The 63299-nt window shown below is 41.4% G+C and overlaps 1 non-coding gene and 1 pseudogene across 1 annotated transcript; both read left to right on the forward strand.

Annotated features, from left to right (window-relative positions):
- The first annotated feature begins 20554 nt into the window (after window positions 1–20554).
- On the forward strand, window positions 20555–20626 carry TRNAC-GCA (transfer RNA cysteine (anticodon GCA)). The gene has a single exon. It is a non-coding gene; the product is annotated as a tRNA-Cys (tRNA).
- Window positions 20627–28098: 7472 nt separating this feature from the next.
- On the forward strand, window positions 28099–30203 carry LOC129535123 (FACT complex subunit SSRP1 pseudogene; annotated as a pseudogene).
- Window positions 30204–63299: the final 33096 nt, after the last annotated feature.

Raw genomic sequence — 63299 nt, forward strand, 5'->3', positions numbered from 1 at the left:
CCATCAGAAAGAAGGACATCTTTCTATTTCCATCGTTTCTTATCATCTCCTGGGTTCCGATGAGTAAAAAGCTTTCTGCCTTACCCCTTAAGGCACAGCTGCAGGCAATGAAAACATTCAGCTGCAGTGTAGAATGGGCTCATCAGCAACACAGTGTCCTGTTGTCCGGGTTACAGTTATTTGGCCCTTTCTTTTTCAGAGCTGCCCTGCTTCAGGCCCATGGGGAGCGCATACCTTTGGCTGCCCTTCCTCCTTTCACTGCCTTTGTGATTAATAAACTGTCTGAATCTAAAAGGGTTTGTTATTTCTTTACGAATGGAATCTATGATGTCTGGCTTTGCCTTGTGCTTGACACACATTTCACCTGCTGTCCAGCCCAATACAAAGGCCAAGGTGTTGTGGGAAGAGAGGATGTGGAGAAAGTTTACCTGGGACAAGTCAGACTGTGTCTTTCAGCACATAGAATCCCAGCACCCTCATTTTCTTTCCCAAATTCCACTTTAATATTTTCATATAGGTGGCATTTGATTAAAATGAACAGCAAAGAGATAGGCACAATCATGGAAATACAATGAACTATTAAATACTGAAAACATTTTAATTTCACTAGTTATGAAAATATAAAGATTAAGACAACATTAAGTTGGCAAAGTGCTGGTAAGAGTGTGGAGTGGGGCAAATAGATGTCACTTTTCTGGAAAGCAAATTGGCAATATGTAAAAAGTGCTTTTAAAATATCTATTCCCTTTGATCTAGTAACCTTGTTTCTAGGAATCTGACTTGAGGAAATAACCTGAAATGGGAATAAGATCTATGAACAATATTTTTATTGTGATATCTTTAATAATAGAAAATGGATACACTAAATATTCATTAACTTGATATCATTGAGAATATGAACACAAACATTTTATGGAATATTATGTGAGCATTTAAAATTATGCTGATATTTTTTAAATGTCTGTGAAAATACTTATATATGATATGGTAAAAAACACTATAAATTCCATATTGATATGAAAAAATCAATGTAGAATCTATGTAAGAGTTGAAAAATGTTCAAGGAACTATGTTAAAAAATTGATTGTGGATGGAAGGAATATAGTGATTTTTATTTTATTATTTGTATTTTCCCAATCAAAATGGGCATTTATTGTAGGTATAACCTGCTTCACCAAATTCATTTTAAAAAATCACATCTTTTTAAAAATAAAAGTTAAATAAAAAATAAAAACAAACGAACAAAAAAAAGAAAATGTCAAACCCCCCCCCCCCACACACAAATCACATCTTTTAAAAGTTGTCCAATTATTCTCTTGATGTTTCCTCTGTCCTTACAAGTAGGCAATCCGATATCGTTCCCCATAGATCTCCTCACTCTAGCTCCCAGGCTTTGAAGAATTCTGGGGCTTACTCTAGTCAAAGGACATCAGTCCTGTGTGCAAAAGCCTAAGGTAAAATAATAACAATTTTGAAATCAGGAAAAAACTCTAATGCTGAGAGGGATTGGGGGCGGGAGGAGACGGGGACGACAGAGAATGAGATGGCTGGATGGCAGCACCAACTCGATGGACGTGAGTTTGAGTTAACTCCAGGAGTTGGTGATGGACAGGGAGGCCTGGCGTGCTGTGATTCATGGGGTCGCAAAGAGTCGGACACGACTGAGTGACTGAACTGAACTGAACTGATAGCTGGGTCAGTGGTAAAGAATCCGCCTGCAATGCAGGAGACTTACATGATATTCATGTTTGATCCCTGGGTCAGGAAGATCCCCTGGAGAAGGAAATGGCAACCCACTCCAGTATTCTTGCCAGAAGAATCCCATGGACAGAGGAGCCTGGTGGGCTACAGTCCATGGGGTTGCAAAGAGCAGGATGTGACTGAACACGCATGCACACACACACACAGCAATAATTAGGATTACTATTTATTGAACTCTTAATGTGCCAAACACAATTCCAAGTTATTAAATCTTTCTAAAGACTCTGTGAAGAAAGACTTTATTATCCCAATTTTTTAGATGAGGAAAATGAAACACAGGGAATAACTTGCCCAAGGTTACCTACTAAGTGGCTGAGGTAGGCTTTGAATCCTGGCAGGACAACTCTGAGATTGCTCGAAACCACTACTTAGGATGCATCCAGCAAGAACTGGAAAATGGGATCAGTTCCCTGCTGCTCTTGTTTCCAAAGTCTCCCAGAGTAGCTTTTGAAGCTGAGTCCTATGGATATTCAGTCTCTCTGCACGAATGCTCATTTGTACGGGTCCTCCCACAAGCCTCAGTGATCTGACATTCTCTTCTACAAAATACAAGGTGGTGCTAGGGGACCTCCAGCCCCAGAACTGTGAGAAAATAAGTATTTATTGTTCAAACAGCCAAGTCTGTGGTATTCCACTGTGTTTATTTTCTCACAGTTCTGGGGGCTGGAGGTCCCCTAGCACCACCTTGTATTTTGTAGAAAAGAATGTCAGAAGCCTCCTGTTACCCACTACTTGAAGAGACCAGCACCCTCCCAACATTTTGCCAATATTCAGCATTCAGAAAGTCACAGCAGCTTCCCTTTACCCTGAGGCAAGAGTGTGAGGGACCTTTTTGTGGTTTGCCAAAGTTAGAACCCCTTGAATAATAATAAACTGATGTCTAAAGGAAAAGAATGGATGAAGATACCACAAGCAGACGACATTCTCTTCTGATGGGCAGTGTGGGTGGAAGTAGGAAGAGGGCACTGGAGCTGGGTAACCCAGGCCTGTGTTGCCTCAGAAGCTTACTTTTCCCCAGGTTCCTGCTTTCCTGTCCTGGGTCTCAGAAGTGGGAGGAGGCAATGGGAGGCCTGTGACACCTGCCTCAACTTGAGTTACACCACAGATGCCTTTCACTCACCGTGGTTTATGATGTGTTTTTGTGTGTGTGTATGTGTGCACATGCACGTGCATCTATACTTATCAACAGTACTGTCTTACCTTTACATTTGCCTTTCCAGATTTAGAGAACTCTAAATTTCTGGTGTATGTGGATCAGTTAGCTATCTCTATTTCAAATAACTGTTTGAATATCATTCTCTAGTAGATGAAGTGGAGAATTTTGTCCTGTTCAGTTTCTTAAGCTGAGATCTGAAAAGGAGATTGCACTGTTGAATCTTGCATGCATGCTCAGTCATGTCTGACTCTTTGAGACTCTGTGGACTGTAGCCTGTCATGGGACTGTAGCCTCTGTCCATGGGATTCTTCAGGCAAGAATACTGGAATGGGTTGCCATGCCCTCCTCCAAGGGATCTTCTCAACCCAGTGATTGAGCCTTCATCTCCTGCATTACAAGTAGATGCTTTACTGCTGAGCCACTGGAGAAGCCCACTGTTGAATCTTAGTGGATTTATTTTCAACATTAACAAAAAGCAACTCTGTTGTTATTCAGAGTGGTAAGACCCTGAAGACTAGGGTGGACCAGCTCCAGGGTTTATCACTGATGAATAGGCACACCTGTCCTGATGTCTCTGAGGCTCTTGCAAAAGGAGGAAGGTTTGCAAGAAGAGGAGCCCAGTCAGCATATCCCTGCTCAAAGGCAGCTCTTATGTGAATCAGTATTCCACACACACAAGTGTCTCTTCTTGGCAGTTGGCATTGCGGTTATGATGGTAGCCAGAATTCTTTCATGCAGTGGGTAGGAAAAGTCATAAAATCTAGGAAAGGAGTGTATTTTCTCCCTTTGTAGTTCTGTGGGAGTATTGCTACTTAAGTAAAAGAGAAGAACTGAGAAAAGTAAACACAACTGTCTCTTAATAAAATAGCCTAAACTATTTTCATCCCATATTCCTCTTTGGTGGTTTGAAGTTTAAAGGATCTAATTTTACTTACACTTTCTTTCCTTATTCCTGAGAAATGTGCTAAGAGGGTAAATTTCCCCCTCTTCTCTTATGGTTCTTAGCAGGGTCAGAAAATAAGCAGAAAAGATCACTGAATTAAGTATTATGCTCATAATAATAAAACAGTTTCTTCAGGCATTGTTTAAGACATAGAAAAAGCTCCTTCCAAACACAGTGTTGGAGCATTTGCCTTGGGCATCTACTGGGGATCAGGATGGGAGGAATCCAAGATGGCAGGAGGGACAGCAGGAGTTTGTGGCCCTTCATCCTAGTGTTCTGCTCTTATTATGCTTAAGCTACTCTATGTATGTCTGCTTATTTCTTTCCAACTACCAGTTTGCCTCCTAAATCGATATCTTTTCAGTACCTCGTTTCTTTTATTCAGTTTCTATTCTTTGGCAATTTCCCCTTATATATGGCCCATCGTAGCTACCAATTGTCCAATTATTTTGGTATTTCCCTGTTAAATTCCTCAGAGTGGAGAATCACCCAGTAACGCAGGAAACATCCCTGGGTTGGGAAGATCCCCTGGAAGAGGGCATGGCAACCCACTCCAGTGTTCTTGCCTGGAGAATCCCATGGACAGAGGAGCCTGGTAGGCTACAGTCCATAGCGTCGCAAACAGTCGGGCAAGACTGAAGCGACTTAACACGCATGCACGCAATCTTGTCTTAGCAGGTGAAATCCTAGATTGCTGACCTGTCTATGGATTTTCAGCTTTTGGGTCAGATGAGTACTTGACCTTCACTAAATATATGTGGCTAGCAGGACATCACAGGGCTTAACAATGAATGTCGAAGGTATGCTCCTTGAGTGGCAGCTGTGGGTGGAATCCATAGTATACTTGGCACATGGATACAAAGTCCCATGCCTCCTGGCACTCCACTAACTGGCTAAATCACTGTTTACCTACTGTCACCCAAATATTATATATCCTCTTTCCTTGGCTATAATTAAGTGTCTTAGAAACTACAGAACCTCTTGAAAAGTTAAGAATAACAGTTGTTGCTGGTTTATCTGCTAGGCCAGTGAATGTTCCCCGTTGACTCTGGATGTGACTTTGCTGAAGAGGAGGCTTAATGGACAATCATGCAACATTCTTAAACTCTGGTGTGGACAACAGTGTGTCTCTTTCCAGGTCCAGAGACCTGTCAGGACTCCACCTCTGTTCCTAGAAGAAGGTATATGGTGTGTTTTTCCCATAAGTGAAATTTGTAAACATCCATTTGTGCTGTGAGTTTGTGATTAAAAACATGTAGCAAAATGTTGGACCAGGTATCAGTAGAGTTTAGCAATTATAGAGACAGTAATTTATGTGTTTTTTTTAAGTAAACAATCTGCTAATTTTAGCTCTCGAATAGAATTTTCAACAAAATAATTATTGAGGGCCTACCATGGGCCAGGTTCCATTCTGGGCACTGGGGATATAATAGTGAACTAAACAGACAACCTCTTGCTCTCATGAAACTTACATACTAGTGGTGTAAACAAAAATGAATAGTGCCAGGTGGTGATAAGTGTTGTGGCAAATCATCTTCAAAGACAGTGATGGCCATCATCAACTCTTTCCCTCCTGTACATGTATTCTGTTCTTCCCACCAAGTGGTAGAGTCTATTTTCTCTCTCCTTCTTTCCAGGCTGGCCTTGTTTCTTTTCCTTCACCAAGGGTGTGTTGCAGAAGTGTTGCCAGATTCATTGTCTCTAGCTTTTCAAAAGCCTGGCAACTTACACTTCATTTAAGGGAAAAGCCAGCCACCATGTAAGAAATCCAATTATCCTGAGATCACCTCTCTGTGAGGAATCTCAAGCTGGCCATGTGCAGAGTCCATCATGGAGAAGAATTGAGAAACTTAGGTAACAGCATGATGTGAGGTTCTGTACCTAAGAGGCCAGTTCCCAGCCATTAAATCCATCCCAGCTGAGGCTCCAGAATGCCTGAATTTCCATCCCACAAAATTGTGAGTAAATAAAATGGTTGTTGTTTTAAGCCACTAAGTCGTGAGGTGATTTGTTTTCTTTTATTTTTTGGCCATACCACGTGGCACACAGAATCTTACTTCCTCCACCAGGGATCAAACCCGTGCCCCCTGCAGTGGAAACACAGAGTCCTAACCACTGGACCATTAGGGAAGTCCGTGTAGGGTGGTTTGATACACAATAATAAATAACTGGGACAAGTAAATCAGAGCAAACACACACACACACACACACACAGAGAGAGAGAGAGAGAGAGAGGGAGGGAGAGAGAGAGAGTATTTTTCATGGAGAGGGTGGTTAGGGAGGAGATGTTTGAGCAGAAACCCGAAGGCAGTGAAGGACCAGACCATTTGGCTATCTGGAACAAGTGCATCCCCAGCAGAGGAAATCTCAGATACTGGCACTAAAAGGCAGGAAATGTTTGGCATGTTCTAAGAACATCACAAAGGCCAGTGTGATACAGCCAGAGAGCAAAGGGATTGAACAGAATTTTTCTGCAAGAGGAGAGGTACCACCAGATCAGAACTCTGAATTTGACACAATCTGATTTACGTGTGAAAAAGATTACCCCAGAGTGGAGAACAGAAAGCAGGGAAGGCAAGGATGGAATCAGGGCAACCAGTTAAAAGGCTATTCTAATACACCTTACTGTGTATGGAAGCAAATTATCTTATTCGTGATGATCGCACTTGTAAACATCTTTTGGATGAAGCTCTGAAGTACCACTTTATTCCTGAACACACTGTCTCAACAGACAGTCATGATGACATGATCTTGCTGTACTCCCTAAGTAATTTGTGCAGTAGGAGGAAAATTTGGACTGTTTGCCTGTTTGGATATATAAATAGAAGGCTTTTAAAGGATGATTATGACTCAGGTTCCATCTCTGGGTTAGGAAGATCCCATGGAGGAGGAAATGGCAACCCACACCAGTACTCTTGGTTAGAAAATTCTATGGACAGAGAAGCCTGGTGGGCTACAGTCCATAGGGTTGCAAAGAGTCAGACACAATTGAAGTGACTTAGCACAGCACAGAGTATGGAATAGATGGGCAGCAAGCATGTGCAATGTAGTTTGAGGAACTATATTCAATATCTCGTGGTGAGTTGTAGTGGAGAAGAGTCTGAAAATATATATATATACACACACATGTACATATATACGTGTGTGTATGTGTGTGGCTGAGTCACTTTGTTGTACACCTGAAGCTAGCACAATACTGTAAATGAATTGTACTTCAATTTTAAAGTGGTTAAATAAAAAAGTTTCAGCCATCCCACCCACTCCCCAAAGGAGGCTAATAATGCTGGTAAGAGGTGATATTGGGTTGGACCAGGAAGGTAGCTGTACAAATGATAAGTTAGATTTTGGTTTTATTTTGAAGGTACAGCCAATAAGACACACCAATAAATTGGATTGCAGTAGAGAAAAAGAGAGGAATCAAAGATGATTTAAGTACCTGGCAGAATTGTTATTTAGGATTGTTATTTACTAGGATGGAGAAGAATTAGGAAGGAGCAAGTTTAGACAGAAAAATCATGAATTTGGTTTTGGAAGTGCTTAGTTTGAGGTGTTCATCAGATACCTAAAGTGGTTGAATATGTGAGTCTGGGGTACAGGAGAGTGCTCATGGCTGAAGATATCTATGTGAGAACTAGTTATGATGGTAAAGTCATAGTATTTGATGATATCAGCTAGGGATGAATGTAATTAGAGAAGAAAAGAGGTCTGAAGAGGGAGCCTTGAGGACTATGAAGGAGAAGCGACAAAACCAGTGATGAGCTTTCCGTTCCAGACAAGGTGGAGTAAGCACCTTTCATTCTATTAAATCCATTAGTTTAATGAAAAGCCTGGATAAAATTTGATAAAACAACTATTAGGAGACTGTGAAAGGAGGAGAAAAGAAGGTGGACTGATTGGGGAACTCAGGACTTAAGAAACAGCCTGGTGGTGAGATCCCTATGTTTAAAAAAATTTCTTTATCTTCTGAATATCATAGCCTAGGCACCAGTTATGCCCACAATCCAGGAATATCAATGAGCACAGACAAAATTGTCCAAACAAAGCCCACTCTCTCTTTCCAAAGACCCAGGGAAAGTATGGCTCAGCAGGATGCTGCTGCTGCTGCTGCTAAGTCGCTTCAGTCGTGTCAGACTCTTCGCAACCCCATAGACTGCAGCCTACCAGGCTCCTCCATCCATTGGATTTTCTAGGCAAGAGTACTGGAGTGGCTTGCCATTGCCTTCTCCGGGCTCAGCAGGATAGAAACATTTAAATCATTCTTGCTTAATTCCAGGTCAACACCATGAATAAAGCCATACTCCTTTCCTTCCCAACTAGAAAGTGGAAGGATTACTGAGAGGTGGAAGCTAAAGAAAATGATTTTAATTATATATTTTATTGAGGAACAGTTGGTGTACAATATTATATATGTTATTGATGTACAACATAGCAATTCACAATTTTAAAGGTTATACTACATGTATAGTTATTATAAAATGTTGGCTATATTCCCTGTGTTGTACAATATATCCTTGTGGAAAATGGTTTTAAAAATTACGAAATCCTGGACAAACCTCTGAGTAGTCCATACATGAAACTGACCAGAAACAATAGAGCAAAAAGTTTCAGAACTAAACACTGGTGTGAAACACTATCCAGGTTTCAGATTGACTTCTGGGTAGCACACAAATGAACAGACCAAAACAGTACAAAGAATTTGAAACTAAATGAATATTTGAACCAGAGCCCCACAAAAGTGGGTCAAGATGTGTGTCTTAACATAAACAAGTTTACAGAGTGCCACAACAGAAGATATAAATAGGAGCTAGACTCTCATAAATTAATATTCAAAATGTACATGATACAGTAAAAATTGCTCACCACTCCAAGAACCACACACAAAAAACCCCACAATCAACAGCTGTCAATATCGAGGTAATACAGATGTTGAAATTGTTTGACAACAGTTTTAAAGCAGTAGCATAAAAGTGATCTAACAATTATGAACATTCTTGAAGCAAAAAATTAGGAAGGCTCTGTAAAGAAATAAAAGGTATAAAAATGAACCAAATAGAATGTTTAGAATTGTAAAATACAATAACTGAAATAAAAAACTCACTTATGGGCTCAGTAGCAGAATGAAGATGCCAGAGGAATGAACCAGTGACATTAAAGACAGATTAAAAGAAATAACCAATATGAACAAGAGAGAGAAAACAGATTGGAAAACAATTAACAGAGCCTCAGGGACCTATAAGACAATAACAAAACTTACTAAAAGACATAAACCCAAAAATTCAACAAGCTGAGCTTATCCTAACAGGATAAACCCAAGGAAATCCACAATCAGATATATCATAATAAAATTACTAAAAACTAAAGACAAAGAAAATAACCTTGAAAGGAACCAGAGAGAAGCGATGCATTACCTATAGGTTATGTTCATAGCAGCTTTATTTGTAATTGTCAAAAACTCTAAACAAGCCAAATGTCCTTTAAAGTGCAAATAAATAAACAGTGATATACCCATTCAACAAAATACTACTCACCCAAAAGGAGGAATGTACTCTTGATATACATAACAACTTGAATTTTTATCATGTTTTAGGGGTATTATGCTTAATGAAAAAAATTAATCTCAGAAACTAACACAATAGTTTTAACAATACTCCAACAAAATGTTTTTTTAAAGCTAATTTCAAAGATTTCTTTTATATAATGCTCTTGAAATGAAATTTTAGTGATGAGAAGATTAGTGGTTTCTAGAGGCTTAAGGATAGGTTATGACTATAAAGGGGGAAGTTTCTTTGTGGTGATGAAATCATTCTATGTCCTGATTGTGATAGTGCATACACAAATCTGTGCCATAAACTCCGTCTCAAAATGATTGCATGCAAAACTGGTGAAATCCAAATAACGCCTATAGTGTCATTGTACCAGTGTCAGTTTCTTGGCTTTAATTATATACCATGGTTATATCACATGCTATCTTTGGGGAAAGCTGGATTAAGAGTACATGGGACCTCTCTGTATTATTTTTACAACTTCTTGTGAATCCTAAATTATTCTAAAATTCAAGTGTTTAATAAGATATAACCAGTGAGTTAGGAGAAAAGTCCAGAGGCCAAAGGAAGAACATCTTTCATGTAGAACAAAGGGACCATGGGATTTAGTTACATGGAGGTCACTAGGGACTTAGACAAGAACATCTTTGACAGAAGGAGGGACAAAAGCCTGACTGGAATATATTCAAGAGAGATTGGAGGGAGAGGAAGTGGGAAAAATAATTAGAGTGTGGGGAAAGTTAAGAGCCTTTCTGTAAAAATACTAATAAGCAAACAAAAAACTGAACTCAGTAATTTCCATTTCATAGGTTTTTTTTTCATGTTATGTAATAAGTTGTAAGTTACCATTAAATTGTCAAAAAATATCTGATTACTTAACTTTCTAAGTAGGCTCTGGTGTTAGAAAATATATATTTTCCTGTGCCTTGTTTTGAGGTTCTGTTTTTAAAAGCACAATTATGTCACTGTGAAGGCCTCTGAGGGATAAATTATATTACTTGTGAATAACCAGGATATCAGGGGACTGAGTACTAAGAGAGGATGAAAAAATAATGCAGCAGATTAATTAATAATGTGACACATCTGAATGTTTTCAGCTCTCACACTGCAGTAATGATCCTATCTCCTTGACTACCAGCACTTGTCCATGCTTGTCATCAGAAACAAGAATGAAGAGCCTTGCAGAAGCCTAAAGCAGAAATAATACATAGAAAATTGCCTTTCCTCTGCAAAACAACAAACCCCAAACCTCACTAAATTTCTTTCCTTCAATCACGATGATAAAATTTGTTACAAACAGGTACTCAACGTGTTAAAAACAAAGCCCTTACAAATAACAAAATTAAGAGATTTCTGTGGCCCTTTCAGAGGAAGAATTAACTGAGATCCCAACTATAGCATCTATATTGAAAGAAAAGGATGATTTGAGAGAATGGCATTGTAGCATGTATATTATCATATGTGAAATGAATCACCAGTCCAGGTTCGACGCATGATACAGGATGCTTGGGGCTGGTGCATGGGATGAACTGGAGGGAGGATATGGAGAGGAGGGAGGTTGGGAGGGGGGTTCAAGAGGGGGAACACATGTACACCCGTGGCGGATTCGTGTCAATGTATGGCAAAACCAACCAATATATTAATGTAAAGTAATTTGCCTCCAATAAAAAATAAATAAATAAAAAGAAAAAAAAAAGAAAACAGTCAAAACAAAAACCCCATGAACAAAGAATCAGGTTCAACTCTCTCTATGACTCTATCTGATCAAGATCCTGAGACATCCTTAGCACATGTTTATACAAGTGGACCAAACAAATACCTGAAATTCTGTTTTTTCTTTTGCTTTTTCCCCAGTTTTAAGGAGATGTAATTGCCACATAATATTGTGTAAGTTTAAGCTTTACAAAGTGTTGATTTGATACACCTATATATTGCAAAGTAAAGGATTACTGTAGGGCTTCCCAGATAGCTCAGTTGGTAAAGAATCTGCCTGCAATGCAGGAGACCCTGGTTTGATTCCTGCGATGGGAAGATCCCCTGGAGAAGCGATAGGATAACCACTCCAGTATTCTTTGGCTTCCCTTGTGGCTCAGCTCAGTGTAGAGTTAGCTACCATCTGAAGTTTTGTTCTTTTTTTTTTTTAATTGAAGTGTAGTTGATTTACAATGTTGTGTTAGAATCAGCACAGCAATTCAGTAATTTATATACACAGCCTTCCCTGGTGGCCGAGATGGTAAAGAATCTGCCTGCAATGCAGGAGACCCGGGTTCAATCCCTGGGTTGGGAAGATCCCCTGGAGAAGGAAATGGCTACCCACTCTAGTAATCTGGCCTGGAGATTTATATATATATATATAGCAGATTCATTCATACATTCATGTATTTAGCAATTATTTATCGACAGTGGGGATACAAGAATGGACAAGTATGGTGTCTGCTGTTCTCACAGAGCTTACAATCTAGAGGGGAAAATAAATAGACTTCAAGACAACAAGTTGTTGTTATCATCATCATCACTAACATTTATTGTGTACTGTCTATGTGCTAGGTGCTATCCTAAATGCTCATCCTGCATAATCTTGGTGAATTCATACAACAGTACTGTGCCTTGTGAGGTAAGTGTGATTATTGTTCCTATTTCAAAGATGAGAAAAATAAAACCAAGAGAGTTTGGGTGACATAACCCAGGTCGTAGAATATGGACAACTCCAGGGCTATCTTACTCCAGTCAGGAGCACAGTGAAACAGGATTTGAAGCCTAGCGTGCGTGCTCAGTTGCTTCAGTTGTGTCCGACTCTTTGCTATCCTATGGACTGTAGCCCATCACGCTCCTCTGTCCATGGGATTCTCCAGGCAAGAATACTGGAGTGGATTGCCATGCCCTCCTCCAGTGGATCTTCCTGACCCTGGGAGAGAATCCGCGTCTCTTATGTCTTCTGCACTGGCAAGCGGGTTCTTTACCACTAGCACCACCTGGGAAGCCCTCTGAAGCCTAGGGACTAAGGTAAAGTTTGCTCGACTGGGGATGATCAGCAAGAGATGAGGTTAGAGAGAAAATCAGTGGTCAGATCATCACAGGCATGGCAACCCACTTCAGTATTCTTGCCTAGAGAATCCCCCTGGACAGAGGAGCCTGGCAGGCTACAGTCCATGGGGTCACAAAGAATCGGACACGACTGAGCAACTAAGCACAGCAAGCACACAAAGATGTAGGACTTTATCCTGAAAGCAATGTAATAATGTTTGTTTTAATTATAAATGTAAACTACTCCAAAATTTAGAGGCTTAAGCCAAGTACCTTTTAGTTGCTAACAATTCAGGTGGTTAAGAATTTGGGCAAGGATTACCAGGGGCAGCCAGACTCCTCTCTGTGTGATATCAGCTGGGATGGCTCCACGAGGGCTGAAGGATCCTAGATGGCTTCACGCATGTGTCTGGGATCTCGCTGGAGGCTTTGGCTGTGTGCCTCTGTTCTCTTCCACAGAGTTTGCAAAAGAGCAAAAATAGAGACTGCAAGGCCCTTTAAGGCCTAGACCTTGAACTGCACAGCATCATTTCTATCACACTGTATTAGTCAAGGCAAGTTATGAAACCAGACAAGATTCAGGGGGTCAGAAATAAGCTCTACCTCTTGATAGGAGGAGGTAAAATATCACATTGCAAAGACACTCAGGATGGATAGGATTTTTGTGGCAATCTTTGAAAGCAATCTACCACAGCACTGCAACGTTTTAAGAAGGGATGTGGTGTGCAGGAAGGAGAAGGAAGGCTGTTGCATTTAACCTGCGTGAAAAGTTAGGTTGGCCTGAATTAAGGCATTTTTGCGAAGAGCTGACTCATTTGAAAAGACTCTGATGCTGGGAAAGATTGAGGGCAGGAGAAGGGGACGACAGAGGATGAGATGGCTGGATGGCATCACTGATTCAGTGGACATGGGTTTGGGTGAACTGCAGGAGTTGGTGATGGACAGGGAGGCCTGGCGTGCTGCAGTTCATGGGGTTGTAAGGAGTCGGACACGACTTAGTGACTGAACTGAACTGAAACCTGGTGGATGACCAGAATTACCTGGGGGGAGCTTATTAAAAATATAGATTCCCAGAACTGATCACAGACATATGGACTCAGGTTCCCTAGGAGTGGATCCTGAAAATATACATTTTTATGCTCTTTCTTTCCACAGATACTTTATTGAACACCTTCTCTGTGTGTGATAGGCACCATTTGTGCTTTGGGGATAAGATGGTGATACTTCCCAGTGTAATCTTAACCTGCTTAGGTTGGGGTAAGATTTAGTAGAAAATGGTACTTCAACAAACCACTCCTGGTCCAGTCCCCATTGCCATGTTGCTGCAGGGATCCAATTCTTGTCTTGAAACCAGTTGTCCCATTCTGATTACAGAAAAATCTAAGCAGCTGACTAGTTGCTCTCTTGTTCTCCTTCTCCCAATTTTCTCTTTTCATGTAAAAGACAAATAAATGACTTGATTTCTCTCCCCCCCCAAAAAAAAGATAGTGAATGAAATAGGCAAAGGTCCTCTTTTTTCCTGGGGGTAGAGAGTGAGAAAAGAGAAACAAAAAACAAATGAATGACTAAATAAACAAATGAGAATCCTTTTGGATTTTGTGTCAAATCCCCCAAAAGAGGGGATATATGTATACATACATAACTAATTTCCTCTGCTGTACAGCAAAAACTAATACAATATTGTAAAGCAACTATATTCCAATAAAAACTCATTCTCTCCAAAAGGAAACAAAATGAAATGCTGCAAAGTCACAATAAATAATTGAGAAAACAGGTGGATATAGAGGGAATGAACACATGTAAAAGTTGTTTATGATAGCATTTCTTGTAAGAGCAATAGATTTGTTAAAAGTAAGTTTATTTTTTTGTTCTTTTAATATATTTTAAATTTTATTATTCTTTTTAACTTTTCTTGTTAAAAGCAAGTGGCCACAAGAATGGAAAAGGTCAGTCTTCATTCCAATCCCAAAGAAAGGCAATGCCAAAGAATGCTCAAACTACCACACAATTGCACTCATCTCACACGCTAGTAAAGTCATGCTCAAAATTCTCCAAGCAGGCTTCAGCAATATGTGAACCGTGAACTTCCAGATGGTTCAAGAGGGTTTTAGAAAAGCCAGAGGCACCAGAGATCAAATTGCCAACATCCGCTGGATCATGGAGAAAGCAAGAGAGTTCCAGAAAAGCATCTATTTCTGCTTCATTGACTATGCCAAAGCCTTTGACTGTGTGGATCACAATAAACTGTGGAACATTCTGAAAGAGATGGGAATACCAGACCACCTGCCTCTTGAGAAACCTGTATGCAGGTCAGAAAGCAACAGTTAGAACTGGACATGGAACAACAGACTGATTCCAAATAGGAAAAGGAGTGCGTCAAGGCTGTATATTGTCACCTTGCTTGTTTAACTTCTATGCAGAGTACATCATGAGGAACGCTGGGCTGGAAGAAGCACAAGCTGGAATCAAGATTGCCGGGAGAAATATCAGTCACCTCAGATATGCAGATGACATCACCCTTATGGCAGAAAGTGAAGAGGAACTCAAAGGCCTCTTGATGAAAGTGAAAGAGGAGAGTGAAAAGGTTGGCTTGAAGCTCAACATTCAGAAAACAAAGATCATGGCATCTGGTCCCATCATGTCATGGGAAATAGATGGGGAAACAGTGTCAGACTTTATTTTCTTGGGCTCCAAAATCACTGCAGATGCTGATTGCAGCCATGAAATTAAAAGACGCTTGCTCCTTGGAAGGAAAGTTATGACCAACCTAGATAGTACATTAAAAAGCAGAGACATTACTTTGCCAACCAAGGTCCATCTAGTCAAGGTTATGGTTTTTCCCGTGGTCATGTATGGATGTGAGAGTTGGACTGTGAAGAAAGCTGATCGCCAAAGAATTGATGCTTTTGAACTGTTGTGCTGGAGAAGACTCTTGAGAGTCCCTTGAAGTGCAAGGAGATCCAACCAGTTCATTCTAAAGGAGATCAATCCTGGGTGTTCATTTGAAGGACTGATGCTAAAGCTGAAATTCCAATACTTTGGCCACCTCATGTGACGAGTTGACTCACTGGAAAAGACTCTAATGCTGGGAGGGATTGGGGGTTTGAGGAGAAGGGGACGACAGAGAATGAGATGGCTGGATGGCATCACCGACTCGATGGACATGTGTTTGAGTGAACTCCGGGAGTTGGTGATGGACAGGGAGGCCTGGCGTGCTGTGATTCATGGGGTTTCAAAGAGTTGGACACGACTGAGCGACTGCACTGAACTGAATTTAGGACAAATCTACTGTGCCTATCTAAAGTGTACAATTCAATGAATTTTGACAGATGTCACATCCCCATCTCTCCATCTCCAATTCCCAAGCAACCACTGATCTGCTATCACCATAGATTAGTTTGTAATAGTTAGAATTTCAGACAAATGGAATCATACAGTATATAATAGCAATAGATTTTTAAACAGCTTATATAAGTAGCAAAAGTGGTACTTTGTGGTACATTTATTCAGCAAAATGCTATATATCCATGGGAAGGGGGAGTAAGCTTTTTATGTTCTAATTTGGAATGATTTCCTAAAAATATGTTAAGTGGAAATAGCATGGTGCAGAACAGCACATAAAGTGTGCTAGTGATAGCTTATGATGAATGGTGTCGGATTAGTGATCTCCGAAGAAGTAGATTTAACTTTGGGACCAGGCACCAGGCTTGATCATTCAAGAGCTTTTGTATAGCAGAGTTTTATTAAAGTTTAAAAAGGGACAGAGAAAGCTTCTAACATAGACATCAGAAGGGGGACGGAGAGTGCCCCCCTGCTAGTTTTAGCAAGCTGTTTTATGTCTGTTAGAAAGCTATTAATCAGATAAGAGAGACACCTCAAGGCTGACGGAGTTTCACCAAGCCCCCTCCCACAATATGCATTTTTGAGATAGGATGGAATAAAGTGTATCATCCCCAGCCATAAAACAATTGATATGAATACTGGTTTGTTGAGCTATTGTCAGGCCAAGATTTGAGAAAAGGAAAAAAGTTAGTGTTAGGTGGAACAATTTTGAAGAAAGGCAAATTCCAAACAAATATAGTTTCATTAACATAGCTTAAGAAAAACATTTCCATGGAGAGTTTGTTTCCTCCTGCCACTTAAGGGAGAGATAAAAAAATGTCTGACACTTGCAGCCTATTTCCTCCGTTTGGAGACCCCTGGTCTTCCTGCCTGTTACCCTCTCACTACCATTTGGATAAAAGGAGAATAAAGAAAAATAGATCCAATTATTTGTTTGCATAGGCATAGACTATCTGAAAAAATTTGACAACATAGGCTGTCTCAGGAGAGCAAAGCATGGTATCTAGGAGACAACAGTGGGAAGACTTTTCACCATAAACCCTTTTGTTCCATTTGAATTTTGTACCAACAGAGTTTATCACCTAGTCAAAGAACAACTAAAATTTAAAAATTTAAAGTCATAATAGAGTGAGGAATTTTCCCCAATCTTGGCAGATGACTTGGCAATGTCCAATAAAAGACTATAAGCTTCAACTGTTCTATTTCAGGTGTGATTAAAATATAGTTAACTATATTTAATGATAGTTAAATACACAACTGAGTGATTCACACTCCATTATCAGCTAAGGAGAAAACCTTGAGGAAAAAGAACTGTAAATAAAGAAGCTGAGGAATGGAACTAAATAGGTTGATCCTGAAATTCATGTGGAAAGAAATAGCCAGAAAAATCTGAAAGAAAAAGGAACAATGATAGGGGAACTAACTGAATGATCAAATAATAAAACATATTATAAAACTCTGAGAGTGGAACTAGCATATGAATAGATGGACAAATGAAATAGAAGACAAAATTCAAAAATGAAAATTGACATGTAATAAAAGTGGTATCTTGAAACAGTAGGAAAAAACATGAACTCTGGGGTAGTGAGTGGGGGAGGGCAGTGGGAATGACTCACTTTAGGTACAGGCAATAAGGAATTTGTTGTTACAGAGAATTTAAAACAATGACTGATTAAATCACCTTGATTTTTAGCATCATCAGGCATCATTGATTATAAACAATATCAGCGATAAAATGATAGAATTCTCTCCTCACTCCAGCAACTGGGTGGATTGCTCCCACGTGACCCTTATTGGGAATATTGCTGAATGGATCTTTAATCCATTTTGTTGGGACACCTGGATAGTGAAAAAGATGATTCAAATAGAGGATAAAGGCTTTATACAGCTGCTGCACATCAGGGAACACCACAAAATTAGGCAACGATCTGAGCCAAAGAAGAATTGGAGAACTTCCATGGTGGCTCAGATGGTAAAGAATCTGCCTGTAATGCGGGAGACCCGGATTTGATCCCTGGGTGGGATCAAGAAGGGCATGGCAACCCACTTCAGTATTCTTGCCTGGAGAATCCCATGGACAGAGGAGGTTGGCAGGCTGCAGTCCATGGGGTCACAAAGACTGAGTGACTGATAACAATGAGGAGAAGAGAAAGGCATGGGATTTTGGTCTTGTCCCAGGTTGAAGTTTTCTTTATGTGGAGTCAGGCATGACTGAGCAACTTGAGCAACAACAGCAACTGCTGCAAAGCTTTCAGCTGGATGGGTTGGTATAGGTTTGATTTTTCAGTTCTTTCTTGGGATGGATGATGCAAGGTGCTATATCATTTTGACAGCTCTATATGTGTGTGTGTGCATGAGAGAGAAAGAGACAGAGAGAGAGAGAGAGAAGAAGACAGAGAGATTGAGAGAGACAGAGGTTGGGGTGGGGGAGAGAGAGAATCTTTAGTCAAACCTAATTATAAATGTCCTCTACTTAACAACTTCTGGACCAATTTGGTCATTAAGCCCACCTCTGGAGCAATAACAGTTTTCAGGGGAAATATGAAGTCGATTGATTGCTTTAAGCCTGGGAGTTTTGAATTCCCAGCAACAGCAAAGGAATTAGCACAACAGGCCTGAACTTCTTCACCCATCACGTTGAGCCACCTTCACCCAAATTACATAGGCCTAACAAAAAGAGGCGGAGAAGGCAATGGCAAGCCACTCCAGTACTATTGCCTAGAAAATCCCATGGATGGAGGAGCCTGGTAGGCTGCAGTCCGTGGGGTCGCTAAGGGTCGGACACGACTGAGCGACTTCACTTTCACTTTTCACTTTCACACATTGGAGAAGGAAATGGCAACCCACTCCAGTGTTCTTGCCTGGAGAATCCCAGGGACGGGGGAGCCTGGTGGGCTTCCATCTATGGGGTCACACAGAGTCGGACACGACTGAAGTGACTTAGCAGCAGCAACAAAAAGAGGCGGAGAAGGCAATGGCAAGCCACTCCAGTACTCTTGCCTGGAAAATCCCATGGACAGAGGAGCCTGGTAGGCTGCAGTCCATGGGGTCACTACTAGTCAGACACGACTGAGCGACTTCACTTTCACTTTTCACTTTCATGCGTTGGAGAAGGAAATGGCAACCCACTCCAGTGTTCTTGCCTGGAGAATCCCAGGGATGGCGGAGCCTCGTGGGCTGCCGTCTATGGGGTCACACCGAGTCGGACACGACTGAAGCGACTTAGCAGCAGCAGCAGCAACAAAAAGAGGGAGATACTTCAATAAAATCAGATTTCTTCAAGAAGCAGGATAAGGGATGGGGGGATGGGTGGATGGTGGATAGGTAACCAATGATGTCACCATAAATGCTTATTCCAAAGTGAGGGGCACGTGTATTATTACAAACTTTTAAAGCATCTTTACAGTTTTAAAACTAGACACACGGGCCTCAGAAGGTAAAACATCATGTTTAAGAGCATGAGTTTCAGATATTAAAAATAATGCATTTGAACCAGTTCTAATGAGGTGGATGAAACTGGAGCTTATTATAGAGTGAAGTAAGTCAGAAAGAAAAACGCTAATACAGTATATTAACGCATATATATTAGAAAGATGGTAACGATGACCCTATATGCAAGACAGCAAAAGAGACACAGATGTAAAGAACAGACTTTTGGACTCTGTGGGGGAAGACAAGGGTGGGATGATTTGAGAGAACAGCATTGAAACATGTATATTATCATATGTGAAACAGATCGCCAGTCCAGGTTTGATGCATGAGACAGGTGTTCAGGGCTGGAGTATTGGGATGACCCTGAGGGATGGGATGGGGAGGGAGGTGGGAGGGGGGTTCAAGATGGGGAACACATGTACACCCGGGGCAGATTCATGTCAATGTATGGCAAAAAACCACTACAATATTGTAAAGTAATTAGCCTCCAGTTAAAATAAATTAATTCTAAAAAAAGAGCATGAGTTTGAATTTAGATGGCTGGAGTTTGAATTCCAGGAACCTTGTGACCACAAGCAAGTTAATTTCCTAAAGTTCACTTTCCTGCTGCTGCTGCTGCTGCTGGTAGGATGGTATGCTACAGATTTCATAAGATCATTGTGAGGATTAAATGAAACAATGTACACTAAAGCAGAGTACAAAATAAGTGCTCAAAATCACTAAGTCATTGACCAGGGGTTGACATTTTTTTGTGTGATATTGAATTTGATCAATAATTGTTCTTGTATTAGGAATGACAGTAGTTCTTCGTTTTTTCCTTTTTCTTTTTTAACTTGAAGTGTAGTTGGTTTACAATACTGTGTTTCAGGTGTACAGCAAAGGGATGCAGTTATACTACATGTATGGAGGTTTAGTCACTTAGTCGTGTCCTACTCTTTGCAGTCCCATGGACTATAGCCCACCAGGCTCTTCTGTCCATAGGATTCTCCAGGCAAGAATATTGCCTGGGTTGCCATTTCCTTCTCCAGGGGCTCTTCCTGACCCAGGGATTGAACCCAGGTATCCTGCTTTAGGAGGCAGATTCTTTCACCACTGAGCCATCAGGGAAGCCTTCGTGTGTGTGTGTGTGTGTGTGTATTATTATTCAGATTTCTTTGCTTTATAGATTATTACAACATATTGAATATAGTTCCCTGTGCTATACAATAGGTCCTTGTTGTTTATCTATATTTAGGATAAGGAATGAGTGGATGCTGGATAGGTCACCAACGATGTCACCATAAATGTTTATTCCAAAGTGAGGGGCATGTGTATTGTTACAAACTTTTAAAGCACCTTTACAGTTTAAGAGCTTCCCTGGTGGCTCAGATGGTAAAGCGTCTGCCTGCAGTGCAGGAGACCCAGGTTCGATCCCTGGGTTGGGAAGATCTCCTGGAGAAGGAAACGGCAACCCACTCCAGTACTCTTGCCTGGAGAATCCCACGGATGGAGGAGCCTGGTGGGCTACAGTCCATGGGGTCGCAAAGAGTTGGACACGACTGAATGACTTCACTTACAGTTTTAAAACTAAACACACGGGCCTTAGAAGGTAAAATATCATGTTTAAGAGAATGAGTTTGAATTTCGACATCTGGAGTGTATATATGCTAATCCCAATCTCCTAAATTATCCCTCCCCACAGCCACCCTCTTTTCCCCTTTGGTAAAAAGTTTGTTTTCTTTCTTGTGAGTCTATATCTGTTTTGTAAATAAGTTCATTTGTATTATTTTTTAAGATTCCACATATAAGTGATATCATATGACAGTAGTCTTTCTCTGGCTTACTTCACTTAGTATGATAATCTCTGGGTCCATCCATGTTGCTGCAAACAGCATTATTTCATTCTTTTTTATGGATGAGTCATATTCATTGTGTATATGTACCACACCTTCTTTATCCATTCCTCTGTTAATGGACCTTTAGGTTGCTTCCATTGACAGTATTTTTTGAGATGTTTCACAATGATTTCAGCTACTAGCATATGTTTTCTCCTGGTACCATCAACAGACTCCTGTGTCAAGAGCAAGTCTACCTGGTAATGTCTGGGCTGATCCACCTGGCCCCTCCACCTGAAAATATCAAATCAGTGATGCTATTTTCATGATAACATTTACTAAAAATCCCCTCCTTTTCTCATCTTTCAGGGCAATATCTACAGCTTGACTCCCCACTCATAACCTTGGTGTGGTTCCAGTGTCCTAGCAGAGTGCCAAGGCTTCAGACAACACAAGTTTTATGTGATTTTAATATATTTCCTTAGCTCAACCTAGCTAGAAGAGAAGTTGCCACACACCTAGGGATGTTTCATTGACCCCTTGCTTGAAGCTGAGTCCAGTTTCTCTCCTTTACTTCCTACTAGAGCAATGCAGACAAAAAAAAATGTTGCCTGCTATTCCAGTAAACAACAAATGTTGCCTACAGTCAGCCTCTATAGCTGTCTCTCTTCCTCAGCCCCAGTGGTGTCCCTGAGGGGACTTAGGATGGAGAAAAACAGGATACTGGCCCTAGATAGTTAAGATGCATATTCAAGGAATGATTTCAATGACCCCAGACTCTTGCATAGTCTCATAAAAAGAAAAACACTAAAATCTTTAATTGGAAATGTCTGCTTTAGCAATAATCTTTTGATGCTCAACTACATTATTTTTCCCCCAGCAAAACCTCCTGTATATCCTGGCTCCTCCCTGACCTCTTTGGAGCAGTTCCTCAGAACTGAGTGGGTGTCCTCCAGCTATAGTCCTCAATGAATGCTCAGTCACGTCCAACTCTTTGTGCCCCTATGAACTGGAGCCTGCCAGGAGGTCCCTAAATAACACATAATTTGCATTTTCAGGTCATGCATTTTTCTTCAATCAACAGTACAGTACAACAGAATGCAGTGAAAAATGGAAAAACTGAAGTCTCCCCTTAAACCATCAGCTACTCCCATTTTTTTGAATGATGATCAACATTTTCTCAACTTTATGTAAATTGTTAGACAAATTCAGCTCAAAGATGGATCCCCAGAAGGCCTCCTTTTACTACAGATCGCCACTTGAGCCGCTTCCTATCAAAGCAAATTCTGAAGCCACTAGTAACTGAAATCTGACTCCCTTATTTTGTATCTCTTAGAGGGCAATCTATTCCTTCTATCTAACCACAAGAAAGCCCCTATCTTTCCCAAGGCTGAATTCCCAGAACATTACTCTGACTCTGTCATAAACTTTGACATCCACCTGTCTCCTTCATCCTTACACTGACCTTAAAAAATATATCCAGTGCCATTGACCACATCTGTCATGACAGGATGGATGTCTATCATGTACATGTGCTGGAGACAGTCCAACGTGAAGTGGGAAGGTAAAGCAGGAAGCCAGGGAGAAGGTGAAATAAACATTTTATAATGTATAAAGATATAGTTAGGAACACAATTTTAATCCCTTACCCCCAATACTTGGGCTTGGACCTTTATGTGTTTTCAGTTTTGAAATTCACAAATTAGTTTCGTCCATAAACAGAAGATATACTCTCCATTCTTGGATGACCTTATTTCAAAATGAACCAACAGTCTGTAAAGTGGTTCTTGTAATTCTACAGGTTTCATTTTTATGTCTGTGTTAACAAAAAAACAATCTTGTTTTATTTTGAAATGTTTTCAAAAGATTTTTGAAACGTTTAATGAGTTTCAAAGAAAACTTGAGACTTTGTAGACTTACCAATAGTTCAACTTATTTAATTATAATATAACTGCTCCCAGGGAGATAAGGAGAGCTGATAAACATTTTGGAAATTTTCTCTGTCCCTTTGCAAAATGAAATGACCAAATACAGAGAGTTTTTTTTCTCTGTATTTGGATGAGGCTGATGAGAGTATGTGTAACCTGAACATGGATTCGCTAAATGGTCTTTCTTTTAAAAGCAGGGTAGGGTGAAAATACTGAAGGGAAAAAATTATAAGTAGTTGGAAATTTTATCCCATGATGGATGATGATATGGGAAGGGCTAACCCTTTAGAGACATTATGTTGCTGACAAAGGTCCATCTGGTCAAAGCTATGGTTTTTCCAGTAGTCATGTATGGATATGAGAGTTGGACCATAAAGAAAGCTGAGCGCCGAAGAATTGATGCTTTTGGACTGTGGTGTTGGAGAAGACTCTTGAGAGTCCCTTGGACTGCAAGGAGATCAAACCAGTCAATCCTAAAGGAAATCAGTCCTGAATATTCCTTTGAAGGACTGACGTTGAAGTTGAAGCTCCTATACTTTGGCCGCCTGATGCCAAGAACTGACTCAATGGAAAAGACCCTGATGCTGGGAAAGATTGAAGGCAGGAGAAGGGGGCGACAGAGGATGAAATGGTTGGATGGCATCATCAACTCGATGCACATGAGTTTGAGCAAGCTCTGGGAGTTGAGGCTCTGCAAGCTCAGGGAAGCCTGGCGTGCTGCAGTCCATGGGGTCGCAAAGAGTCGGACACGACGGAGCGACCGAAATGAATTGAACCCCTTAGGAAACAGGCTCATAGAAGTAATAATGACTACAGCCAGCAGGTGGCAGCAGAGGGACATGTAGGAGAATTCACTGACCTGAAAAGCCCTAGCTGGACCTTCGTGCTTAGGAACCAGCAGCCCTGGAAGCTGGTAGAGGGTATGATGTGTTTCTCAGCAGAAAAAGAAACAGTAACAGTCTTACAGAAGCCCAGGGTTAAAGTCTGGTGTCTAAAATGAAAGGCCCACACAATATAGTGATTACAATCAACAATACTACATTATAAACTTCAAAGTTGCTAAGATACTAGATGTTTTTAATTTTTTAAATTGAGGTAGAATTGATTTATAATATTAATTTCAGGTGTACAACATAGTGATTCAAAATTTTTATAGCTTATTTTAAGTTATAAAATATTGGCTATATTCCCTGTGTTACACAGTATATCCTCATAGCTTATTTATTTATGCAGTTTTTAAAGAGTATATTTGGTTTTTTTGCGTTTATTTATTTTTGGCTGCTCTGAGTCTTCATTGATGCACTCAGGTTTTCTCCAACTGCAGCAAGCAGGGGCTACTCTCTAGTTATAGTGTGAAGGCTTCTCATTGCTGTGGCTTCTCTTGTTGTGGAGTAGTCTCTGTAGAGACTTACTGCGAAATTGCGAAATTTCAGACTTAAATTGAAGAAAGTAGGGAAAACCACTAGACCATTCAGATATGACCTCAATCAAATCCCTTATGATTATACAGTGGAAGTGAGAAATAGATTTAAGGGACTAGATCTGATAGATAGAGTGCCTGATGAACTCTGGACGGAGGTTTGTGACATTGTACAGGAGACAGGGACCAAGACCATCCCCATGGAAAAGAAATGCAAAAGAGCAAAATGGCTGTCTGAGGAGGCCTTACAAATAGCTGTGAAAAGAAGAGAGGCGAAAAGAAAAGGAGAAAAGGAAAGATATAAGCATCTGAATGCAGAGTTCCAAAGAATAGCAAGGAGAGATAAGAAAGACTTTCTCAGTGATGAATGCAAAGAAATAGAGGAAAACAACAGAATAGGAAAAACAAGAGACCTCTTCAAGAAAATTAGAGATTCCAAGGGAACATTTCATGCAAAGATGGGCTCGATAAAGGACAGAAATGGTAGGGACCTAACAGAAGCAGAAGATATTAAGAAGAGGTGGCAGGAATACACAGAAGAACTGTACAAAAAAGATGTTCACGACCAAGATAGTCACGATAACGTGATCACTGACCTAGAGCCAGACATCTTGGAATGTGAAGTCAAGTGGGCCTTAGAAAGCATCACTACGAACAAAGCTAGTGGAGGTGATGGAATTCCAGTTGAGCTATTTCAAGTCTTGAAAGATGATGCTGTGAAAGTGCTGCACTCGATATGCCAGCAGATTTGGAAAACTCAGCAGTGGCCACAGGACTGGAAGAGGTCAGTCTTCATTCCAATCCCAAAGAAAGGCAATGCCAAAGAATGCTCAAACTACCGCACAATTGCACTCATCTCACACGCTAGTAAAGTCATGCTCAAAATTCTCCAAGCCAGGCTTCAGCAGTATGTAAACCGTGAACTCCCAGATGTTCAAGCAGGTTTTAGAAAAGGCAGAGGCACCAGAGATCAAATTGCCAACATCCGCTGGATCATGGAGAAAGCAAGAGAGTTCCAGAAGAGCATCTATTTCTGCTTCATTGACTATGCCAAAGCCTTTGACTGTGTAGATCACAATAAACTGTGGAACATTCTGAAAGAGATGGGAATACCAGACCACCTGACCTGCCTCTTGAGAAACCTGTATGCAGGTCAGGAAGCAACAGTTAGAACTGGACATGGAACAACAGGCTGGTTCCAAATAGGAAAAGGTGTACGTCAAGGTTGTATATTGTCACCTTGCTTATTTAACTTATATGCAGAGTACATCATGAGGAACGCTGGGCTGGAAGAAGCACAAGCTGGAATCAAGATTGCTGGGAGAAATATCAATAACCTCAGATATGCAGATGACACCACCCTTATGGCAGAAAGTGAAGAGGAACTCAAAAGCCTCTTGATGAAAGTGAAAGAGGAGAGTGAAAAGGTTGGCTTGAAGCTCAACATTCAGAAAACAAAGATCATGGCATCTGGTCCCATCACTTCATGGGAAATAGATGGGAAAACAGTGGAAACAGTGTCAGACTTTGTTTTTTTGGGCTCCAAAATCACTGCAGATGCTGATTGCAGCCATGAAATTAAAAGACGCTTGCTCCTTGGAAGGAAAGTTATGACCAACCTTGATAGTATATTAAAAAGCAGAGACGTTACTTTGCCAACCAAGGTCCGTCTAGTCAAGGCAATGGTTTTTCCTGTGGTCATGTATGGATGTGAGAGTTGGACTGTGAAGAAGGCTGATCGCCGAAGAATCGATGCTTTTGAACTGTGGTGTTGGAGAAGACTCTTGAGAGTCCCTTGGACTGCAAGGAGATCCAACCAGTCCATTCTAAAGGAGATCAATCCTGGATGTTCATTGGAGGGACTGATGCTGAAGCTGAAACTGAAATACTTTGGCCACCTCATGCGACGAGTTGACTCACTGGAAAAGACTCTGATGCTGGGAAAGGTTGGGGGCGGGAGGAGAAGGGGACGACGGAGAATGAGATGGCTGGATGGCATCACCGACTCTGTGGACATGAGTTTGAGTGTACTCTGGGAGTTGGTGATGGACAGGGAGGCCTGGCGTGCTGTGATTCATGGGGTCGCGGAGAGTCGGACACGACTGAGCGACTGAACTGAACTGAGTCTCTGTAGCATGAGCTCAGTAGCTGTGTCACACAGGCATAGTTGCTCTGTGACATGTGGAATCTTCCAGGAGCAGGAATCAAACTGGTATCCCTTGCATTGGCAGGCAGATTCTTAACCACTGGACCAGCAGGGAAGTCCTGTTTATTTATTTTACACATACTACTTTGTATCTCTTAGTCCCCTACTCCTATTTTGTTCCTCCCTCTTCCCTTTCCCCACTGGTAACCACTAGTTTGTTTTCTATATCTGTGAGTCTATTTCTGTTTTGTTATATTCATTCACTTGCTTTATTTTTTAGATTCCATATACAAGTGACAACATACAGTATTTTCTTTTGTCTGATTTATTTTACTGAGCATAATACCCTCCAGATTCACCCATGTTGTTACAGATGGCAAAAATTCATTCTTTTTTATGCCCGAGTAGTATTCCACTGCACATATACAACATATGCCACATCTTTATCCCTTCCTCTGTTGTTGAACATTTGGGTTGCTTCCACATCTTGGCTATTGCAAATATTGCTACCATGAACATTGAGATGCATGTATCTTTTCTCTTTAAGGGGTGCATTATCTTCTTATTTTTATTGAAGTATAGCTGCTTTACAATGTTGTGTTAGTTTTTGGTATACACCAAAGTGATTCAGTTACACTCTTTTTCATGTTCTTTTCCATTATGGTTAATTTCAGAACACTGAGTATAGTTCCCTATGCTATACAGTAGGACCTTGTTTATTTTATACATGTATGTTTTTAAATTAGTGTTTTTTTCCTTCAGAAAAATACTCAAAAATGGAGCTGCGGAATCATATTGTATCATTTTGAATTAGCATATTCATTTTCTTTGGATATATACACAGAAGTGGAATTACTGGATCATATGGTAGTTTTATTTCTAGTTTTTTGGATATCTCCATACTGTTTTCCAACGTGGCTGCATCAATTTACCTTCCCACCATTTCCAGTATACCAGAGCTCCCTGTTAAGAAACTAGATCTTAATTTTCCCCACCACAAATAGAAATGATAATTATGTGACATGATAGAGGTGTTTGCTAATGCTATCAGTTCAGTTCAGTTCAGTCTCTCAGTCCTGACCGACTCTTTGCGACCCCATGAATCACAGCATGCCAGGCCTCCCCGTCCATCACCAACTCCCGGAGTTCACTCAAACTCATGTCCATCGAGTCGGTGATGCCATCCAGCAATCTCATTCTCTGTCGTCCCCTTCTCCTCCCGACCCCAATCCTTCCCAGCATCAGTCTTTTCCAGTGAGTCAACTCTTCGCATGAGGTGGCCAAAGTAATTGGAGTTTCAGCTTTAGCATCTAGTGGTAATCATATTGCAATAAATAAATGTATCAAACTGACACATTGTCACCTGAAATTTACACAATGGGTGGTGGGATGTGGGGCCACGCACGCGGGAAGAGTCTGCCCAGTGACCCGGCTCGGCCCCCGCCCACCTGCCGTGCACCCCACCCCCAGAGCTCCCAATGCTTGGGTGCCGGTGGCTGCGAGTCTCCAGCTCCAGGAGATCCCCAGTGCGCCCTGCATCTGCGTGCCCACCCAGGAGTTTTGGGAGGGATCAACAGGGCTAGGTCAGCATGGCAGAAACCCTGGAGTTCAACGACGTGTATCACGAGGTGAAAGGCTCCATTAATGATGGTCGGCTGAGGTTGAGCCGCCAAGGCATCAACTTTAATAGTAAGACGGGCAAAGTGGACAACATCCAGGCCGGGAAGTTGACAGAAGGCATCTGGCGCTGGGTAGCTCTGGGCCACGGGCTTAAACTGCTCAAGAACGGCCATGTCTACAAGAACGACAGCTTCCGAGAATCGGAATTTGAGAAACTCTCTGATTTCTTCAAAACTCACTATCGCCTGGATCTAATGGAGAAGGACCTATGTGTGAAGGGTTGGAACTGGGGCACCGTGAAGTTTGGTGGGCAGCTGCTTTCCTTTGACATTGGAGACCAGCTGGTCTTCGAGATCCCTCTCAGCAACATGTCCCAGTACACCACAGGCAAGAATAAGGTGACACTGGAATTCCACCAGAACGATGACACGGAGGTCTCCCTCATGGAGGTGCGCTTCTACGTGCCGCCCACCCAGGAAGGCAGTGTGGACCCCTTTGAGGCCTTCGCCCAGAACATACTGTCAAAGGCCGACGTGATCCAGGCCACCGGAGATGCCATTTGCATCTTCCTGGAGCTGCAGTGTCTGACTCCCTGAGGCCACTATAACATCCGCATCTACCCCACCTCCCTGCACCTGCACTGCAAGACCTTCAACTACAAAATCCCCTATAACACCATGCTGCGGCTCTTCCTGCTGCCCCACAAGGACCAGCGCCAGATGTTCTTTGTGATCAGCCTAGACCCCCACATCAAGCAGGGCCAGACCCGCTACCACTTCTTCATCCTCCTCTTCTCCAAGGACAACGACATCTCCTTGACGCTCAACATGAAGGAGGAGGAAGTGGAGAAGTGCTTCGAGGGGCGGCTCACCAAGAACATATCGGGATCCCTCTACAGATGGTCAGCCGGGTCTTGAAAGCACAGGTGAACCACAAGATCACGGTCCCCGGCAACTTCTAAGGTCACTCAGGGGCCCAGTGCATCATCTGCTCCTACAAGGCCAGCTCAGGGCTACTCTACCTCCTGGAGCAGGGCTTTATCTACATCTACAAGCTGCCCGTGCACATCTGCTTCAACGAGATTTCCTTTGTCAACTTCACCCAGGGTACCACCACCACGCATTCCTTTGACTTTGAAATTGAGACCAAGCACCCAGTATACCTTCAGCAGCACTGAGAGGGAGGAGTACAGAAAGCTGTTTGACTTTGTCAACACTAAGAAACTCAACATCGAAAACCGAGGATTGAAAGAGGGTATGAACCCCAGCTAGGATGAATACTCCAACTCGGAGGAAGACCAGCAGGATGCCTACTTGGAGCAGATGAAGGAGGAGGGCAAGAGCCGGGAGGAAAATGCCAATGATAGCAGCGATGACTCCAGAGAAGAGACTGATGAGTCATTCAGCCTGGGTGAAGAGGAGGAAAATGTGGCAGAGGAGTTTGACAGCAACGCCTCTGCCAGCTCCTCCAGTAATGAGGGTGACAGTGACCAGGAAGAGAAGAAATGGAAGCAGCTTAAAAAGGCCAAGATGGCCAAGGACTTCAAGAGCCACAAGAAGCCCATGGAGGTAAAGAAGGGCAAAGACCCTAATGCGCCCAAGAGGCCCATGTCTGCCTACATGCTGTGGCTCAACGCCAGCTGAGAGAAGATCAAGTCCTACCATCTGGGCATCAGTATCACGGATCTCTCCAAGAAGGCGGGTGAGATCTGGAAGGGAATGTCCAAGGAGAAGAAAGAGGAGTGGGATCGCAAGGCTGAGGATGCCAGGAGGGAATATAAAAAAGCCATGAAAGAATATGAAGGGGGCCGGGGAGAGTCCTCTAAGAGGGACAAGTCCAAGAAGAAGAAGAAAGTCAAGGTGAAGATGGAGAAGAAATCCATACCCTCCAGGGGCTCATCATCGAAGTCTTCATCAAGGCAGCTGAGCGAGAGCTTCAAGAGCAAAGAGTTTGTGTCCAGTGATGAGAACTCTTCTGGAGAGAACAAGAGGAAAAAGAAGAGGACTCTGAAGAAGAGGAACTAGCCAGTACTCTCCCTAGCTCAGAAGACTCTGCCTCAGGATCTGATGAATAGAGAGGAAGAAGATTCTGTCTCCTGGGGCTTGCCGCATTCCAGCCCCAGTCTCCCCACGAGTGTTTTGGTACCCGTTTTCTTCTATGAAATGTAGTCCTTGGATTCTGTGCCATCTGAACAAGCTTTCCTGCTAGCCTGCACCTCCCTGGGGCCTCCGGGGAGGTGTCTCAACCTGAGGCTTCAGAAGATGGCTCTTTATAATCTGGGGAAACATAGAGTGGGGGGCAGGGCAGGGCCGGATCCCAATGTGCCTCCTGCCTTCCTGACCTTTGGGATGTAGCTGCTGCTTGTCCTGTATAAGTTGCTGCAGGCAGGGGTCCTGTGAGGGCAGGTCTGTATCTCCTAACTGGGGCCTATTTCTGCTTTTATTTTGTATTTCTGTTCTGTGAAAAATGACCATTTAATAAAGGGAACTGACTTTGGAAAAAAATTTTGCACAATGGTGGATAAGCCAATTATGGGTTTCTCAGGTGATGCTAGTGGTAAAGAATGCACTTGTCAATGCAGGAGACATAAGAGGCATGGGTTCAATCCCTGGGTTGGAAAAATCCCTTGGAGGAGGGCATAACAACTCATACCAGTATTCTTGCCTGGTGAATCCATGGATGGAGAAGCCTGGTGGGCTACATGCAAAAGGTCCAAAGAATCCAACACCACTGAAGTGATTTAGCACGCATACAATCATAGGCCAATCATATCTCAGCTATGATTAAAAAAATACATTAATAAAATGAAAGGCCCAGAACCGGGATTGGTTGAGAGGGAGCAGGGATGTATGTGAGGGTCAGAAAGGAAGGGAGACACAGGAGGGACGGTATAGGAGAAAGTGGAGGAGGGACGTTATAGGAGAAAGTGGAGGAGGGTCAGCCTCTGACACACAGATGACAGTGCAGTGTAGGAAGTAGGTCAGAGAGTGTGGGTTATTCTTCTGTGTGAGCCGGTGGTGACACTAATTTTTAAAAGCTGTGAGAATAAGTGGAAGCAATATAAATGTCCACCAACAAATGCATGGATAAACAAAATGCCATATATTCATACAATGGGGTATTATTTAGCCCTTAAAAAGAAGGAAATTCCAATACATGTTATAAGGCAGACAGCAGACATAGCTTGAGGACTAAGTGGAAATAGGCCAGTCACCAAAAGGTAAATACTGTGTAATCCCACCTACCTGAGGTATCTAGAGTAGTCAAATTTAAGGACAGAAGGCAGAATGGTGGCTGCCAGGGGTTGAGGGGAGGGGGAATTGGGGAGACATTGATGAATGGATGTAGAACTTTGGTTTTGTGAGATGAAAAATCCTAGAGGTTGGTTCCATAACACGACTAAACTGTACACTTGAAAATATTAAGTTGGTAAGTAAGGTTCCAACTCTTCTGATCCTTAAGGAGTGATGGGCTGTTCCAGGCAGGGTGGTAGGACAGGATATGACATCCAGTATTCGAGTATGGATATGAGAGTTGGACATAAAGAAGGCTGAGTGCCAAAGAAGTGATGCTTTTTTTTTATTTTTATTTTTTTGTAGTTAATTTATTTTTTATTGGAGGCAAATTATTTTACAATATTATATTGGTTGGTTTTGCCATACATTGATATGAATTTGCCCCGGGTTTACATAAGTTCCCCCTCCTGAACCCCCCTCCCACCTCCCTCCTCCCTTTATCCTCCCTCTGGGTCATCCCCGCATGCCAGCCCCGAGCATCCTATAATATGCATTGACCCTGAACTAGTGATTCGTTTCACATATGACAACATACGTGTTTCAATGCCATTCTCCCAAATCATCCCACCCTCACCCTCTCCCATAGAGTCCCAAAGACTGTTCTATACATCTGTGTCTCTTTTGCTGTCTCGTATACAGGGTTATCATTTGCATCTTTCTAAATTCCATATATATGTGTTAGTATACTGTATTGGTGTTTTTCTTTCTGGCTTACTTCACTCTGTATAATAGGCTCCAGTTTCATCCACCTCATTAGAACTGATTCAAATGTATTCTTTTTAATGGCTGAATAATACTCCATTGTGTATATGTACCAAAGCTTTCTTATCCATTCGTCTGCAGATGGACATCTAGGTTGCTTCCATGTCCTGGCTATTATAAACAGTGCTGCAGTGAACATTGGAGTACACGTGTCTCTTTCAATTCTGGTTTCCTCGGTGTGTATGCCCAGGAGTGCGATTGCTGGATCATATGGCAGTTCTATTTCCAATTTTTTGAGGAATCTCCACACTGTTCTCCATAGTGGCTGTACTAGTTTGCATTCCCACCAACAGTGTAAGAGGGTTCCTTTCTCTCCACATCCTCTCCAGCATTTATTGCATGTAGACTTTTGGATAGCAGCCATTCTGACTGGTGTGAAATGGTATCTCATTGTGGTTTTGATTTGCATCTCTCTGATTATGAGGGATGTTGAGCATTTTTTCATGTGTTTGTTAGCCATCTTTATGTCTTCTTTGGAGAAATGTCTGTTTAGTTCTTTGGCCCATTTTTTGATTGGGTCATTTATTTTTCTGGAATTGAGCTGCAGGAGCTGCTTGTATAATTTGGAGATTAATCCTTTATCAGTTGCTTCATTTGCTATTATTTTCTCCCATTCTGAAGGCTGTCTTTTCACCTTGCTTATAGTTTCCTTTGCTGTGCAGAAGCTTTTGATTTTAATTAGGTCCCATTTGTTTATTTTTGCTTTTATTTCCAATATTCTGGGAGGTGGGTCATGGAGGATCCTGCTGTGATTTATGTCAGAGAGTGTTTTGCCTACGTTCTCCTCTAGGAGTTTTATAGTTTCTGGTCTTACATTTAGCTCTCTAATCCATTTTGAGTTTATTTTGGTGTATGGTGTTAGGAAGTGTTCTAGTTTCATTCTTTTACAAGTGGTTGACCAGTTTTCCCAGCACCACTTGTTAAAGAGACTGTCTTTTCTCCATTTTATATTCTTGCCTCCTTTGTCAAAGATGAGGTGTCCATAGGTGCGTGGATTTATCTCTGGGGTTTCTATTTTGTTCCATTGATCTATATTTCTGTCTTTATGCCAGTACAATACTGTCTTGATGACTGTGACTTTGTAGTAGAGCCTGAAGTCCTGCAGGTTAATTCCCCCAGTTCCATTTTTCTTCCTCAAGATTGCTTTGGCTATTCGAGGTTTTTTGTATTTCCATACAAATTGTGAGATTATTTGTTCTAGTTCTGTGAAAAATATCGTTGGTAGCTTGATAGGGATTGCATTGAATGTATAAATTACTTTGGGTAGTATACTCATTTTTACAATATTTATTCTTCCAATCCATGAGCATGGTATATTTCTCCATCTATTAGTGTCCTCTTTGATTGCTTTCAGTAGTGTTTTATAGTTTTCTATGTACAAGTCTTCTGTTTCCTTAGGTAGATATATTCCTAAGTATTTAATTCTTTTCGTTGCAACAGTGAATGGAATAGTTTCCTTAATTTCTCTTTCTATTTTCTCATTATTAGTGTATAGGAATGCAAGGGATTTCTGTGTGTTGATTTTATATCCTGCAACGTTACTGTAATCATTGATTAGCTCTAGTAGTTTTCTGGTAGAGTCTCTAGGGTTTTCTGTGTAGAGGATCATGTCATCAGCGAACAGTGAAAGTTTTACTTCTTCTTTTCCAATTTGTATTCCTTTTATGTCTTTTTCTGCTCTGATTGCTGTTGCCAAAACTTCCAGAACTATTTTGAATAGTAGTGGTGAGAGTGGGCACCCTTGTCTTGTTCCTGACTTTAGGGGAAATGCTTTCAGTTTTTCACCATTGAGGATAATGTTTGCTGTGGGTTTGTCATATATAGCTTTTATTATGTTGAGGTATGTCCCTTCTATTCCCACTTTCTGGAGGGTTTTTATCATAAATGGATGTTGAATTTTGTCAAAGGCTTTCTCTGCATCTATTGAGATAATCATATGATTTTTATTTTTCAGTTTGTTAATGTGGTGTATTACGTTGACTGATTTGCGGATATTGAAGAATCCTTGCATTCCTGGGATAAAGCCCACTTGGTCATGATGTATGATCTTCTTAATATGCTGTTGGATTCTGATTGCTAGAATTTTGTTAAGGATTTTTGCATCTACGTTCATCAGTGATATTGGCCTGTAGTTTTCTTTTTTTGTGGGGTCTTTACCAGGTTTTGGGATTAGGGTGATGGTGGCCTCATAGAATGAGTTTGGAAGTTTCCCTTCCTCAGCAATTTTCTGGAAGAGTTTGAGTAGAATAGGTGTTAGCTCTTCTCTAAATTTTTGGTAGAATTCAGCTGTGAAGCCGTCTGGACCTGGGCTTTTGTTTGCTGGGAGATTTTTGATTACAGTTTCAATTTCCGTGCTTGTGATGGGTCTATTCAGATTTTCTATTTCTTCCTGGTTCAGTTTTGGAAAGTCACCTGTCCAACCCCACACACAGCAAGGAAACTACATAATAAAGAGAACTCCACAAACGGCCAGAAGAGGGAAAGGCCACCCCAAGCAAAGCATTATAAGCAAGATGAAGAAGCAGAGAAATACCCAGCAAGTAAAGGAACAAGATAAATGCCCACCAACACAAACAAAAGAGGAAGATATAGGGAATCTACATGAAAAAGAATTTCGAATTTTGGTGGTGAAAATGATTCAAAATCTTGAAAGCAAAATGGAGTTACAGATAAATAACCTGGAGAAAAGGATTGAGAAGATGGAAGAAAGATTTAATAAGGACTTAGAAGAAATAAAAAAGAGTCAATATACAATGAATAATGCAATAGATGAGATCAGAAACACTCTGGAGGGAACAAACAGTAGAATAACAGAGGCAGAAGACAGGATAAGTGAGCTAGAAGATAGAATTGTAGAAATAAATGAAACAGAGAGGAAAAAAGAAAAACAAATTAAAAGAAATGAGAACAATATTAGAGACCTCTGGGACAATGTTAAACGCTCCAACATTCGAATCATAGGAGTCCCAGAAGAAGAAGACAAAAAGAAAGACCATGAGAGAATACTTGAGGAGATAATAGTTGAAAACCTCCCTAAAATAGGGAAAGAAATAATCACCCAAGTCCAAGAAACCCAGAGAGTCCCCAACAGGATAAACCCAAGGCGAAATACTCCTAGACACATATTAATCAAATTAACAAAGATCAAACACAAAGAACAAATATTAAAAGCAGCAAGGGAAAAACAGCAAATAACACACAAGGGGATTCCCATAAGGATAACAGCTGATCTTTCAACAGAAACTCTTCAGGCCAGGAGGGAATGGCAAGACATACTTAAAGTGATGAAAGAAAATAACCTACAGCCCAGACTACTGTACCCAGCAAGGATCTCATTAAAATATGAAGGAGAAATCAAAAGCTTTACAGACAAGAAAAAGCTGAGAGAATTCAGCATTACCAAACCAGCTCTCCAACAAATGCTAAAGGATCTTTTCTAGACAGGAAACACAGAAAGGGTGTATAAACTCGAACCCAAAGCAATAAAGAAAATGGCTACGGGATCGTACTTATCAATATTTTCCTTAAACGTAAATGGGTTGAATGCCCCAACCAAAAGACAAAGGCTGGCTGAATGGATTCCTAGAAGTGATGCTTTTCAACTGTGGTGCCTGAGAAGACTCTTGAGAGTCCCTTGGGCAGCAAGGAGATGAAACCAGTCAATCCTAAAGGAAATCAGCCCTGGAAGGATTGATGCTGAAGCTGAAGCTCCAATACTTTGGCCACCTGATGCAAAGAACTGACTCATTGGGAAAGACCCTGATGCTGGGAAAGATTGAAGGCAGGAGGAGAAGGGGATGACAGAGGAAGAGATGGTTGGACACGGACTCAGTGGACATGAGTTTAAGCAAGCTCCGGGAGATGGTGATGGACAAGGAAGCCTGGCATGCTGAAGTCCATGGGGTCACAAAGAATTGGACACGACTGAGTGACTGAAAAACAACATATGTATGGGAAGAGGCAAGAGTCTGGGCTCATTGAAATCATTCCTTTCATATGTACCTTAACTGTCCAGGGCTAGTATCCTTTTTTTCTCCATCTGAATCCCCTTTGGGCACACAGTCTGGGGCTGCTGCAGGGCTCATGGCTTGATGGCCACAACATCCTTTGTTTCCTGATATGACAGGTGACATATTTTGTCCACACTAGTCTTCTCTATTCAACTGTTTCTTATTCTTTCTAGGACTCATTTTTTCCCCCATAAGCTGTGCTCCGACAGGCAGTTGTTGTTTTCAATTCCTAAGTAATGTCCGACTCTTTGCAACCCCATGGACTGCAGCATGCCAGGCTCCTCTGTCCACCACTATTTCCTGGAGTTTGCGCATATGCACTTCCATCGAGTCACTGATGCCATTTAATCATCTCATCCTCTGCCACCCACTTCTTTTGCCTTCAGTCTTCCCAGATCCAGGGTCTTTCCCAATAAGTCGGCTCTTCGTATCAGGTGGCCAAAGTATTGGAGCTTCAGCTTCACCATAGGTCCTTCCAATGAATATTCAGGGTTGATTTCCTTTAGGATTGACTGGTTTGATCTCCTTGAAGTCCAGGGGACGCTTTTTTTTTTCTTATTTTTTTTTCTTTTGCATTACAATAGTTTAATATGAACAATCAGAACTAATTAACAGTATAACAATATTTTACACCTGAAATAATTAAACTATAAAATTACTACATAAAACAGGTCTGATCTAGCTTATTTACTTTCTATAATCTCTTCAGTGCTGCAAAACCATTTATTTCTTTTTTTTTCATGTTTTAATAAACACTTCGTCTTTTTGTATTGCTTTCTTTTTCATCACAATAATAGAAATATAACACCATATATCACTGTAAAACACATTTCACATAAATGCTGATAAGCACAAAATATTTTTCATCATTTACATTTTAACTGTAATAATATATGGCAGGATTAAAGCTGCATCCATCATGTGTCTAACTAACCTTGCTGTAATGAATTTTTAAATGTAATGGTTTCTGTCGCAAAGTAAAATCGTACACAATGTCTAGTGACACAGTATGCTGGTGGATGGGTGGTTTTGGAAAATGGAAATGCAACTTCATTTTTAATTAGATTTATAAACTTCACAACCTCCACCTCCAGCCAGCTTCCCAACCCTCCCTCCCACCACCATTATTTATTTATTTATTTATTTTTTAAATGAGGATTTTAATTAATGTTTGACAGAGCTGATTCAGGTTGAATAGACTAAATTTCTTTAAACAAACTTACTTATACTCCAGAGTCCTTTAAAAACTTAATAGCATTTATACATTGAAGGTATTTGATTTTCTTGTAACTAGCACTTCAAATGCAACAAGCATTTGAAGCCAACAAGCATTTGACCCAACAAGTAAAACTTTCTACAGTTCATAACTTTTATAAATAAAATAAATTAAATGTACAGTGAATAAGTTCTCTGAAATATTTCACTATTTCTGCAGGTTTAGTAACATCATAAAATACATTTCAACTAAAATTCACAAATCTAAAAACCTGTTAGGCATTTTTAGGCGTTTTAAGTTGGAAATGAAGACCAATGTTACATTGTAATATGCCAATTACAAATAGTACTTCAAATAGCAAATACTACAGTTTGTCCCAAACTTTAAAAACTATTCATGAACTCAACAGTGAACTATTGATGGCTATGAGAATTGTTTCCTAGCCTTTTTGAAAATTTCAACCCATTTACTTTTAAGGTAATTATTGATAAGTACGATCCCGTAGCCATTTTCTTTATTGCTTTGGGTTTGAGTTTATACACTCTTTCTGTGTTTCCTGTCTATAGAAGATCCTTTAGCATTTGTTGGAGAGCTGGTTTGGTGATGCTGAATTCCCTCAGCTTTTGCTTGTCTGTAAAGCTTTTGATTTCTCCTTCATATTTGAATGAGATCCTTGCTGGGTATAGTAATCTGGGCTGTAGGGTATTTTCCTTCATCACTTTAAGTATGTCTTGCCACTCCCTTCTGGCCTGAAGAGTTTCTGTTGAAAGATCAGCTGTTATCCTTATGGGAATCCCCTTATGTGTTATTTGCTCCTTTTTCCTTGCTGCTTTTAATATTTGTTCTTTGTGTTTGAGCTTTGTTAATTTGATTAATATGTGTCTTGGAGTATTTCGCCTTGGGTTTATCCTGTTGGGGACTCTCTGGGTTTCTTGGACTTGGGTGATTATTTCTTTCCCTATTTTAGGGAAGTTTTCAACTATTATCTCTTCAAGTATTCTCTCATGGTCTTTCTTTTTGTCTTCTTCTTCTGGGACTCCTATGATTCGAATGTTGGAGTGTTTAACATTGTCCCAGAGGGCTCTAATATTGTCCTCATTTCTTTTAATTCGTTTTTCTTTTTTCCTCTCTGTTTCATTTATTTCTACAATTCTATCTTCTAGTTCGCTAATCCTGTCTTCTGCCTCTGTTATTCTACTGTTTGTTCCCTCCAGAGTGTTTCTGATCTCATCTATTGTATTATTCATTGTATATTGACTCTTTTTTATTTCTTCTAAGTCCTTATTAAATCTTTCTTCCATCTTCTCAATCCTTTTCTCCAGGTTATTTATCTGTAACTCCATTTTGCTTTTAAGATGTTGAATCATTTTCACCATCAAAATTTGAAATTCTTTATCAGGTAAATTCCCTATATCTTCTTCTTTTGTTTGTGTTGGTGGGCAATTATCTTGTTCCTTTACTTGCTGGGTATTTCTCTGCCTCTTCATCTTGCTTATATTGCTTTGCTTGGGGTGGCCTTTCCCTCTTCTTGCAGTTTGTGGAGTTCTCTTTATTATGTAGTTTCTTCGCTGTGTGTGGGGTTGGACGGGTGACTTGTCCGGGTTCCCTGGTTAGGGAAGCATGTGTGGGTGTTCCGGTGGGTGGAGCTGGATTTCTTCTCTCTCCTTTAGAAGACAATGGGCTGCTTTTCTGGGAGCCTGATGACCTCTGCCAGTATTCAGAAGTTGTTTTGTGGACTTTACTCCGCGTTCAAATGTTCCTTTGATGAATTTGTGGGGGAGAGAGTGGTCTCGCCGTCTTATCCCTCCGCCATCTTGTTCCTTCCTCCCCAGAACACTGGATTCTTATATTCCACTTAGTCGTGGAGTATCTCTTTCCAGCTGCTTCAGCAAGGTGCAGCCGCTGTACCTTACCTTGGACGAGGGGTATCTCCTCAAGGCCACCCCTCCTGTTTTGAATGTGGATCAGCTCCTCTCGGCCCTCCGGTGCCCAAGCAGCCACCGACTCTTGGACGTGGTACAGCTCCTCTCGGCCACCGCCCTAACCCTGGGCGCGGGGTAGCACCTCTCAGCCACGATTCTGCACGTGGTCGGTTGCGCCAGAGCCGGGCGTCTCTCGCGTCTGTGCCGCCGGAGCCGGGCGTCTCTCCCAGGGGACTCTTAAGCATCTTCTCCAGCACTACACTTTGAAAGTATCAATTCTTCAGCACTCAACCTCTTTATGATTCAACTCTCACATCACCACATGATTGCTGGAAAAGCCATAGCTTTGACTAGATGGACCTTTGTTGGCAAAGTGATGTCTGTGCTTTTTTTTTTAATATGCCATCAAGGTTTGTCATAGCTTTCCTTACAAGGAGCAAGCATCTTTTAATTTCATGGCTGCAGTCACCATCTGCAGTGATTTTGGAGACCAAGAAAATAAAATCCACTTTTCCTGCTTCCACTTTTCCTCTTTCTATTTGCCTTGACGTGATGAGACCAGATGCCATGATCTTAGTTTTTTGAATGTTGAGTTTCAAGCCAGCTTTTTCCACTCTCCTCTTTCACCTTCATCAAGAAGATCTTTAGTTCCTCTTCACTTTCTGCCATTAGAGTGGTATCATTTGCATATCTGAGGTTGTTGATATTTCTCCTGGAAATCTTGATTCCAGCTTGTGATTCATCCAGCCCGGCATTTCACATGATGTACTCTGCATGTAAGTTAAATAAGCAGGGTGACAATATACAGTCTTGACGTACTCCTTTTCCTGTTTGGAACCAGTCTGTTGTTCCATGTCCAGTTCTAACTGTTGCTTCCTGACTCACACACAGGTTTCTCAGGAGACAGGTAAGGTGGCCTGGTACTCTCATCACTTTAAGAATTTTCTGCAGTTTGTTGTGATCCTTACAGTCAAAAGCTTTAGTATAGTCAATGAAGCAGAAGTAGATGTTTTTCTGGAACTTACTTGCTTTCTCCATGATCCAATGAATGTTGGTAATTTGATCTCTGTTTCCTCTGCCTCTTTGAAACCCAGCTTGTCCATCTGGACATTCTCAGTTCATGTACTGCTGAAGCTTAGCTTGAAGAATTTGGAGCATAACTTTTCTAGTATGTAAGATGAGCACACTTGTACAATAGTTTGAACATTTTGGGCATTGTCCTTCTTTGGGATTGGAATGAAAACTAACGTTTTCCAGTCCTGTGGCCACTGCTGAATTTTCTAAATTTGCTGACATATTGAGTGTAGCACTTTAACAATATCATCTTTTAGGATTTGAAAGAGTTCAGTTGTAATTCCATCACCTCCACTAGCTTTGTTCATAATAATGCTTCCTAAGGCCCACTTGACTTCATTCTCCAGGATGTCTGGCTCTAGGTGAGTGACCACACCATCATGGTTATCTTGCTCATTAAGACCTTTCTTGTATAGTTATTCTGTGTAGTCTTGCCATCTCTGCTTAATCTCTTCTACTTCTGTTAGGTCATTACCATTTCTGTCCTAATCATGCCCATCCTAGCATGAAATAGTCCCTAGATATCTCCAATATTCTTGAAGAGATCTATAGTCTTTCCCATTTTGTTTTCCTCTATTTCTTTGCATTGTTCATTTAAGAAGGCCTTCTTATCTCTCCTTGCTATTTTCTGGAACTCTGCATTCAGTTGGGTATCTTTCCCTTTCTCCATTGCCTTTCACTTCTCTTCTTTTCTCAGCTGTTTGTAAAGCCTCCTCAGACAACCACTTTATCTTCTTGCATTTCTTTTTCTTTGGGATGGTTTTGATCACTGCCTCCTATCAGATCAGATCAGATCAGTCACTCAGTCGTGTCCGACTCTCCGCGACCCCATGAATCACAGCACGCCAGGCCTCCCTGTCTATCACCAACTCCCGGAGTACACTCAAACTCATGTCCACAGAGTCGGTAATGCCATCCAGCCATCTCATTCTCCGTCGTCCCCTTCTCCTCCCGCCCCCAACCTTTCCCAGCATCAGAGTCTTTTCCAGTGAGTCAACTCGTCGCATGAGGTGGCCAAAGTATTGCAGTTTCAGCTTTAGCATCAGTCCTTCCAATGAACATCCAGGATTGATCTCCTTTAGAATGGACTGGTTGGATCTCCTTGCAGTATAAGGGACTCTCAAGAGTCTTCTCCAACACCACAGTTCAAAAGCATCGATTCTTCGGCAATCAGCCTTCTTCACAGTCCAACTCTCACATCCATACATGACCACGGGAAAAACCATTGCCTTGACTAGACGGACCTTGGTTGGCAAAGTAATGTCTCTGCTTTTTAATATACTATCTAGGTTGGTCATAACTTTCCTTCCAAGGAGCAAGCGTCTTTTAATTTCATGGCCGCAATCAGCATCTGCAGTGATTTTGGAGCCCCAAAAAATAAAGTCTGACACTATTTCCACTGTTTCCCCATCTATTTCCCATGAAGTGATGGGGCCAGATGCCATGATCTTTGTTTTCTGAATGTTGAGCTTCAAGCCAACCTTTTCACTCTCCTCTTTCACTTTCATCAAGAGGCTTTTGAGTTCCTCTTCACTTTCTGCCATAAGGGTAGTGTCATCTGCATATCTGAGATTATTGATATTTCTCCCAGCAATATTGATTCCAGCTTGTGCTTCTTCCAGCCCAGCGTTCCTCATGATGTACTCTGCATATAAGTTAAATAAGCAAGGTGACAATATACAACCTTGACGTACACCTTTTCCTATTTGGAACCAGTCTGTTGTTCCATGCCCAGTTCTAACTGTTGCTTCCTGACCTGCATACAGGTTTCTCAAGAGGCAGGTCAGGTGGTCTGGTATTCCCATCTCTTTCAGAATGTTCCACAGTTTATTGTGATCGACACAGTCAAAGGCTTTGGCATAGTCAATGAAGCAGAAATAGATGTTTTTTCTGAAACTCTCTTGGTTTCTCCATGATCCAGCGGACGTTGGCGTGACGCGAGCGACGCGGGCCCCGGCGGCGCAGACGCGACGCGAGCGACGCTGGCCCTGGCGGCGCAGACGCGACGCGAACGACGCAAAGATGTGCGGCCGTGAGGAGCTACCCCACGCCTGAGGCCAGGGCCGGCGGCCGAGAGGAGCTACCCCACGTCCAACAGGCGGTGGCTGCGCGGGCGCAGGAGGGCCGAGAGGAGCTACTCCACGTTCAAGGTCAGGAGGGGCGGCCTTGAGGAGATACCCCTCGTCCAAGGTAAGGTACAGCAGCTGCACTTTGCTGGAGCGGCTGTAAAGAGATTTTCCACGACCAAGGTAAGAGAAACCCAAATAAGACGGTAGGTATTGCTACGGGGCATCAGAGGGAAGACAAACTGAAATCATAATCACAGGAAACTAGCCGATCTGATCACATGGACCACAGCCGAATGTGGTCCACTGGAGAAGGGAATGGCAAACCACTTCAGTATACTTGACTTGAGAACCCCATGAACAGTAACAAAGGGCAAAATGATAGGATACTGAATGAGGAATTCCCCAGCTCGGTAGGTGCCCAGTATGCTACTGGAGCTCAGTGGAGAAATAACTATAGTAGGAATAAAGGGATGGAGCAAAAGCAAAACCAATACCCAGTTGTGGATGTGACCAGTGATAGAAGCAAGGTCCGGTGCTGTAAAGAGCAATATTGCATAGGAACCTGGAATGTTAGGTCCATGAATCAAGGCAAATTGGAAGTGGTCAAACAGGAGATGGCAAGAGTGAATGTCGACATTCTAGGAATCAGTGAATTAAAATGGACTGGAATGGGTGAATTTAACTCGGATGACCATTATATCTACTGCCTCCTATACAATGTCACAAACCTTTCTCTGTAGTTCTTCAAATATTCTCTGTACCAGATCTAATCCCTTGGATCTATTTCTCACTTCCACTGTATAAGGGATTTGATTTAGGTCAGACCTGGATGGCCTAGTGGCTTTCCCTACTTTCTTCAATTTAAGCCTGAATTTTGCAATGAGGAGCTTATGATCTGAGACACAGTCAGACTCTAGGTCTTGTTTTCACTGACTGTATAGAACTACTCCATCTTTGGCTGCAAAGAACATAATCTCATTTTGGTATTGACCATCTAGTGATGTCCATGTATAGAGTCATCTCTTGGGTTGCTGGAAAAGAGTGTTTGCTGTGCCTAGCAAGTTCTCTTGACAAAACTGTTAGCGTTTGCCCTGCTTCATTTTGAACTCCAAGGTCAAACTTGCCTGTTATTCTTGGTATCTCTTGACTTCCTTCTTTTGAGATATCAATGTAAATCCTGCCATTTCCTGTTTGACCATGTCCAATTTACCTTGATTCAAGGACTTAATATTCCAGGTTCCTATGCAATATTGTTCTTTACAGCATCAGACTTTACTTTCACCACCAGACACATCCACAACTAAACGTCATTTCTGTTTTGGCCTAGCTGCTTCATTCTTTCTGGAGTTATTAGTAATTGCTCTCTGCTCTTCCTCAGTAGTGTTTGGGCTCATCTTCTTTTTGCCTTTCCATACTGTTCATGGAGTTCTCATGGCAAGAATACTAGAGTGAAGTGCCATTTCCTCCTCCAGTGGACCATGATTTGTCTGAACTCTCCACTATGACCCATCTGTCTTGGGTGGCCCTGAATGGCATGTCTCATAGCTTCATTGGGTTATGCAAGCTCCTTTGGTATGACAAGGCTGTGATCCACGAAGGGGCCAAGAGGGAATGAAAAACGCCCAAGTTCAAAGTTTGGTCCCGGTGCTTCCTGATTTTGTGGTCTGTGGCAGGTTAGTTATCTCTCTTAGCTTTAATTTTCTCTCTGGTAATAACAATTCCTGCCATCTCTAAGACTTCAATGCATATTTTCTCTTTTAATTTTTCTCAGCCTTGTGACCTCAGGAGCAAATGGTGCCCACTGCATGAGTAATAGGAAATATCTCTTTGAGATTTTCTTCCTTCAGCTCATCTTACCACAGTCCTTGAGGCTATTTCCAATGTCATTTCCATACTAGAACTGTGTAAATTTCAATCAAACAGGAAAAGAAATTATTTGAAACACACAGATTTCACATTTAATAAAACTTGATGACTTCAAGGGTTTAAAAGAAAACAGTAGACCTGAATGTGAAATTGATTGTTCCACAAAGCTTTTCAGAGATTAGGTGGAAGCTGTGAGGGATATTTCTGGCACATGATCTCGAACAGTTTCCCTAAAGTATCTGTTGGGGTGGCATTCTGGGTAATAAAGTAGATATTTCCACTCATCCAGTCCATAGACTGTCAACCACATTGAACCCCAAGAAAGCTTGGCTCTGAAATTTCAAGAGGCAGTGCTTTCACATCAGCTACAGTCTTGATCTGTTGGAGATGGTATTTTTCAATTCTTTTGATTCAATGAGTTCTTACATTCTAATTAAATCCTCAAGTGGAATTCCTCACTTCTATTTGTTAGCAAGAGAAATTATCCTAGCTACTGTGAAGATAAAAGAACTTTCATTTAAATTTCTTGAACACTGATATGCAATGCTCATTCAAGGGTGTCTCGAAACATTAACTAAAAGAGGTTATCTTATAGAGAAAAAATTCTAAGCTTTAAAACTATTTAACTAAGATTGCTTGATATACTTTATGACTAACACAACTGGACCAACCTGTATTTTATATTTAGTTGATGTAAAAATACACACAAACCACACAGAAACAAGATTAAATTGTAAAACATACATTTAGGATCAGCAAATAAACTGTGGTTGATGACTAATTTGTCCACTTCTCTGAGTCATCTTAACTTTTGGACTTTTTCGGATGACCTGGATTCAGTTGTCAGCCTCTTGAATCAAAAGCACATCCGTTCCGTTCCGTTCAGTCGCTCAGTCGTGTCCGACTCTTTGCGATCCCGTGGACTGTAGCCTACCAGGCTTCTCCGTCCATGGGATTCTCCAGGCAAGAATACTGGAGTGGGTTACCATTTCCTTCTCCAGGGGATCTTCCCGACCCAGGGATCGAACCCGGGTCTCTCGCATTGGAGGCAGATGCTTTAACCTCTGAGCCACCAGGGAAGCCCATAGTGACCTCCTAAAAATGATGTTTTTAATCAAGAAATTCTCTAAAAGGGAAAATTTCTCCAGGTCATTTCCAGATTTCTGCAGAGCCAAAAGATGCATGACAGCCTATTCTGTAAGCATGCAAGGACAGACCTGAGAATTTATTGCAAGAAGCTTCGTGTCTTATGTGTTCTGGTTACCATTGTGTGTTAGTCGCTCAGTCATGTCCAACTCTTTGTTATCCCATGGACTGTAACCTACCAGGCTCCTCTGTCTATGGAAGTCTCCAGGCAAAAATACTGGAGCGGGTTGCCATTCCCTTCTCCAGGGGATCTTACCAACCCAGGTATTGAACCTGGGTCTCCTGCGTTGCAGTCAGATTCTTTACCATCTGAGCACCCAGGGAAGCCCTGATTACCATTGCTCAGTAACAAATTATCCCCAAACTTAATGGCTTACAGTAACCATTTTATTCTGCCCACTAGTTTTGTGGGTCACGAATTCTGACACAGTATAATGGGAATCATTTCCATTTGTTCCACCATGTCTGGGGCCGCAGCTGGGAAGACTAGCCTAGGGTAACTCAAAGTCTAGTCCCAAAAACTGGAGTCATGGGGAGGCATCTCCATTTTTGGGTCTGCCTATTGATGCTGGCTGTTGGCTGGGACTTCAGCTGGAGTTGTTGATAGAACTCTACCCTGTGTCTTTTCCATGTGGCCTGGGCTACTGCACAGACTGGTGTCCTTGGGGTAGGCTAGATCTTTTTCATGGTGAGTCAGGGCTTTGAGGTTAGTGTCCCAGAGAACAAGGTAGAAGCTGCATTTCCTTTTTTGACCTGGCTTCACAAATATGCAACATCACTCTCTCCTCATGCTGTTGATTATAAGTCAATCAAAAGTCCACCCCAATTCACCGAAAGGAGACAGAGGCTGTACACCTCAATGGAAGAAGAATCAAAGAATTTACGGACATGTGTGATGGTTAATTTCACGTGTCAACTAGATTGGATCATGGAGTGACCAGATACTTGCCTAAACATTATTTCTGACTGTTTCTATGAGGATATTTCCATATGAAGTTAACATTTGAATTAGTGAACTCATTAAAATGGTTTGCCCTCTCCACTGTGGATGAGCATCATACCATCTACTGAGGACCTGAATAGAACAAAAGGATGAAGGAAGGAAGAATTCGGTCCTTCCTGCCTGATTGCTTGAGTTGGACATAACCTTCTCCACCCTTGGTACTCCTAGTTCTCAGGCTTTTGGAGTTGGACTAAATTACACCACCAGCTTTCCTGAGTCTTCTGCTCTTTCAGAGAGCAGTAGCCAATTCCTTATAATAAATCTCTTCATATATATGTGTATCTGTGTATCCCCACAGGATGGGGACCCCTTCCAGAGCCCAAGAGTGGGCTCTTGTCTAACACTCAGAAATGAATTGTCTGAGGACACATGTGCTGACAGAGCAAGAGACTTTGTTGGGAAGTGATGCCTGGGCAGAGAGCAGCAAGGTAAGAGAACCCAGGGGAATTGCTCTGCCACGAGACTTGTAGTCTTGGGTTTTATGGTGACAGTGTTAGTTTCCAGGTTGTCTCTGGTCAATCATCTTGCTTGTGCCCATATTTGGTCTGACTCAGGGTCCTGCCTGGTGGCATGTGCATCACTCAGCCAAGGTGGATTCTAGCAAGAAGGGATCTTGGAGAGTGGTAGGACAATATTATGGGCTAGCATCTCCTCCTTCTTTTTGTTGTTGTTTAGTTACTAAAAAGTGTCCGACTCTTTGCAGCCCTATGGACTGTAGCCCGCCAGGCTCCTCTGTCCATGGGATTCTCCAGGCAAGAATACTGGAGTGGGTTGCCATGCCCTCCTCCAGGGCATCTTCCTGACCCAAGGATCCAACCTGTGTTTCCTGTATTGGTCAGCAGATTCTTTACCACTAGCACCAAACCTCTAATTTTAATCTACCATGCTCAGTTGCTCAGTTGTGTCCAACTCTTTGCAATCCTATTGTCTGTAGCCCACCAGGCTCCTCTGTCCATGGGATTTCCCAGGCAAGAATACTGGAGTGGGTTTCCATTTCCTTCTCCAAAGGATCTTCCTGACCCAGGGATCCAACCTGTGTCTCCTGCATTGGCAGGCAGATTTTTTAACACTGATCCATCTGGGAAGGCCTCCCTCTTTTTGGCCCTTCCCAAATTCTCCTGGTTAGTTTTTGTCGGCAGCACCATGTTCCTTATTGGGACCTCCCATTGTGAGACTACTCAGGCAAGTGGTTGTCATCAAGCCAAGGTGGGCAGTCTTCGTTAACAGTTCCCTAATACAGCAGTCCCCAACCTTTTAGGCACCAGGGACCAGTTTGATGGAAGACAATTTTTCCTTGGGCGGGGGGTGGAGGGATGGTTCAGGCAGTAATACAAGCAATGGGAAGTGGCAGATGAAGCTTCAGTTGCTCACCTGCTGCTCACCTCCTGTTGTGCAGCCCAGTTCCTAACAGGCCACAGACTGGTACTCATTCACAGCTCAGGGGTTTGAGGCCCCTGCCCTAACATATATATGCTGTTTGTTCTATTTCTCTAGAGAACTCTAAAACAGCATGTTTTTAAATTGCTGCAATGTGTTAAGCTTTATATATTTATCTCTGAAAGATTATGTCATGATTTTCTAACAATACATCAGACTGGACAAAAATGATGAAAAAAATGAACTGTAATCTCCAAGATGAATGAAAGGAATATAGCAGAATTGCCACCAGATACTGAGCTCAGGGGTCCTGTGTTTAACATTGACTTAGGCGAGTTTCCAGGATCAGTGACTTATGCCTCTTAAAGAAAGAAGAGGGATGAGTTGTTGGCCCAGTTGCTAGGTGTGCTGTGGGTAGGCAGCTTTGCTCAAGGCTCGCATCGAATGATTGATGGATGTGGGAATATATGTCCTGGTCATTTTGGCCCAGCCCAGGACAACTCTGAGGGTCCATTTATCTCCACCATGCCTCATAAGGTTGGTTGAGGTTGTTGGGTCTATTTTGCAGCTTGACTTCTCTCTCTGCCCAGTTCTTCTCTCTTCCCTTTTTGTTCCTGTTGTTTGTGTCAACTGAAAAAAATGCACAATGTAAAATTAAGAATTATGTTTTATTTGGTAGGCAAAACTGAGGGCTTAAGCCTGGGACACAGCCTCTTAGATAACTCTGAGGGACTGCTCAGAAGAGACCAGGAAGGAGCCAGGATATATAGGAGTTTTTGCAACAATGACTGGACAGTTAGAACTTCAAAAGATAACTGTTAAAGAAAATCAAAGCTATCTCAAGTTCAGGAATTTAGCACTTTGCTATGTATGGGAAGATGCCAGAGTCCAGGCTCACTGAATCACTCCTTTGATATGCGTCCTAGCCATCTGGAGCCTGTGCTTTCTCATCCTGAGTCCCCTTAGGGTGCACCCTCAGATGTGGCTGCCATGGCTGAGAGCTTGGCAGAGGGCTACCCAGCCCTTTTGTCTCCATCCTGAATTCCCTCAGTGCTCACCGTGAGGGGAGGGGGCAGCAGTAGTGGCTTGATGGTTGTGACATCCTTTGTTTACTGATACGATGGCAATACTTTTCATTCACATTTTCAAGGGCACTCTTTAATAAATGTCCTACACACTAAACTCTGTCCCAGAGTCTGCTTCTTAGAGAACACAACATACAACATTACCTGGACTCCTGAACTTTACCTTCATGTTATATCCTATCAGCTTTGCCTGGGACTGGGCCCCAAACTGGGACTCTCATACATTCCTTGCTTAGTCATGGTGCATGCTAAGTTGCTTCAGTCATGTCTGACTCTTTGCAACCCCATGGACTGCAGTCCGTCAGCCTCTTCTGTCCATGGGATTCTCCAGGCAAGAATACTGGAGTGGGTTGCCATGCCCTTCTCCAGGGGATCTTCCCAACCCAGGGATCAAACCTGAGTCTTCTGCAGCTCCTGCACTGGCAGGTGGATTCTTTACTATTAGCCCCACCTGGGACGCCTTAGTCATGGTATCCATCTCTTTTAACTCAAAATTGACCCAGCTTCAATCTCTACTCAGCTTTTATTTTATAGATTGAGTTTGGGGCTCTGTCCCATCATTCAACTCCTAATGTGGCTTTAGTATACACTTTGGGTGCTCAGCTTGAAACACAGGGCTCACCAACATGAAGTATTTACTGAAAGCAGGGTCAATAGTTGAAGGCCAGTTGGCATGGGAAGAAGACAACCATAGTATTCTAGATCCCTTTAGGGCTTCCCAGGTGGCACAGTGGTAAAGAATTCACCTGCCAATGCAGGAGACGCGACAGATGTAGGTTCGATCCCTGGGTTGGGAAGATTTCCCTGGAGGAGGCCATGGCAACCCACTCCAGTATTCTTGCCTGGAAAATCCCATGGATGGTGGAGCCTGGTGGGCTCCAGTCCATGGGGTTGCCCACGACTTGAGTGTGCATGTGCACACACACACACAGGAATCATGAATTCATAACACTGAGGAAAGTCAACAATTTAGTTTGGATAGAAAGAGATAATGTGCAGTTGTTGTGCATAATTGAACTAAAGAACATACAAATTTTAAGTTAGCATAGTCAGATATACAGCTAGAAATCAGCAGTGGACTTCCATGGTGGTCCAGTGGTTAATAATCTGCCTGCCAATGCAGGAGACACTGATCCGATCCCTGGTCCTGGAGGATTCCACATAACTTGGGACAACTAAGACCTTGCACCACAACTACTGAGCCTGCACTGTAGAGCCTATGAGCCAAAACAAGAGAAGCCACCACAATAAGAAGCAATGAGAAGCCCACACACTGCAACTAGAGAGTAGTCCCTACTTGCTGCAACTAGAGAAAGCCCACATACAGCAACAAAGACCCAGCACAGCCGGAAAAAAAAATTGGTAGTATTTTCAATGACAGAGGGAGGTGTTTGGTTCTGGATCCCCCAAAGAACCTCACCAATGGACACACAGTTGCAAATAGCAAGTCTGAGAGGAGTAAGCTCACACGGAATCTTCTGGAAGCTCAGCAATATCAAGACAGAGTACAGTGCAGCAGTGCAGATCAGAACACTCAGACATCTGCATGGCATTTATTTATCACTCTCATCTCAGCTAGACCAACCCAGGCTGGGCCAACCACTTTGCAGAGCTTAGAGCTCTGAGAATGAAATGAAAGTGTCCTTGACGTCTCTGTGGGCTCTAAGAACAGCTTTAGAACCAATCCTGGAGGAATGTGTTAGAAGGAGCAATGATAATGTGTTATAAAAATGACATCCAAACAAATTCCACCTGTAAATTTGGTGGGAAAATCAATCAAGTATGTATTTTAGAACCAAGTAAATATTTTATTAAAAGAAGATTAAGTATTCATACGGATAGGGTAAGTGACTTTAAGTACAATTAAAAGCACAAAACTGGAGGGTAAAAACCAAGGAAGATAGCATAGGAAAGCATTAAAAATTATGACTACATCATAAAAAATTAATTGGTAATCACTGTTAGTAATAATGCAGAGTAAAGGAATATTCCTTTATAAACATTGTTTGAAACTGAAATCTGCCTATTTATTTTGTACATGTTTTTATGGGTTGTCTAGACCCATTAAATTTCTGTTGACTTCTCTGTAAAATAGACATTGACTCAGTGATCAGGTTGCTATGTCTTCTAGTTTGTATACGTAAGGTGCCAGATGCATAGTAGGAATTCAAAAAATGATAAAAATCATTAGAAAAAAAGGTATGTCCAGGAATGATGACAGAGGTCACAAATGGATTGAGGCAAAGGTGGGTACCAAAGATGAGAGTCTGACACTGAGGTTTCAGTAGATTAACGGCTCCAATGAATAACTCCTCCCAGTATCCATACCCTTTGACAAGGAACTTTGAGGTTCCTTTCATTGTGTAAACTGAGTATATTTCTGTGCCCCTTGATTCTGAGTTTAGCTATGTGACTTTCTTTGGCCAATGGCGTATTAGCAGATGTGAGGCATGCAGAGACATTAAAAAGCATTTGCATGTATCTTCTTCCGTTCTTGTTCCTCTGAGAACATGCCGAGGCTAGCCTGCTGGAGGATGAAATATATACGAGGCAGAGTTAACTCACCCCAGTATCAAGAGAGGTTATCTGAGATAAGCTGCATCTAACCTAGTCCCAGAAAGTAGAGTGAACCCAGTGAAAAACAGAGGAACCACCCTCTACACCTCCCCTCCACACACACAATCTGAGTTCAGTCTGTTAATACATTTACTGAGCCATGTATCTGAGCTAAGTACGTGCTTACTGTTTTTTTGGGGGGGAGGAGGGGACACACCCCATAGCTTGCGGATCCTATTTCTTCGGCCAGGGATTGAACCTATGTGCCGTGCACTGGAAGCATGAAGTCTTAACCATTGGACCACCAGGGAATTCCCGTGCTTATTATTACTATCATTATTATTTTTAAAAATGTCTTATTTGGCTGCACCAGATCTTACTTGCAGCACTTGGCGTCTTTGATCTTTGTTGGGACATGCAGGATCTAGTTCCCTGACCATGGATCTAACCCGGGTCCCCTACACTGGGAGTCCAGAGTCTTAGCTGCTGGGCCACCGGGGAAGTCTGGATTATTGTTTTTAAGCCACTAAGTTTTGGGGTACTTTGTTATGCAGCTTGTTGTTGTTCCGTTGCTAAGTCATGTCTGACTCTGTGACCTCATGAACTGTAGCATCCCAGGCTCGTCTGTCTTCTGTTATCTCTTGGAGTTTGATGAAATTCATGTCCATTGAGTCAGTGATGCTATCTAATCTTCTCATCCTCTGCTGCCCCCTTCTCCTTTTGCCTTTACTCTTTCCCAGCATCAGGGTCTTTTCCAGTGAGTTGGCTCTTCATATCAGGTGGCCAAAGTATTGGAGCTTCAGTTTCAGCATCAGTCCTTCCACTGAATGAATATTCAGGGTTGATTTCCCTTAAGATTGATTGGTTTGATCTCCTTGCTGTCCAAGGGACTCTCAAGAGTCTTCTCCAGTATCACAATACGAAAACATCATTTCTTCAGTGTTCAGCCTTATTTGGCCAAGAGATGTCTCTGATTTTTAATAGACTGTCTAGGTCTGTCATAACTTTCCTTCCAAGGAGCAAGTGTCTTTTAATTTCATGGGTGCAATCACCATCTGCAGTGATTTTGGAGACCAAGAGAATAAAATCTGTCACTGCTTCCACTTTGTCCCATTCTATTTGCCATGAAGTGATGGGACCAGATGCCATGATCTTTGTTTTTTGAATGTTGAGTTTCAAGACAGCTTTTTCACTCTCTTCTTTCATCTTCATCAAGAGGCTCTTTAGTTCCTTTTCACCTTTAGAGTGGTATCATCTGCATATCTGAGGTTGTTGATATTTCTCCTAGCAATCTTGATTCCAGCCTGTTATTCACACAACCCAGAATTTCACATGCTGTACACTGCATATAAGTTAAATAAGCAGGGTGACAATATACAGACCTGTAATACTCCTTTCCCAATTTTGAACCAGTCCATTGTTCCACGTATGGTTCTAACTGCTCCTTCTTGACTCACATACAGGTTTCTCGGAGAATTCTCCACAATTTGTTGTGATCCACATGGTCAAAGGTGTTAGCTTAGTCAATGAGGCAGAAGTAGATGTTTTTCTGGACTTTGCTCTCTCCATGATCCAATGAATGTTGTCAATTTGATCTCTGGTTCCTCTGCTTTTTCTAAATCCAGCTTGTACATTGGAATTCCTTGGTTCACATACCGTTAAAGCCTAGCTTGAAGGATTTTGAGCATTACCTTGCTATCATGTGAAATGAACTCAGTTGTACATAGTTTGAACATTCTTTGGCATTGCCCTTCTTTGGAATTGGAAGGAAAACTGACATTTTCCAGTCCTGTGGCCACTGCTGAGTTGGATCCAAATTTGCTGACGTACTGAGTGTAGCACTTTAACAGCATCATCTTTTCGGATTTTAAATAGTTCAGCTGGAATTCCATCACCTCCTCTAGCTTTGTTCATAATAATGCTTCCTAAGGCCCACTTGACTTCACACTCCAGGATGTCTGGCTCTAGCTGAGTGATCACAACATTGTGGTTATCTAGGTCATTAAGACCTTTTTTGTATAGTTCTTCTCTGTATTCTTGCCACCTCTTCTCAATCTCTTCTTCTTCCATCAGTTCCTTACCATTCCTGTCCTTTATCATGCCCATCCTTGCATGAAATGTTTCCTTGATATTTTCAATTTTCTTGCAAGGATGTCTAGTCTTTCCTATTCTATTGCTTTCCTCTACTTCTTTGCATTGTTCACTTAAGAAAGCCTTATTTCTTCTTGCTGTTCTCTGAAACTCTACATTCAGTTGGGTATGGCTTTCCCTTTCTCCCTTGCCTTTTTGTTATGCAGCAATGTTGTGCAAATAGATAATTTAGCAGTCAAGACTGAACATGTTCTGAAGAAGAGTACAGAAATGAAGACCAGGTAAGCAGAAACAGAGATAAGCACCAGAGTATTATCCATGAGGTGTACTAGGGGCAAAGTACTTCCCTCAGATGAAGCAGATGGTTTGGCAGAGGCTGCCTTTTGCTCACCTTCCATCTCCATCGCTGTCCTCTTCACTCCTGCTTTTCAATAGAGCCATCCAACATACACATTCTGTACATGTTTTGCCAGATTTATACCCAAGTATTTCATTTCCAGAGACCTTGTGAATAATACTTTTCCCTCAGCTTTATTGAGATACAATTGACATATAATTCTGTGGAATTTTAATGTGTGCGATGTATTGATTTAATCCGTTTATAAATTGCAAAATAGGACTTCCCTGGTGGTTCAGTGGTTGAGACTCCATGCTTCTACTGCAGGAGGTATGGCTTTGATCCCTGGTCAGGCAACTAAGATCTTGCTTGTGGCAGTGCAGCAAAAAAAGAAAAGAAAACAAATGATTAGCATCAAAGTCAGGGTAGTTTTTACCTCTGGGGGGAATGGAAGGGAAGAGAGTAGGGATCCAGCCAAGGGTGACAATAATATTCTGTTTCCCGACCTGCTTAGTGGTTACACAATATTTACTTAAAAAATAAAACTTTAATAAGCTTTATTTTAAGAGCAGTTTTAGGTTCACAGCAAAACTGACCACAAATGCAGAGCATTCCCATTTACCCCCTAATCCCACACATGCACAGCCCCCTCCATTATCAATATCCCCCAATAGATTGTACATTTGTTACAATCAGTAAACCTGTATTGATGCTTCATAATCACTCAAAACCCACAGATTATGTTAGGGTTCATTCTTGGTCTTGTACATTCTATGAGTTTAGACAAATATATAGTGATATATATCATAGTATCATACAAAATAGTTTTATTGCCCTAGAAATCCTCTGTCCTCAACCTATTCCTCTCTTCCTCCTCTGTAAATCTTGGCAACCACCGATCTTTTTACTGTCTCCATAGTTTTGCTTTTTCCAGAATGTCATATAATTGGAATCAAACAGTATGCAGCCTTATCAGACTGACTTCTTTCACTTAGCAATAGGTATTTAATGTTCCTTCATGTCTTTTCAGGCCTGACAGCTCATTTCTTTTTATCACTGAATAATATCCTATTGTCTGAATGTATCACAGTTTATTTATCCATGTGTCACCTACTGAAGGACATCTTGGTTGCTTCCAAGTTTTAGCAATTATGCATGAAGCTTCTAAAAACATTTACGTGCAAGTTTTTGTGTGCACGCAATTTACTTTTTAACCATTTGGTAAAATGTGCCTATAACTTTTATCTTTTGGCATATTTCATACTGAAACATATTTGAAAATAAGAGAACACACCTAAAGCATAGTGTTTGGCACATAATTAATGCCTAATAATCCTGCATGTTATGATTAATAAACTTCCACTCATTTCCCTCAAAAAAATTTCAGTACCATTTAAATCAAGGGGTCTTACCAAAGCCAAATGTAGCAAATGTGGGCTTTTTCACATAATGTTTCTGATAACACTATATTTTCTGCTTGTTATGGAGATATGACTCCATTATGGCACAAAGGACTTATTGTGCTTCATCAAGTATTTCCTTAAATGTACTTGGGTTTATATGTGTTCCCAGTTCCCTGTTATCTCCTAAGGTGTTAACAATGCAAACATTTCAGTGTTATCAGCAAGCTTATTGAGCATCATCTCAATCACCGTTTTTAGATCACTGATAAGAATACTCATTCAGACACTAAACTCTTTTGGGCCAGGACTGGACTCAGCCTTCTCCACCAGACTTATGCCCTTCTGGGATTGAGAATGTGAGAGTGTATATGTTTTGAGGGTACAGGATGACAGCTCAGAAATGAAGGCCTTCTTGACTTGGGTTTTGTTACATCTGTTGTATGCAGATCTCTCCAACCCTGCCCTAACACCACTCTACGATGCTCTGTCCTTCCTAGAGTCTTTTGTATGCTTTAATCTCTGTTAGCCCCACCTCCATGTTCATGCCCACTCTCAAGGTCAAGATGGAAGACATCGAATGAGGGTTGTGATTTTCCCATGATCCTCTTGTGTGCGCCAGTGAAGTCTTGTTTACTTAAGTAAATGAGCTTCCTGGGACAAGCACAGTTCTGCATAAGGGAATTTTCCTTATTTTTTGTTTTATTGGAATATAGTTGACTTATAATGTGTTAGTTTCAGGTATACAGTGAAGTGAATCAATTATACATATACGTATATTCTTTCTTTTCTAGATTCTTTTCTCATATGTTGTTGTTCAGTCGCTCAGTCATGTCTGACGCTTTGCAAGCCCATGGACTTTAGCATGCCAGGCTTCCGTGTCCTTCACAGTCTCCTGGAGTTTGCTCCCATATCGGTTATTACAGAGTATTGAGTATAGCTCCCTGTGCTACACAGTAGGTCCTTGTTGGTTACCCATTTTATATATAGTAGTCTGTGTATGTCAATCCCAAGAGGGAATTTTCCATATAACCTCTTTTAGTGCCAAGGTTTTTTCTCTAAAATTTAACACTCCTTTGAGCCTACAAATAAAAATTGCCTTTGATAGTGAAATGATAAGCAACTATCCCTGCTCAATGGTTCTGACCCATTTCAGGTTCCTTTGGGAATCAAAATGTATGTACAGTTGACTTTTGAACAATACAGTTTGAATTGTGTGGGTCAACTTACATGCAGATTTTTTTCAACAATAAATAGTATGGTACTGCATAGTCTATGGTTCTTTGAATCTTAGGATGCGAAGGAACCCTTCTTCCACTGCAGGGGGCGCATCCCTGGTGCAGAACTAAGATCCCTATTTGCCGTGCTGTGTGGCCAGGAAAAAAATAAAAGGATTATTTCACAGATGGAGGATTACTGTTGAATGCTTGGCCAGGTGAGGCCAGTCAAGGTTCTTTGGGCTTCATCTTGCCTGGAAGGAGAGTGCTTCTTTTCTAATCTGCACAAAGGCACCATATGAAAAAAGAGTGTTGCACATAGATGCATGCCTTTATAAAATATGCCAAGATAAACTTTCCTTTCCATTAGGTAGCTAATGGAGAAATTAATTCCATTAATTAACATTAGGTAGGGCTTCCATCGGAGAAGGCAATGGCAAGCCACTCCAGTACTCTTGCCTGGAAAATCCCATGGACGGAGGAGCCTGGTAGGCTGCAGTCCATGGGGTCGCTACGAGTCAGACATGACTGAGCGACTTCACTATAGAATACTTCTTAAAATAGATTGTAGAATTATCTGCCTTCTTTCAAAGTGTATATTAAATATAATTTAATCTTTCATTTGTGTCCCATGGTGCCATGGCTACCTAGATGTGTAGGACTGTTTGGCCTGTGGCTCACCTCTGAGAGATTTTATAGTTCTACTAGCTGGGGTTTTAAAGTAACATTTGCTTTTCACTTCATATGAAAGTGTTACCTCTTTGTTGTAGAAAATTTGAAAACTAGAATAAGTTAGAGAGAAAATTACTCATTTAGATTTTGAAACATTTAGGTATATTTCCTTCCAGTCTTTTTTTAAAAAATGTCTTTGAGACATTTTTCTATGTATTGCTTGTTTTTTCTACTTACTTGCAATTTCTTACAGCTTGCACAAATGGTTCTGTGTTGGGAGGCAGAGATATTGAATAAATTGTCCAAACTGAAAAGGAACTTTGAGACTACAAAAGGAAGAGGGCAACTCCATAAGGTGCAATTATGAAGTTTATTGTGGGTAACTTATATACAAGCAGAACTAGGTGAATGATGATCCAGAGGCTGCATTCCACACCGATAAAAGGGGGTACAGAGGAATTTAAAGGGGTCAAAACTAAATATAAAATCTGCCTACCAGTGAGGAGGAGTTGGTGAAGGACAGGAAAGCCTGGCAGGCTACACCCATGGGGCCACAGAGTTGGACATAACTGAACAACAAGAACCAAGAAAGCACCACCTACATTGATAGAAACTGAGGATTTTTCCTCCCCTAGGGGTCTCATGACCATTAAGCATCTACGTTAGCAAAAGGCACTTTTCCAGTTTTTATATCAGATGAAGCCAGGGTAAAAGTTGACTAGGGACTTACCTGGCTTGGACTAAAGCTCAGTCATGTGGAAAGAAGAAGAGATAGGAGTGCGGGCCCAAGATGGAGCTGACAAAATGGAGTCAGTGTGGTTCAGCCACACATTCTGTCTTCTCTCTCTTAGCCTGTTACTTATCCCTTCTTACTGCCTTTAGGGTCACTCTGTCCTCTCCTTCTCCCTTTCATAATCTGTGACTCCTAAACTATGAGCAGGAGAGTGAGTTTACCATGACTATTAAATTTGTAGCTAAAAGTAACAATGGATAGATTCTTCAGGAAAGCCTGCAGCTTGCACCACCATAGTCAGATATGTGGGTTTTGACATGCCTGCTCCAGCCAATCCATAGGTTTCTTGTTTTTCTGCTCCATTCCACATGTCTGAGATTATTAGAGAGTCTACTCTTCCTTAAAGGTATTGATTCTCTTCTGCAAGTCCTCTTGTCATTGATAAATTTTAAGTACCTTGAAGGTAGGGACTATTTTCTAACACTGCCTTATATTATGTTCCACACATGTTAGACACTCCAGAAATGCTTTTGGTGGCTAATGTTCAATTGGGACAAATTCAGTCTCAATCCAGACTCCATCTGACTGATATCCTTTATCTTCACTAAAGTTTAGATTTTTACCTGAATAAAATTAAGAGTGTCTCAGGGAGTGATTGTGGGGAACATGTCTGGGTATCCTTTCACCCAAAATCTGGCCACATCCCATGGCTTTCATATGGCAAATTATTCCTCTTCCACCATAACTCCCTTAGTGTGAAGCATGTGAGCTGAGTCTAAGGTAATCAGCATCACCTTCTCCCAGCCCAGTGATTGGTTCAGAGTTGGGGCACTTGACCCAGCTAGACCTAGTTAGAGTGAATTTGAGGACTTCTGGGGGTGCTGTAACAAGTGAAGATGCTTGCTTCTTCTTTTGTTGGCTGTGAAATTGGAAGGATACCCCAGAATTTCCTTGCTGCCACCTTCCAGTCATGAAGTTGCCTCTTATGAAAGAGCGAACATATGAACATGAGTAGAACTGTACTGAGAGACGAAAAGCAAAGCTTGAGTACATCTTTGAGTCTCTGTATTCCTATGTATGGCCATGCCTGAAGCCAAATATACCACTGGTCAATTAAATTATTGTTGCATTTTGGAGTCTCCAAAAGCAAACATTGAGATGTTTGGGGAGCAAGATGGTTACAAGGGGTCAACACCTATGGGGCTTCCCAGGTGGTGCTAAGTGGTAGTGAATCCACCTCCCAATTCAGGAGACATAGGAGATGCAGATTCTATCCCTGGGTTGGGAAGATCCCCTGGAGTAGGAAGTGGCAGCCCACTCCAGTATTCTTGCTTGGGAAATTCCATGGACAGAGGAACCTGGTTGACTATGTCCATGGGGCCACAAAAGAGTTGGACACAACTGAGCAACTGAGCACCTTTGAAAGGAGGAGGAAGCAGGGCTGGGCTGAGCAACAGTGAGGCAGGTCTGACAAAGCCTTGGCCAATATAGCAGGGATCTCCGGAGCAAGTGTTTTCTGTCAGAGTTCAAGTCTCAAGTGATTCTCTGCTTTGCTCTGTCATTAGATGTGGGCCTTGAAGGGTGTGACCTTGAGGGAGGTGACTCTGCACTTTGAGGCAGCCCTGGAAAGAGCTGCCAACTGGAGGCTATCAGAGCTCTCTTAAGGGAGACCTGGGGGGTGCATTTTCATGTGTAGCACACTGATGTAAGCATTATCATTTTCTGTTATTATTATGATGATGCTAAATTAGTTTGAGCTGAATTTTCTACCACTCGCAGCCAAAAAACTTCAAATCAATACAGTGATGATTGTGATAGTTAAAGCCCCACTGTGATGTGATAGAGGCAATTCTCTCAGACACAAATAGTACTTGGATTTAAGCATTTCAATTTGAGATGTTGGATACACATCAGCACTAAAGCTTGACCTGGCACTAGGATTCAGGAACTGATAAAGTTGCTCTTGCTTAAATGGTCCTCATGCATCCTTCTCTTAAGTTTCTATCCCCATGTGGTTGTTCAGTAGCTCAATTGTATCTGACTCTTTGCGACCCCATGGACTGCAGCATGCTAGGCTTCCCTGTCCTTCACCATCTCCTGGAGTTTGCTCAAATTCATGTCCATTGAGTCAATGGTGCCATCTGACCATCTCATCCTCTGTTGCCCCCTTCTCCTCCTGACCTTAATCTATCCCCATACCTGGTTCAGAATGTTGGAAGTAGAGCCCTCTTTCAATATTCTTGATTATTTGGAATGGAGGCTATGTCCTCCACAAAGATAAGGGATATTCTCCTACAATGAAATAATCACTAATTTCAGGACCCAGGCAATCTCATACAGAGTGAAGTAAGTCAGACACAGAAAGACAAGCATCATATGGTATCACTTATATGTGGAATCTTAAAAAAATGCTACAAATGAACTTATTTACAAAGCAGAAATAGAGTCACAGATGTAGAAGACAAACATGGAGGAGGAGGAGGGATAAATTGGGAGATTGGGATTGACATATACACATTACTATATTTAAAATAGGTAATTAATGAGAACCTACTGTGCTGCACAGGAAACTACTCAGTACTCTATGGTGACCTGTATGGGAGAAGAATCTAAAAAAAGGAATATATGTATAACTGACTCACTTTGCTGTACAGCAGATACTGACACAGCACTGTAAATCAACTATACTCCAATAAAAATTAATTAAAAAAACATACTGGACCCAGATGATCTGATGGTTGGATCCTATGGTATATTAAAGATAGCCACAAGCTCTTTGCCAATCCTCTCATCAGGTGCTTGAATCTGTCTTCCCACACTTTGAATCTAGTCTGGCCGTATGACTTGCTTTGACCAATGGATAAAGGTGAAAGTGATATTAAAGGATTTATGAACCCAGGCTTTAAGAGAGAATGACAGCTTCTGTTTTTTCCTCTCAAAACTCCAGCTGCCATGCTATAAGGTCATCCAGGCTAGATAGCTGAATGATTAGAGGCCATGTGGAGTCAGAGAGGTTATCTTAGAGGTTCTAGCCACAGCCACCCTTAGAGATCCCAGCTGAACACAACTGCATAAGAGATCTGAAGACCAGTCAAAGAACCACCCAGCTGAATTCCAGCCATCCCATAAATTGTGAGAAATAATAAACAGTAATTATAATAACATTTTTATTTTTAACTGTGGTTAAGACACAATTAACAGCCATATGACCGAGCAATTGCACTCCTAGGCATACACACTGAGGAAACCAGAATTGCAAGAGACACATGTACTCCAGTGTTCATCGCAGCACTGTTTATAATAGCCAGAACATGGAAGCAACCTAGATGTCCATCTGCAGACAAATGGATAAGAAAGCTGTGGTACATATACACAATGGAGTATTACTCAGCAGTTAAAAAGAATACATTTGAATCAGTTTTAATGAGGTGGATAAAACTGGAGCCTATTATACAGAGTAAATAAGCCAGAAAGAAAAACACCAATACAGTATACTAACGCATATATATGGAATTTACAAAGATGGTAATGATAACCCTGTATATGAGATAGCAAAAGAGACACAGATGCATAGAACAGTCTTTTGGACCCTATGGGAGAGGGAGAGGGTGGGATGATTTGGGAGAATGGCATTGAAACATGTATATTATCATATGTGAAACGAATTGCCAATCCAGGTTCAATGCAGGATACAGGATGCTTGGGGCTGGTGCACTGGGATGACCCAGAGGGATGGGATGGGGAGGGAGGTGGGAGGGGGGTTCAAGATGGGGAACACATGTACACCCAGGGCAGATTCATGTCAATGTATGGCAAAACCAATACAATAATGTAAAGTAATTAGCCTCCAATTAAAATAAATAATTTTTTTTAAATGTAAATAAAAGACACAATTAACCATCTTCAAGTGTACAGTTCAGTAGTGTTAAGTGTATTTGCATCATTATACGGCCAACCTCCAGAACTTTTTTCATTTTGAGAACTGAAACTCTGTACCCATAAAACAACCCTCCTGTCCCCCTCCTTCCCAGCTCCCGTCAACCCTGATTCTGTTTTCTGTTTCTATGAATTTGACTAGATACATCAGGTTAGCGGAATCATACAGTATTTGTGTTTTTTTGGTGACTAGCTTATTTCACTTAGAATAATATCTGCAAGGTTTATCCATGTTGAGTAAGTAATTATTTTAAACCACTAAGTTTTGTGATGGTTTGTTACACCACAATAAATAGTGGATACAGGGTCATCTGACAGAATTTGTTTCTCAAAAAGAATACACATTTTTAATTTATTCATTGAAGGGGCTGGGCCTATAGAACAGTTAGAAAACTCAGCTTATTTGCTGATAGCTTGTAGCATATTTCTTTTTTAAATAATTGGATTGCTTGATAGCACCTTGATTAGGAATCTCTTTTCTTTCTGTTTTGTTGTCATATAATTGACATTTAAAGTTTAAGGGATACAGCTTGATGATTTGATACATGGATATTTTGTGAACTCATTACCACAGTACAGTTAGTTAACATCTCCATTATCTCACAAAATTCTCTTTTTTTCTACTCTCAGCAACATTCACGTGTGTATAATATTGTTAACTATAGTCACCATGTTGTACATTCAATCTCAGAACTAATTCATTTTCTAACTGGAAATTTGTGCTCTTTAGGGAAGAAAATTCCCAAATGGGGATTTCCAAATGGGGGGGTGGAATCTCCTCATTTTCTCCACCCACAGGCCCTAGTAACCACCAGTCTACTGTTTATGTGTTCAGCTTTTTTGCTTCCACACGTATGTGAGATCTTACAGTAATTGTCTTTCTCTAACTTACCTCACTTAACATAATGCTCTCAAGGTCCATCCATGTTGTTGCAAATGGCAGGATTTCCTTCTTTTTCATGGCTGAATAATATTCCATTGTGTAAATAGGTAGATAGATAACATCTTCTTTATACATTTATCCATTAACAGACATTTAGTTTGTTTCCCTATCTTGGCTATTGTGAATACTGCTGCATTGAACACTGGAGTACAGATATTGTGAGAAAATCCTGACTTCACTTCCTTTGCATATATACCCAGAAGTGAAATTGCTGAAATGTATGGTAGTTCTGTTTGTAATTTTTTGAGGAAGTTCCATACTGTTTTCCACAGTGCTGCACTAATTTTACATTCCCACCAACAGTGCCCAAAAGTTCCCTTTTCTCCACATCTTACCCAAACTTGTTATCTCTCTCTTCTTTTTTTTGTAATAGCCATTCTAACAGGTGTGAGGAGATATTTTTCACTGTAATGGGTTTTTTTTTTTCATGGTTGCACTGGGTCTTCACTGCTGGTGTTT

The sequence above is a fragment of the Moschus berezovskii genome, chromosome X (genome assembly GCF_049115385.1).
Source record: "Moschus berezovskii isolate FMDL1 chromosome X, NW_MosBer_1.0, whole genome shotgun sequence".
NCBI lineage: Eukaryota > Metazoa > Chordata > Mammalia > Artiodactyla > Moschidae > Moschus > Moschus berezovskii.